Consider the following 72,089-nt stretch of genomic DNA (forward strand, 5'->3'; position numbering starts at 1 on the left):
TAGGAACAGCCTCCTTTGACACTCTCAGCACCAAGTTTGTGGCGTGGCACTGAAATGTGCTCTTTCTTACTCATGAACTGGAAAAAAAATTAACCTGGAATGAAGAAGGCATCTTAGAGCACATGACTCTGTCTGATTTACAAAAGTAGTTTCTCAGAGTTATTGAATGAGGAAATGTCCAAGGATAAGCTGGATCATGATCATCTTAACGATCTATATTAAGGACCATTCCTAAGAAACCTAGCCTTCCACAAACACCTTTTTCAGAGACTGGAATCCTAACTGACTTTCAGGGACTGAAATATCGAGACTGCTCTGGATCACAGCGCTTTGTTCACACCGCGGCTGTCGACAAGAGCATTCTCCAGCCGCCCGTGCTCCCAAGGGAGTCTTGCGAAACGCCGGGAAGGCCGCTAGCTCCTCTGGCCTGCCCAGGACAACACCCCCGCCGCGCCGCCCGCGCAGGCCCGGCCGGTCAAGGGCCAGCAGAAGCTTCCAGAGGCCTGGCCGCCGGCGGCCCGGGTGAGGTCCAGCTCTCAGCCGGGCGTCCCGCGGCTGCCGCCCAGAGCTAAAGCACACCTTGAAGGGAGCACCCTGCGGGGGGTGTCGGGCACGGCTCATTGACAGATGGAGAGACGCGGGGGAGGGGCACCGCCTCCCTCAGGGCCCCCCGCCGCCGCTCCCGCCCCCCGCGCGCGCCCCCCGCGCCCCCCAGATCCTGCCACCGGCCCCCGCGTTACGGGAAGCCCCGCCCCTTCCTGCAGCCGCGCCCTCTCTGCGGCCACGTCACGCGCCCCGTGGGCCAATGGCGGCGTGGCTGGAGGAGGAGGGAGGGGCGCGCGGGGGCTGGGGCGGGGCGGGAGCGTGACCAGGCGCGGGGCCGCGCGTGCGGGACGGCGGCGCGATGGCGGGAGGCGGCGGTGCCGGTGCCGGTATTTAGAGACAGCGGCCGCGGGGCGCGGGCGGTGCCGGCGCTGGGTAAGGGCTGCGGGGGTGCGTCCGTGCGCGGGGTTCCCCTTCCCCTGTACCGTCCCAGCGTCCTCTCCCTGAGGGGCGTCCGCCGGCGGGGGTCGTGCTGGGCCGTCTTTCTCTCTGGGCCGCGTGCCGTGGGCGGGGGCACCGGGGCGTTCGTCCAGGGCTGACCGGGAGGTGGGCCGGGGCGGGCGGGTGGACGGCAGCCTTGCGCCACTCGGTTCCGGGGCCGATCGCCAGCCGTGCCCTGCGGCGGTGTCTCGTCTCGTCCAGCCTGCCCTCGCGGGCGCCGGCCGAGCTGCCCGGCGGTGGCGCTCAGAGCGCAACCTGGCCTCTCCCGGGGCCACTCGCTGCTGGGCCGGCGGGTGCCGGGCCCTTCGCGGGGCCGCTCCGCGGTGCCCCATCCGCAGCCCTGTCCCCGGCGTGGCGCGGAGGGTCAGGCTGAAGGTTATCTGCCCTCTTCCCCGGAGCGGTGGTGGTTAGTGCTGGCCGTCTGAGTTGGCAAAGGTGTCGCGACCCTCGCGGGACTCGGGTCTTTCGGGCTTTTTCGACTCTCAGATAAGCGTGGCTGTAGCACCGGCAGGCATTTCCTTGGTGCAGAGATTTGCGTTTTGTTGTTGTCACCTCAAGTGGTCTGTTCTTGTTGCCTGTAGATTAGAAGGTAGAAAACTGCTACTCTGAAAGATACGCATACTTGGTCCTATTGTCGGTCCAAGTTCTGGAGGGGAATCCCTGAGGAATTAGGGAGGAGCGGGTACAGTGGCCGTCTGGTAACTTCCAGTGTGCTCCTGAGCTCCAGTCATCCCTGTAGTGGGGCTCTGATGCTTTCCCTAAAAAAAAATCTGCATCATTATTTTAGTCTCTCAGATGATGAAACTGAGGCACAAAGGAAAGCCGTCTGCCAAGTGTGTTGGCAGGATTGAGGGGAATAATTCCCAGTCTCAGTTTTCTTCCGTGTTTCAGGCTGACTAGGGGTTTGCCAGCTGGTGGCTGCTTGTTACTACTGAGCCATTCTGAAGGAGCAACCTCGTAGTAGAACTATATGGGGTTATAGTTCTGTCGTTAGTGATCTGTCCTGTCACAGAGGGGTGGAGGGGCCAAGGAAGTCCACAACCTGAAAAGGTTGGATACTATTGGGGGTTAAGGTCTTTTTCTTTCTCTCTCTTTTCTATAAAAATATAACGGTTATACTTCCTGTATACTGTTATTTTCAGAAGAATAGTTATGTAAAATATACTGTTGAAAGCATGTAACTTCTGAACTTAACAGATTTTTTTATCTGTATGTTGGTGTAGCACAATAAGAATGTAAGTGGGGATGATGAAAATTTGATGTTACTTCCTAGAAGTTGAGCATTCAAAGTAATTATTTGGATCTTGTTTATATGTCTAGAAATACGGTGCTTCAAGTAAAGTCAATAGATAAATATTTTTGGCTGAGGGGAAAGACACATGCACATTTATAAGCGAGTACACCAAATGGAGATACACTGTTTCCTGTGCTCCTTGTCTGGAGGATTAGCACTAGCACAATTATATGAAATTAAATGAACTTTTTGGCCATTTTTTTCATCTGTTATTCTTGTATTAGCAACAACTGTCTAGATTAGAGAAGCAGCAGTGCTTGTGATCAGTTTGGAAGGTTTGACTGCAAAATGAGAACATGAAGTGCTAAGACATTCAGTTGTACAAATTAATTTGATTTTTGGACTGAAACTACTTTCTAGCGGTGAGAAAATTCTGAAGTATTTCAGAGAAAATGATTTATCGTTTTAAGAAGGTGCCAGAAAGAACTCAGTTATTGCAAACAAGTATTTGGTGTCTCTAATTAGGTATTTCAGTAATTTTGATCTGTGAACCTTTCTTTCTTTTCTTTTTTTCTCTTTACTTTTTATTCTGAGGGCTCTACTAAAACTCTAGGGTTAAGCCTCCTTCTAGAGGCAGAGGAATAAGTAATGTAGAGAAATTACTTGTTTAGATGGTGAAAGAGATAGAGATGTCATTTGTATGTAGCAATTTTAAATAAGAAAATGTATTTCAGAATATTCTGTTCATATAATGTTGAGTAATATTTTCATGTGCTTCCCTTAGAGGTGTCTGGTGTTTTGTGACTCTCATAAATATTTCCAAGAAGGAAGGAAGCTTGGAGGAAGGAAGGAAGCTTGCAGATGAAATATGCCTAATTAGAAAGCAGTTAATGTTTGAGTAATCAAAATTCCTTGAGGATAGTTACAGCTTTTAGATGGCTTTAAGTATGGTCTGGCTTGTTATAAAACCTCGAGCAGCAGCTGCTTTGTGAAGCATCCCTGGTTCTGTCTGCCTGAGCTATGTGGATTTATAGTGAGAGATTACCACTTGAAGCTGTAAACATAGCTTTTAATTTTTTGAGGAATTTCTGGAAATCCATTTTCCATCAACCTTTGGTCTCTTGTGATTGATGTGATGATGAGCCTTAATAGACTGAACACCTTCCTGTGGTGGTTGTGGTGTTATCTGTGCTTCCTGACTTGCAAGCTGGCTTTGCTGGCAAGTACATGTTATTTTAGCTATAGTTTCTTAAACTGACACTGTGATTTGTAGGTCACTTGGACAGGAATTGCCACTTCTCTGAAATGGAGAGATAACTCATTATGTGACGTATGCCTGTATTCTTTTGGGGGTAAATCTCATGATTTACGATATAAGATTATTTTTTAAGATTTCTCTCTTGCTCAGAATATGTAGTGATACCTGTTTTGCATGAAAGCCTGATACTTCTTCACAAACTGTTAGTCACAGGTTAATCTTAAAACTCAACACTGTTGCTACTTTGTGCATATAAAGTTTGATTTTAGGGTTGTTATTAGCTTTTCATAGGACACTGCATGAAGCATCAGTTTATGGGTTAGGCATAAAGGCTTAGTGCTTTCCTTTCAAAATGGCTGCAGGATATGAAGAATAATGGAAGTCCCATTTGATTTGGAGATTAAATGGGGTGATCTTATGGCATGAGTTTTATAAGTCTGTCTTTATGGAAATAATAAGAGCATTTTAACAGTTTTTTTCCTCTTTGAGGTAATTTTTCTTCTGCGAGTTAAGGACCATCACCAGCAGCATTCTAAATTGACCATGTTGGTTTTATTCAGTAACATTTTGATGGATTTTGATCTTTTGCCGCTAAATTATGAGAATAACCTGACAAACTTCTAAAGTCAGCTTCTTTCTCTGTCTCTCTTGCCTCTTCACTCAGTGATTCACAACAACTACATAGTATAGATAAAAGTGTTAGTTTGGCTCTTTGGTTTTGTTTGTTTTTAATAAAAAGCATCTGAACTGACTAGCTGCTATGTTAGTTCAGCATCAGGTTCAGCTTTCACCTTAGATACTTAATATACTGTACTAGTCTGTAAAGCATAAAACTTGGGTTGAGCTGTGCATAGTGACTGAAAGAAATGGAGTTTTCTGTTGTCTAGACTAACAGCTTAGTCTGGCTTAAAATCGTTAATGGTGAACAATTAGTGTTTAGCATTTCTGTTGAATGATGGCACTATCTTTTAAAGTTTGGTGTAGCTTATATGCAGGGTTTCTGCACTATCTTCACCTGAGCATTTTTACACACTCAGATAAGAAAATGCTAGTTTGGATAGAAGTATCTTCCTCATTCTAATATGAAGTATGGCTGCTTTTGTTCGGTTTAAGTCCCACATTTTGGTTTTTATTTTCATTTCTTTTATGGCTTTCATGTAGGCAAGATGGATGGAAGTGTCTAGTGTAACTCTGGATCTTTCCCCTAGAATTAAATTTCAATTAAGAATCAGTCTTGTAAAAGCCAGAGACACTAATGTTTTTTAAAATAGCACACATTAGAAGGGATTGTAATAGCCCCTTTGTGGGTTTGGAGGTGTGTAGCTTCAATCTTCTTCAAACTGCATTGTCAGCAGGGGATGGGGGTAAGTAAAATACATCAGAACAGCCTAAAGCAGATATATGCTGAATTGTGGCATGGTTTCGACACTATAGTTTCAACTGCTTTGTTCCCATAGTGTAGGTGGGTGGGCTTTCCACTTAACTCTTCTTTGCAGGTGATGGAGCTGAAGCTCTGTCCTCTTGCCTTTCAGGAGCCTACTGCAGTGGAATTGAGTAGTATGATTTGTGGAGGGCTTCACTGCTACCTCAAAACAGTTGCTAACCTTTCCAAAGTAGTAGAGATTTGGACTTCAGTCTCTTTATGTGTGAATGCATCTGCTCTGAACAACTGAAATGTTGTTTTCAAGTCTGGAAGACAGTTGAATATAGAAATGGCATTTATTTGAAAATATAGTAATTTAATTTTAATTTCCAGTGGGAAAAATCATACTTTAGGACAAAATACATGATAATTATGCATTATTGCTTACTTTTATTGGTTATTGCTTTTTATTTGTTTATTCTTTCAGTTGCTTTGCAGTATTTTTTTTTACTAACCTGAGCCATACTTAATAACTGCTGCTATGAAAATCAGTGGATAGTTTTGTGGAAATGCTGTTTGACTTTCATAATTAATGTCCCAAAAGAAAACCAGTAACTTTGTAATGATGTAATAGTTAGTTTAGGTGACACTCCCGTTACTCTGAGGTGGCATGAATCATGATAGCAAATGGGGAGAGAAATTCAACAACGTTTTAAAAACTTTCCTTTTTACCTTTTTACATCTGTTTCATTCTTTCCCCTTCAGTGTGAGAGGTGCTTATGCTGTTGTTTTGCAGTTTTTGGCAATTAGCAGTGAAGCGGAGCTTCTGCTTCTTTCCACCTATCTTGTAGTTGCCCTCAGGCTTCTGATGAATTTCAGATCTTCTGCAACTCAAGTTGTTCTGACTAAATAAATTTTAAATTAATCTTGATTAACAGATCAGATCCTAAGGTCTATCTGACAGATCCTAAGGTCTATCTGTAGTAGAGCTCAACAGGCTCTGGTTAACAAGCAGTATTCTGGTAAGCGTTAGCATAAGTCAGGTCATTAAAGTAGATCTCTATGTCCTGGTTTTCTTTAGTGATTTAAACTAAAAGAGAATACTCTTTAGAATTTGGTTGTATTCACCATGCAAATTTATAAAAAATTTATAAAAATCTGTGAAGCTAGTTGGGATTTTTAAATGCAGAAATTAATGAGTGGGTAGAAACCTTATTTTTCAGATATTGGACACTTTACATCCAAAATAAGCAAAAATCAATTGATATAGTTGTTTTGCTCTACCCTTGTAATAAATATCCAAATACATATTGCATTTAAAGCAATAATGGTTTTTATATCCAGCCCTGTGAGAGTACTTGAGTAGAATATAGAAAAAATTAATAGCTTTTTGATTGTCAATGCCATATAGCTATGGTCCGATGATAAATTACTTGTTATTTAGTCAAAAAACAAACCAACAGACTTCCAGTGCCTTTGTTAATATGTTTGTCAAGTCTTTCAATCAGCAATGTTTCTACTATAAAGTTTCTATACAGGAAATTTTGGTGGGCTTTGAGTAATGAACTCACAAGTATAGATGCAAATAAAGATACTGCTGGGTGATTCTGATGGCTTTTATTTTAATTCTAACTGAAAGACATCTAGATTGGTGGACCCTACGAGGACTCTGCTGTAAATATTTGAGATCTGCTTTCATTTAGTTGTTGTTCCTGTGAATAGAGATTTTCTTTATGTTACACTGTTTATCTTGATTTGTAAAGAAAAAATGGCTTAGTTGTGTTGCTGTGTAAGGAATGAGGTTCTGACTTGGTAGTGATTCATGTGTAAATGTATGTTTAGTTTTACTTATATATGTGAAATACCTTGTGTCCTTCTGTCACTATTATTAAGTAAATTACATGCAATCAAAGCAAAGACATGTTTACTGTCATAAATTGCAGTTTATTTTTCTTCTGATAATAATAAGTGTAGCTTATTAATTTTCCTGTCTAGGGAATATTGTGAGCTCCTTTAAATTTTTTACTGCATTTCCTTTTATAGGATAAAGCTCAGAATACTAGCTTCCAAAGAAGGTTAGTGGAAAATAAGACTTCAGAAACAGCGTTGCTGTAGGCCATCTCATCTCAAATTTTAGTAAACCTAAAGACCTTATGTTTAGTTTCTAGGTGTAAGAATAGAATAAAGTCCGCTTCTAGAAATCAGCTTGTGAACTAAATGCCTTATTTTACTAAGCCAATGTACTTGTTCCTGTAAAGATGCGTAAATGTAGCTAAAAATAATATAGCTCATATGCTTAGTAGGGAATGGTCACTTGCTTTTAGGAGTTTAGGGCTGCTTTAAAACTGCAAGTTGAGAAAACCAGAACAGACTTAGTGGCTTCAGAACAATGGGGGTGGAAGCTGCTATGTGAATGCTTCAGTTTCTCTGAAGTGTATTCTGGAAATATCAAAACTTGAGAACAAGTGAGCTCTGTTGCAATACAGAAATTAATATTATGTTATAAAATGTGCTCCAGCTTTTGGGGAATTGGAAGCTCCCTTGTAAAGTTTTGAGGAATTAATTAGTGCTCTTTTTATAGTAGACAACAGTTCTTGATATGGAACCTTTGTGCTTCGTAATTCCTGAATGTATTTTAAGTTACTCTTGTGAATGAGACATACAGTTGTGTGGTGAGTTGTTCTGAACCTTGTCTGAAGCTTTTATATCAGTGCCCTTGAAAGTTAGGTTAAATATGATAACCATAATCAATTTCATAGGGTTATGTTTTAAAACCTGAACCACAGTGTTATGCTCTGTATTCCAACAGAAGTACCAGTGAAGTTTGTTTTCATATTACAATGTGGAAACCTAAAGCTGATAACATTTCTTAAACTTGCAATTAAAGCAGCTTTAAACAGCCTCAGTTTTGTTAAGTAGACATTTGATTTTGTCTAGATTAGCAGTGAGGAAAATAGAAACAAGATGCCCATTCTAATGTGAGAAGATAGAAACACTTCCATGAAATTTAATGTGCATGTGTGAGAAGTTATCTTAGAGCAAATACAAATCTGAATTTGACATTGATTTAAAGTAAAGAGTAATAGTTTAAGAATATATTTTTTCTCTTGTTACAGAAATTCTGTGCAGCATGTTTTCTAGGTGGAGCTGGGTGGCCTGTGGCTTCTATCTGGTGTTGAGTATTTGTTCTCCTGACGGTAAGAGTTCTGTGTCTCAAATACAAGAGGATGTAGAATTTGTTAAATCAGATGTTTGAAGCACCTACTTGCTTTTTGTCTAGTTACTTGTTGGATGGAGATAGAAAGCAAGGTATGTTGGGATAGACACACCTAGTCTTCTAACACTAGTTCACCACAACAAAGGTGCACAGTTACCCCAATTTTCCTATGATAACTTTCTTAAGAAATATGCTTCTTTATACTTTATTATCAAAATACTTTTTCATCAAAAGAGTAACCTCAAGTATAATAATTTCCTCCTTCAAAAGATATAAACATGCAACCCTTGACTCACCTCTTTCTCTAAGTGCCTCTGTTCATTAATAGAACTTCCCTAGCTTTGTAAAATGCTTTTGCAAAGCCTAAAGAACATTACGCTGGTTTTTCCCCTTAATTCTTTTTGGTGGTCTACTGATGCATTTCAGTTTTTTAATTGTCAAATAACTACTGAACGTGTTGCTTAGAACACACATAGTGTTTTTAACATTGCACTAGTGATGTATCAGCAATATTGATTAGGGAATGCTCTGTAGTTTTTAATAAATGTGAAATTAATTTTCTTTTTAGCTTCAGGTGGACTTGTGCAGTCATGTGGTCACATCATCCCGGAGTCGCCTGTACTGGCCCTTGGTTCCAATTTCACAGCATTATGCATTCTGAATGAGAGTTGTCTTGACTTTGGCAATATCTATGCCAATCAGATTATCTGGAAGATAAAAAATAGAGTGGTACCTAAAGAACAGTATCGGGAAATAAACAGAACAGTTTCCAGTGTCACATTCAATGACACTTCTTCACTAGCTACTCCTCTGACATGCAACATTTTAGCAGATGGACAGATTGAACAGAACATTTATGGAATTACAGTTACAGTAGGCTGTGAGTACCTTTTTTTGTTTTACCCTGGTCTTAAAAAAATTGTTTCTGAGAAATGGGAAATGCAAATAGAGAGTATGCATATCTTGAGGTACTTATTTTCATTCCCTCAGTTCATGGATAATAGAGTAAAAATATTGTCAAATTACATGCCACCACAGGTGTTAAATATGCACTGAATAAAGTTTCCTAAAAAATAGAAAGTAGTCTGGAGTATTTCAGTGTTGAAATAGGAAAAAAATGGAATAACAGAGATGTTGAAGTGGCAGATTTAAATTACAGAATTAAGATGTGGATTTAACTGAAATAGATAGTAGGAAATTAGCTTTTCCTTACTTCTTGCTTCTGTATCAGAATTGGAGGAAATACTTCTAGGTGATACATCTGGTTTCATACTAACATTTTGAAAATAATGTTTTCTTAATTAATGAACTGAGAAATATTTAGTCCATCTGTACCACTAAAGCTAACCAGAATTGCCTTAAGGATGGAACATACTTGGATTACTTTACCTCCATACCTAAAAAAATACTTTTAGCTACTTACAAACATTCTTTGTTCTAGAATGGTAGCACTTGCATCGTTCAGAGTAAGTGCTCTTTTAGACCAGACTGTCTTGAGAAAGCCATGTGAATAACTTAATATGCTACTTTGTAATTACTTGGTGTCCTGCTAATCGGACAGGTGTTGAAGTGTCCTAAATACTGCATTTCATGGCTGATGAATTATGTTGTCTCCTAGTGATGGCAGAAGGTATTGCAGTTGCTGAATGGTCTGCGTGCAAAAGGCCAGCTTGAGTTCACAATGTAAAATGATGTGCTTTTGGCATGACTTACAAAATGCTTTCACAGGAAAGTAATGTTTTCCATTTCAACTTCTGAGGAGGAAATATTTTACCAGGAAAGATAAAATAAAAAATATTTTAAAGAGGTAGAATATATGGAAAGGTGAGGACAGATAAATTATGCTAAGATTATAAATGGAATGACAGTACAGATGACATTCTGCATTTTTAATTCATGTTACAAGTCTTGAGATGCTTTTGTATTTAAAGCTGTTGTATTTTGATACTTCAGTTAAAATAAATAATGAGGCTAGAAACAGGTTTGAGAAGAATACAATTATTCAGGAAGAAAGAAATAAGCTTCATAAGGTTGTTCCGTTGAAACTAGCACTCTGATTGAAAAAAATAAGATTCTCTAAGTACATTATACTGTTTTAAATAGTGGTGATATAGGAAGTAGAAACAAACTCTGTGTGTGCTATAATTTGAGTTTAAAAGGGAAAGAAAATAGTTTTGCTGCATTCTGAAGACGTTCCTTACACACTACAGTGCATTGATGAAGATCCCTAAGCTTTCTTGTGTGGGTTTGCAGCTCAAACTTCTTCCATACCTCAGCTGGGGGAGAGCAGACCTATCAAATTGCCTTTAGAGCTCCAGTTACTGGCAAAGTCACCATATGCCAATTCAGTAGTGGTTATTAATTTATTTTTCTTCTGTGTGAATTAAAATATATTTAGTTGAGAGACGGTTAATATAAGGTTTTCTGCCTCAGAATGAGAAATCTTTCTTGTTCCTTACTAGTAGGTGCTTTTTCCTTATACAGCCTACTGTTTGTCAGGGCAGCTATTTAAGTTTCTTGGCTTTGATTGCAGGATGGTATCCACAACTTTGTGCTGCATCCTTTAGAAAAAAAATTAATTAAATGCTTCCGATGTTCACAGAAATCCCCCTTTAAGTGGGACACGTAAAATGATTCTTGCTGGACTGAAATGTGTGTACAGATTAATTACTGCTAACTCTTTCTGTACAGTGGCCCCAGAGAAGCCCAAGAATTTAAGTTGCATTGTGCATCAGATATCAAGGTTCACATATGTTATGACTTGTACCTGGAACCCTGGAAGGCATACATTCCTGGATACTGAGTTCAGGTTGAGATACAGCTGGTAAGTAGCACTGCACAGAATATCTAAATAATTCTGAAGAATATTTTTTGTGCTAAACCAACATTCCTTGAAATTCCTGATACCTTGGAGGAGTTCTTTCCATAAGTCCAGTTTTCTGAAGCATTGCTGTCTGTGGTTTGAGGGGGAAGAGAAGAAGTTGGCATTCAAAGTAATTCTAAGTCAGACCTGAAGTTTTGGTGCTGAACTTGTTTCAGAGTAACAAGAATCTCACATTTTTCTATTATTCAAATACATGGTTAGTGTGGCTTGAGCACAATACATCTAAAAATAGGGGGCTGTACCCAAATTTTTACACTTTTCTAGGTTGACAGTTCTATCCCATTCTAAACAAGTAGATGTCCCTGCTTATTGCAGGAGGATCAGACTAGATGACTTTTAAAGGTCCGTTTCAATCCAAACCATTCTATGATTCTAAGTAGAGAAACTAATATAAAATGACTGAATTTTGCGGAGATGTTACCTACTCTGCACTTCATAGGACCTGTGGACAAACACTGTTCTGAGTTAATCTTAACATGAAAGCTTCAGCAAAGTATTTCTCCTGTGAAAGTAAGTTAAGTTACTTTCCAAACTCTTTGGAGGGTCTCTCATAGTTTAAAGTGGAGTGAACAGGATTGTTGCTCTGCTCTGGGAACAGGAATGATTGCCTACAACTTTCCAGCTACCCCATTCTGCTGAAGTGTTTTGATAACAGTTGTAGTAGGAAGTATGTACAGATATAAAATGTTAATGCTTTGCACATTTCCTGATGCCCCTAGAGCTATCTGGTGTTAGTGTAGCAGAAGATGGTGAATAGAAGTTATGTATTGCACCTCTAACACTGTACTCTTGAAAGGTATGTGGGTAGCACTGACTACATTTTCTAATGCATTCTCATTACTGGCCATGTTGCTTTTGATCAATTGTATCAGTTCTTGATCTTCTTTTTTTTTTTTTAAGCCAAGTCAGGTTTTTATACAAATTTAATTACATTGATGTAACTTGTGCTTTTGAAGATATGTGACTGGAAGTCAAGAGATTTTGTTTTGTTCAATTCTAATGCAATCACGTATTTGTGGCTGAACAAGCCATTCCCACTTCTTCCCCTCTCTCTGCTTACAAAGTTAAACCAGAGGATAAACATGCAAGATAAACTGATTGATTAGTCTGATCTACCTTAAAATATTCTCTAAAGGAAACCAAACTTACTGCTTTGTATCTTGTTTTTTCCTTCTCTTTTATTTAGGCCAGAAGAGGTCTTTCCTGACTGTATACCGAAAGGTGTAAACAATTCTTGCACCATTACTGATATTCAGTTCTTTGTTAACACGGAGATCTGGGTAGAAGCAGCAAATGCACTTGGGAAGGCTGAATCTGATCCTCTTGTTGTTGATCCCATTGACATTGGTAACTATATGCCCCTTAAGGCTCTAATAGAACATTACTGCTGCTTCTGTGCTTATTGCTGAATTGGTATGTTAATGTTTCTTCACTATAAAAATTAACACTGCAAAAGTGTTGTTGACTAGAACTTGAACTGTGCGGGGCAAAGGGATGGTGTGAGATTCCATCACAATTCAGACAGCAAGTTTGTGTTGAGTATTTTGCTTTAGAAAATAGTGTAAAGTAGCAGCCATTTCAGGTCCTGAGAGGCTTTAATAGTAGTGCTGCAACATAGTGTGCCAGCTTCTAAAGGCATGGTCAAGTACAGCTGTGGAGTTGACTTTAATTTCTTCTCTTCTAGTTAAACCACTGTCTCCACAGAATGTATCAGTCAGCTCAGGAATACTACCTACTGTTCTGAAGCTTTCCTGGGAGAATTGGATTTCAGATGCTGTGATGACACTGAAATTCAATATTCGCTATAGGATCACTGGCGACACAAGCTGGATGGAGGTAATACCACTGAAGTCCCTTGCCATGATTCTGCTGTAACCCAGCCATTTGTCAAACTGCAGTTCCCTCTGTTGCAGTTCAGAGCATTCACCTTTATTTCCTTATGTCTTACATGGCCACCCAAGGAAGTTTATCTGGCCTGTTTATGAAGGCTGTGATCTAGGTATTTTTTGGCACAGTCTGAGTACAGTGGGCTTTTCATGTCTTTGTGGACTTTTCTGCTGTCCTTCCTGTCACAGTGCAGAATGTTTATTTTGAATTTTATTCTGCACATGTGACATACAGAACATTCATGAATTTTTGTCTTCCCATGCATGTGCAACATGAGTGATCTAAATGTCATTTAAAGCTTGGGTGAAAACTGTATCATGCTGGGATGTTCTTTAGAATTTACTGTACCTGCAGTTGGGCTGCAACAGCCCCAGGCAGGGCCACAGGCTGGGACAGAGTGGCTGGAAACTGCACAGTGAAAAAGGACCTGGGGTTGCTGGTGACAGCAGCTGGACATGAGCCAGAGTATGCCCAGGTGTCCAAGAAGGCCAATGGCATCCTGGCCTGGATCAGCAATAGTGTGGCCAGCAGGACCAGTGACTGTCCACCTGTATTTGTCACTGGTGAAGCCTTACCTTGAATCCTGTTTTTGGGCCCCTCTCTCCATGAAGGACCTTGAGGGGTTGAGCAGAGCATGTCCAGAGAAGAGCAACACAGCTGGGGAAGGATCTGGAGCACAAGTGTTACAAGAAACAGCTGAGGAAGCTGAGATTGTTCAGCCTGGAGGAAAGAAGGCTCAGAAGTGACATTATCACTCTACAATTACCTGAAAGGAGATTGTAGTAAGGTCAGGGTCAGTCTATTCTCCCAAGTAGCAAGCATCAGGACGAGAGGAAATGGCCTCAAGATGTGCCAGGGATGGTTTACATTGGATGAGAGGAAAAATTTCTTCCTGGAAAGAATTGTCAAGGATTGGCCAAGGGAAATTACCGTTTAGAGTTACCATCCCTGGAAGTGTTCAGAAAAGGTCTAGATGTGGCTTTCAGGGACATAGTCCAGGAGTGGATTTAGCAGTGACAAGTATATGATTGGACTCAATGGTCTCTTCCAACCTAAATGATTGTGTAATTTGGTATAATCTAGTTGCTCTGTGTACATTCCTCAAATGTGATGCAGTCAAGAAGAGGAAAAGGGTAAGGAGTAAGACTTAAGTGTAATGTACTATGATATGTTCCTTTCATCAAAAGCTGTGGGGTTTTTTTCTTCTACATCAATCTGGGGATATATTTCTAGTAGCTCCTCAGTTTTTCCTTACTTTAAGCCTTCTCTCAGAGCAGTAGTACTCCAGCAGAGGCCCAAAAGTATTCTGAATTCTGTGAGTTCTTGGAAGGAAGTCTGCTTCTGATTTTACCAAAATACTGTGTTTGGAGCAAGTAGCATAACATAGCTCCTTGTGACTAATGTGGCTTTAGATGCAGCAACTATTTATTAAGGTCACCTGTATGGATATTTTAAAAAGCACTGGTCTGTATGATCTTCTCTGCAACTCCTGGGTTTGTGGATATGTTGTCCTGATAGGAAAATAGGACAAGTTCTCCTAACTTGTCTTGCCCTTTTAACATATGCTCAAGACCATTGAAATAGTAGCTTTTAAATCAGGTGAACTTGCTTAGCTGTGGTAAAATTGGACTATTTTGATAATTCTTTGCCCTCAGGATTAACCTCTTAAATGTCCCACATTTACGTTTAATCTGCAGGCATTCCCCTTGCAGGGGTCCTCGCTGTAAAAAGCCCTTACTTGCAAGTGGAATAACGTGAAGAGTCAGTGTGTGTACCTACTTGTGTCTATTACCTACTGCATGCCTCCTTCCCCATATATGCACTAAGAATACTTTTCTGCCATTTGGTTGCTCACCTAAGATGAATGAAAGAGCTTATGAAAATAATTATCGGCAAAACTATAAGCTACTCTAAAACTATTTCCAATTTCACTGAAGAAGCACTGTTCTGGATCAGTGGAAGCAGTGATCCTGGACTTTTAACTTCTAGTAATCAATAATTTTGTAATCAGTAATGAAGCAGGTAACCTAGCTAGGTTCTGAATTGTGAGGCAGGATGTTACAGATCAGTAAGCAGCAGAGTTGTATGGGAAGGAAGGAGAGAGATGTAAGCTAATTTTTAAAAAAAGAGAATGAGATTGTCCTGAGGTAGCTGCCTAACTGTTCTAGTGTATGTATGTTCTTGTACCTGGTAAAGACCAACAACTCTGACTGAACCTTTACCAAACAGTGTTTGAGAATTGAAGTTTCTGGAAATGAGAGGGAAGGAAAACTTGTTTGTTAGGTGTGTATGTGGTGGGGAGCTTTCTTGAATGACAGCTGCAGTAGCACAGAACTTAGCTTTACAGTATTTTGATCAGTGCCTTTAAAATCTTTCTCACATTTGCAGGTTCCTTCTGAAGATACAGCTTCCCCAAGAACTTCATTCAGTGTTCAAGGGCTTAGACCCTACACAGAGTATGCCTTTTCCATTCGTTGCATGAAGGAAGATGGAGTGGGCTACTGGAGTGACTGGAGTGAAGAAAAGACCGGGATTACCACTGAAGATCGTAAGTAATATATAAAAGTAGGTCACTGACTTCCAAAGTGTGTGAGTGCTCAGCAATTTGGCAATGGCCAGCTGATATGGTGTATCCTTGCTTGAACTGCTTGCTTGTATAAGCAACAAAGCTCTCCTGAGTTACTTTCAGCATGACCTATGCATGTCAAGGAGCGTTAGAATAGCTCCCCATTAAGCTGATCTATAGGTGCTCCCTGAAAACAGCTAGAATGGGCAGCCGGGAAAACAGTACCCTCAGAGTCTCTTCTAGAAGAGATCTAGGCTTTATGCTTGTTTTTTTATTCTGAAGATTATTCTCTGTAGCAGAAGTTATCCTGCCTGTTAGAAAAGGTTTTCTTAGTAGACCAGCTGCCTTAGTTTACGAACAACTTCATGTTAAGTAGGCCAGTAAAAGTCATAGGTGAACAATCTTCAACAACTGTGAAACAGAAGATTTTAGTCATATAGGATGCATAGACTTCCTCACAAACTTAGTAAAGCAATGATATAAAGTAACGTACATCTGGTAAGTGTAGCCTCTTATGCACTAAAGCATGTAAATAAGACATTCTGGTTTAGTTTTAAGTTTTACCAATGTATTAATTTTCATTTCTTTTCCACTTTGATAGCCTGCAAGGTTGGTTTTGTTTCTGGCTTATGCTGATGCTACCCAATAGGGAGCCAGTGTTATACACTTAATACTTAGTAGGGAATCTATTCTTGCGTCCAATTGCAATGAATACTTTGTGATAGCTGTTTGACTTCAGTGCCAAGCTGCTTGGTATTTTTCTGTTTTTTAAATGTGCTTTCGTTTTTCCTGCTTGCATCTTTGTGGTGTTGTCTCTGTGATATCCTGTGTGTCCCATAGTACCTTCCAAGGCATGTATTTTCTGAGCAGTCTGCTCACTGCAGCCTTTCAGAGCACATCAAGTTAAACCAGTGCAGGTTCCATTGTTAAAACAGATTGGAAATTCTTCCTTTTTTTATCCTGATTGAGTTCATTTGTCATCTTAGATAAGAAATAAGAGAGATTGTTATAGTTTTTGTTTAAACAAAGTGGAATTTTTATGCATAATGGCATTGCTTTAGTCCTGTGCAAAATTTACTTTCTTTGGTATTGTATAGATATTGTAAAATATGTCAATATTCTTGTCTCTGCTTTTCAAGTCCTAATGATAGTATAGCTTCATTTTCTGTGTTTTCTGTCTCAGGCTGAGCAATGATGGTTTCAGGACTGCCTACGTATTTAGGTTGCATTGCTGTTCTGCTGTGGTGACTGGCTTTGCAAAAATACTGCTAATATTAAGTACCCATGTCTTACTTCAGGCTCAGAACAAAGCTGTTACAGTAGCGAATGTGGTCAGGCAGATCACATTAGATTCATGATCTCTATTAGGCAAGATGTACAATTGCTTCTCTTTCATGTGAATCAAATTCAGGTACTCAAATGAGTAAAAGAGCTCCCTTTGCCTCAATTCCTAGTTCTCCTCTCACAATGTAAAGCGTAAAAGATGAGGGGCAAGCTGTGTACTTGGTACTGAGGGGTGTTTGAGGTTAAAAGCCAAAACCTCGTAATGATTAATACACTAAATGCTATGAAAGAACTCTTGAGAAAAAATAGTCTTATAGCATTAAAGATATAATTCATTTTAAGATCAACTTTCTGTTGGGGCTAAGACCCTCACAAAAGATTGGCCACTTTTTATTGCTTTGTGCAGCGTAGTATTGGTTGGTTCATTCTACTTTGAAATATTGTAAGGTAGGTTCATTTTACTTTGAAATGGAATTTGTTGTGGAAATACCACTTTTTTTGTAGTATGGATGCCAAAACATACTGTAGTACAAAAGTACTGCAGTTCTGTTACCGTTTTAGAATCAGGGAGTCTTACTGCCAGGAGACACTTGTCTCCTTGTTAACTCTTGTGCACTTTCGTTTTTTTAGGTGACTCGATATTGATGGGTAGGAACAGTGTTGGATACAGACTGTAGCAAAGTTTGCAGGGTGTAGGTATGCAGGGCTGTGCCTCTGGATGCAGGCTGCATACTGTAGGTGTGATCATGCCTCATTCAGCATTGTCACCTTCAGCCTAATCTTGCAGATGTGCACCATTGTGACTCGTACTTGTTTTGCTACTGTATACTTAAAGCAGAACTGGTGTCTTGCTCGTCTCTTCAGGAGATTTTTCCACTTAATATGCCAAGCATTATTTTCATCGAGAAAGTAAGGAAATGCTTTTTAATATGCTTTTATTTCCTTAAAGAAAGTAAGCATATAGTGATAATCAACAGATGAATTAAAACAGATTAAATAAAAATATTTCTACTATTAAGCATTGTTTGTTTCATCAGAACCATCTAAAGGACCACCCATATGGAGGATCATTGATGCATCTCACTCACCAGCTTCCTGGACTGTGCATCTAATGTGGAAGGTAAAACTAATTTGCAGGAGTTGAGCATTCTTTTAGAAGCATGAGTTTTAAGTCGAAAAATCTACCCAACAGCCTTGAGAGATAGTATAGCTTTTTTTGAGGTGAGAATTGACTTTAGTATTCTTATTATACTAATTAGTTATGGAAAATTAAATGTACAGTTGTAAAGGGCATCATTTAACTGATGCTCATCTGTGCCCTAAAATACACAGAATACACTTTCAGATTCCTCATTTGTTGTCCTTCTGTGGATTTGGAGCTGCCACTTGAACAATGCATACCTTCATGTCATGCCTTTTGCTGTAACCTAAAACGTGGCAACACTGTCGGGACAGCGATAGATAGCCCAGCTACAAAATCCATTAAGCCTTGAGATACTGCAGAGGCCAGGGTTGTTAAAAACAGCACTCCACGTTTGTGTGCAGTAAGGCTGCAGTGTCCAACTGGATGATAAGTTCAGCTGAGAAGGGGAATGTAATTATGGTCACTCCCCACCCCCTCCTTTCTTTTGGTCCATAAACTCATATTTGTCATGTTAACACGACCAAAGATGTGAGATTCCTTTTGTCATTGTGTTGTAAAGTCACATAAAACAGAGGTTTTATCGACAAGTTTTGCAATCCTCACAGAATATCTTTTATGAAATCACTAGGTATGATTGAAGAAAAGGAGTATTTAAACCAGAAATAAGCTTTGGAAGTTACTGATTTATAGAAATGAGCACAGGTTATTTATGCTTTTCTTAAATATGCAGGTCTATGGAACTTGTCTTGTTCTCTTATTTTTTAATTGTGCCTTAAGGACAGTAAGAGTTACGTCACATATATTCGGTATCAGCTCAATCAAAGATGTGTTTCTGACAGGCACTGAAGCCATTTGAAGCCAATGGAGTAATCTTGCAGTATGAAGTGACTGTCAGAGATAAATCATCTCTTTCCAGTCCACTGAAGAAATACAATGTTACCAGCACCAACCATACATTACAGCTGCCAAAAGGAACTTACGAAGTGACTCTGATTGCTCGTAACAGTGTTGGGGCATCTCCTCCATCAGTTCTCCTTATCCCAGAAAGTAATTCAAAAGGTGAGTGTCCTAGTAATGTCACTGTCAAATATATCTACATGGCCTTTTTTATAAGAAATCTTCAATGTTGTACAATAATACCTTTTACATGGGCACCTAATTAAAGTATTATGGAATTATCTACAGTCTTATGCCTTTGTAACTATTCTGCCATTTGTGTACCAGGGAATGTGTGGATTTGTGTACTCACAGAGTCATTTGAAGATGTGTGTTGTTTTGCTGGTTTTTGATTCTTAGCGCTTCTGTGTACTATATTCCCTGTTGTTTCTTTTTTTAGCATAGTAGGCATTTTTCTGTATTTCTTAAAAAATATCAAAGGGTTGGTATATAATTATGTATATACCATTCTGCCATTCCTCCTTTAATTTCCTGATCTCATTCCCACTCCTTTCTTTCTTTGTCCCAGTCTCACTCTCCCACATTTTCAGTATCTTACCTGGTTGTTTTGTCATCTGCTTCCACTATTTCCTTACTGTTCATGTTTTTTATTATGTTCTTTTCATTATGCAATAATAGTAAGTACATGCTGGTTTATCCTTATTTCCAGCCTTTTCTTAGACAATCTCCTAATATTTCTCCTCATATGTCTCCTTCCTAATATTTGTTCCTGAAAAAATACACAGAATCAGTTATAGCTGACAATCTGTTCTGAGAACATAAAGCTGGTGTCTGAGCCTTAATTCTCCTCCATATAGAACAGAAAGTCCCTAGTAAAGAATTCAGAACATTCAGTCTGTGTATAGCAGGGTACTGAGTTTAGTTTGTGAAAGCTGATTTTTGATTCTTGTGCTCCCATATTGCTATCTAAATATAGAATGAGATGGTGGTAGTCAAGATTATGGCAGGCCGTTCAAGATACAAAAGGAGTTGACTGCATTTAACCAGGATAAAACCTTAAAAAAAGGAAGTGGGGAGGAGTTTTTTAATCCTCTTGGAGCTGTAGGTCAGTATAGTACTGATGTAGATCATTTTGTTTTAAGTGCATCTTAGTTTTCAATAGTGTGTATGACCTGCAGGCATACTACAGGGAGCTGGCACTATCAAAACTTTAATTTTTAGATTTGCTTAAATTGCAAGGGACAGGTACTTGCGTATACCTATGTCTTACTATTCCTTACCATGTTTTTTTTCTAGTCAGTACTAGCAGTTTCTCATTAGTGCTGTGTATTTGCCTTACTAGACACCTTTAAGCTTCGATTATACTGCCAGTTTAGTTTGTAGGTGCATTCCGGGGGAAAAAATCTCATAGGAAATTAAATATAGAAAGAGACTAAATTAAACAGAAACAAATGGATCTCAGCATTTATTGTATGAGTTTGTAGTCTTGGGCTGTTATATTTTCCATCTGCTATGCATTGTATTAAAACTACCTTTCACATCTGATGTGATGTGATGTCTTAATGTTGCTGGTTTTGTGGAGATGTAATAAATTGTACAGAAAACTAGTGTAAATTTCTTCATCTCTTTAGTTGTGACAGTGGATCCTTCCAAGACAGAGTATACCCTTTCCTCTCTAACCAGTGACACGCTGTATACTGTGCGGATGATGGCATCCACAGATAATGGAAGCAGGACTGGTCCCGATTTCACGTTTACTACACAAAAATTTGGTAAGGCACAATTGGTAGAAGTAGGAATTAATGTTGCAACAATACAGCAGGGCTCTGTGCAAGATGTCTTAGATGGGGAAGGTGATTTTATTTTAAAGTTTCAGTCCGCTTGCAATCTGCATGATACCCGGGTGGCTTGTCTAGTGCTCATTCACAAAGAGATAGTTCAGTCAGGATTTTTCTGATTATATAGAGAACAAGATACCCTCTGCAAACCTCATTAACTTATGTTATTAAGCATGCCGTTTTGGATGTGGTTTATGTATACTTTAGGTTATAATATTGTTTTGCCCTGACTTTTCATGAGTCATTAGGATTTACTCAGTGCCCTTGTCTCTTCTGGTGTCCAGTGGCACCTACCCCTAGTCAGAGTTTTTGTTTTAATCCTGATAAGGTGTCCTAAAGAAGCTGTAGAGAGCTGTGCTTGCATCTTGATCTGTTGATGTAGGTACCAGTCAGCATATACCATTCTCACAGCCCTTCCACATTCTTTCGTATCACTATGAAAATTTGCTACAGTTCTTTACAGAGACTCATTTTGAATAGTTTAATTTATTGTTATGTTCAGCTTTAGAGTGCTTCTTATATGTAAGGGTAAGAACAACATTACTAACTGAATTTAATTGTGGAAGATGCTCTACTTAAATTTAGCAGAGGCTTTTTTTCTGTATAGTGTTGCTCTTCCGTAAGCATTCTGTAAGGTTTACTTAAGAGCGTGTATAACATTGGAAGGAATACCTAACAATAATGCAAACTTTGATGTTTGCAGGCAGAGGAGATCTTCATGTACAGAATAAACTGATGGATGAGTAGTGACTTTGTTTACTTTTTTGACCATGACCACGTTATGACAGCTACCAGGGCACTGAAATACCTGGGCAGCAGATGAATTGACAGAGATGTTACTGTCATACCTGCCCAAGCTACAAAATTATTTGCTCTGTCAATATTGCAACTTCTAGATCAACCCGTATTTTTTGTTGATGCAAGGCACTAGATTGTCAGGACAGAGCTTTTCATGTTTTTATATGGTGAAAGGGTTCTTCTGAATGTAAAGCTTTGAGACTGAGCATTGAGGTGCTTCAGTTTCAGGTTCTCCCTGACCCTTTGGAAATATGTACTGCTGCTGAGTTCCTTAAATGCCAGAGTGGGCTATAACTGCTTCTTTTCACCTCCTTCAGGAAAAGGAGAAATTGAAGCCATAGTTGTACCTGTGTGTCTAGCATTCCTGTTGATTGTGCTCCTTGGAGTTCTGTTTTGCTTCAACAAACGTGACTTGTAAGTACAAATGAACTCCTTCTCTTACATTTCTCAGCATAAAAGAAATGTCAGTAGTTTATAACAGACCAGTTAAGTATTCTGCAGTTAGATCAGAAAAAAAGTTAAAACATGCATGTAGTGATTGGTTTTAAAAACTTCTGTGTTTTCCTTGAGAAATCAGAGCCTCTTCTGACACTAATTCCTTGCTGTTAATTATACACACACTAAATGTTCCATGATTCAATCCTGCAAGAAAATGTGCTTTTCTTTCTGAACATAGTTAGGAGTAGCTTTGTTAGCTTTTGATCAGGATATATTGTCTGTATTTCTTAGTCATCCTGTGACTGGAATGATGGTCTCTAGTTTGTGAAGCACAGGAGATCTCTTTGCTGCATTTGGGCTATTTAATTACAGCATTAACAAACGTTAAGCTTCATGACCGTAAAAAATTAGGGAGGCACCTTGATCTCCAGTAGCTCTGTGCCTGTTCATTGTCTGCTGGGAAGCAGCCTGCCTCCTCCTGGTCCCCCACCCAAAAGCTCTTGTCTGTGGCTTTAATAAACATGTCATTGCTGCAGTGTTTCTCTTGGCAAGGCGTAGCCCTTCTCCTATGTCCCATGTCAACTATCCTTTCCTTCTAATTAAAGACAGCATTTTTTGCCCTTTTCCTTCTGACCTCCCTGCTGCTCCTAAAATTAGTTCTTAATGTATATCAGTTGGAAAGCCCATCTTGCATTGTTCTTCAGAGTTGTCCTACAGAGGAACTGTTGCTGGAGTCTGTTTATAAAGAGCAATATAGGTGCATCAGTTTCAAATCTGGTTTGGTTGGAGGTGATGTATCAACAGAAGCTTCTGGTTTTAAGTAACAGTGTGTTCTTAAGAATTCCAAAGCAAGTTTTTCTTCCAAATATTTTCACCTCAACTGTGAGGTTAGCTTAGATTTTGACTTTTGGTATTCATAGTTATTTAAAAAGAAGCAGGATTGTATTTTCATACTGGTATGCATCATAAATTCTACCTAAGTAATAGCTCTATAGGTTCTAGAGTGCTATAAATTTGAAAATCTCTCACTAACTGTTACCATTTGTTGTTTTGCTTTACATTCATAGCTACATCTAATGTGTGGAGGAGCTGAGTGCAGTGCTGTGTTTTGCTAAGTAGTACAGCCTCATACAAAGATGAAACGTAGCCCAGGAAGCATTCTTATTTGGAATGCAAAATTGATATGTAAGGGAGTGGTGTCCTGGATTCTGTTGCTATGAACAGGGAATTTGGGGAGTGCATCTTGTGACTTAATTCCATTTTTAATCCTTTACAGAATTAAAAAACATATCTGGCCTATCGTACCTGATCCGTCCAAGAGTAACATTGCTCAGTGGTCTCCCCAAGTTCCAGCTAAGGTAATACTCACCTTTCTGCATCCTATATCTTCCTAGTCTGCAAGGTTTCAGTCAAACTAACGGGTGGGAGTCTTCTGTCTTCTAGCACACACGGATTTCAAGGAAAAACCTGAATATTAAGTTTCATTGACATTGTGATAGAATATGGTTAGAACACTGTATTGTATCTGTAGCTTCAGTGTTAGAAATGCATGGCTCTTACCACAAATTGACGGTCTAGCATGGGCTTTACATTTGTGAGTTAGATTCAGTTTACTAGGTGGAAGAGTCAAGTACTCATTTCTTTGCTCACTCATGGGAAATCAGGATTAAGTAAACAAATCTTGATTCCCATTCTTAAAACCTTGAAGTGACTTGTTTGCACAGTTCAGTTATGAATGAGAAGATGGCAGCAACATTTATGCTGCACACGGGGTGAATGACCAGGCAAATTCTGTTCAAGAAATTGTGGCTAATTTCTGTGAAGAAGTATTCTGATGTTGAATACATTATTTGAAGTAATGTGTGATTCTCAGTATAGAATGTTCCTGTGCTGCGCAGCAAATGCTTCTATGTTTACAGCTCATTAGAATAATTAAATGAGAGCAAAGACTTGCTCACACATCCACTACGATTTTAGAATAGTTGCATAATTAAGACTCTGTATTGGAAACAAAGCTGTATCCTTCATTTTTTAACACATGCTTTGGAGATATTGCCAGACTTAGTAAAGAGAAAATGTATATGAAGAAACTGGCATTACAGAACAAAAATTAATGTATTTAATGAGGATTTTGATTTTTAATATAACCTTCCTCTTAGGCAACATGCATCTCTTTCTTTCAGCATAACTTTAACTCCAAAAATCAGATGTACCCAGAAGGCAGCTTTACAGATGTAAGCGTCGTAGAAATAGAAGCTGACGACAAGAAGTCTTTTTCAGAACAAGATCTAAAACCCTTTGACTTGCTTAAAAAAGAAAAGAGTACTTCAGAAGGGCACAGCAGTGGTATTGGAGGATCCTCGTGCATGTCTTCTCCTAGGCAAAGCGTCTCTGACAGTGATGAAGGCGAAACAACACAGAACACTTCGAGCACTGTACAGTATTCAACTGTAGTACTTAATGGCTACAGAGACCAGACACCTGTGCAAGTCTTTTCAAGGTCTGAGTCAACTCAGCCACTGCTAGATTCAGAAGAGAGATCAGAGGATCACGCTGGAGGAGCTGACAGTGCAGCTCAGAGGCAGCAGTATTTCAGACAGAATGGTGGTCAGGGTGAAAACAACACAGACAGGCCATGCTTTGAAAGAGCAAAGCAAATTACTCATGCTAGTGAGGGAGATCTTGTTGGATTTGTTCAACTGCAGGTCTCAGGTCAGAGTTCACAGCCATTGGGCCTTGGGATGGCAAAAAATACCCAGGAAGCTGCTCTATCAAATATTTTACAGGCATGTACTGAAGGACAAACTGTGAGACCTGAAACAGTGGAAGAAAATCCACTGTCAGGTGATGACATGCCAAAAAGTTACCTCCCACAGACTGTGAGACAAGGGGGCTATATGCCTCAGTGAGAAAAGACTGGCTCTGTTTAGGCCTTCATTAGTGCCTGTTCACATGTTCCCCTGTGTTTCTGATAAAGTAAGCTAGGTATTTTTATCTGACTGCAGATAGAAATACTGAAATTAAGTGAAGACTAATTTGACAAAATACAAAAAGGACTGTTTTTGTGGAAAATTTCCAGTCCAGACCTACAGGAGATTTACTTTTATGCACTACATAAAATCTTACATCTGGATAGCTGAACGAGCCTTTGTGCTACATTGAGGGTTTTGTGTCTTTTCATAACAGAATTTCACTGACTGAAAAGGGCAAGTTTTAAATACCTGCATCAGCCTAGAAGAAATACTTCGACAGGTGACAGTGTACAAGCCTAAAAAGCCAGCTCTAGTTGCACAGTGTAGCTTTGTGCAAAAGAAAGACTGAAGCTCAGTATTCTGACATGGAAGAATATTTGTGTGATACACTTTCCAGTAACTTGATTGACTTACTGAATTTTGACGTGGCCCAGTGCCTCAGTTTTCAGCTTACCAGACCTGCAAGTCATGTTCATCCCTGTTTAAAAACTATAAAAATTAAATAGAACTTGCTATGGTGTACAAATAGGAAAACACAAAGATTGCTTGAATCTGAATCTGCTACTATAGTAATTGATACTTTACCTATATTTAGATATGTGTACACATGAACTATAGAGTAATTTGGCCTAAAATATGTGCCTTGCAACTTGACGCACAGCAATTCAGTCTCATATTCAAAAGTTTGGAAATCAGATGACAGCACAGGTCAGAAGTTATTTAAAGGCTTTGTGCTCCAATCACTGTCTGATTATATGAAACTTCTGTGGTCATATTATGCCTTTGTTTAATAAGTGCACCTTTGCTGTGTACAGCTCAAGTAACAAGCTGTAAGCTTTTACCATTTTTCTAAGTACTCAGGAGAAAGGGAATACGACCTTCCTCTTGACAGGCTGCAGCTATTAGTGTGCTCTAACCTCACTGCTAATACTGCAGGACATCCTTGAACCTGAAAGCAGCCAAAGCATTGAAGTCATTGACACTCTTGGAACTAAAACCAAAACCTGTATGCTGAATTTGAACTTTGCTGGTAGTATGTATCTGTTAGCAATCATGAGCCACAAAAAACACTTAAGTGGTTGTTAAAATTCCGTATTTTTTTTTCTTAATGCCTCACTTTTTCCTGGTCATACAGTTCACATTTTTTTGAAGAAGCTACATTTCTTGGAAACTTCCTCTGCCAGTGCTTAAACAAAAATTAAATGGCATTACAATAACACCTTCTGCAATGATAACCAGAAATGTTAGGGCACTCGTAAAGATTTTTTTTTTAATTAATTTTAAATCTAATACAGGCTAGTCAGCTTTCTAATCTGACACTACTAAAACTTCATTTCAAAACACTAAATGCTGTTTTGTGAGACTAAAACAAGTGTTTTATTTCTCCTTCAGCAAAGTAACTATGTATTGAAGACCACCTGAAACCTTTTGTGCTGTGACCTCTGGTACTGCTGTTCTGCAGAGCACTTGCTAAAAGCCCTTGAATGGCAGGTGTCAGTATCATTTCATCTTCCCTTGTCCTTGTCTGCAAGCTTGCATGGAAGGATGGGTATACATGTAAATGTCCACGTGTCTTCTGCTTTTGTTACAAAGAATTTAAGTGCAAGAGTAACTTCATAATATTACCTCTTGAAGTCTGGAATATTTAAACAGATAAAGAATGCAGAATCTTTAATAACATTTCAGTATTCCACAGTTCCTTTCTCCTGACAGTATTTTTCTGTATCTAAGCACTTTTTTAAAAAAACTAAAAGGCCATGCTATAGTTACATCTCTCTTCAGATCAGTCCTCTTCCTTTTCACCCCACTGCACCTCAGCACCTTCAAACTCCCTCCCAGAGGTCAAAGGCATAATGAAAACTATGCTGACATGAGACAGCAGAGACCATCTTTCATTTTTCAGAGGTTGAGGGAGCATTCCTTTTTCAGAATGTATTCCTCTTGGAAAAAATAGCAGTTACTTAGTGGGGGATGGGTTATCTTCTCTATGCAAACTTCATAGTGACTGTAGAAACCACAAGTAGAAGGGAAAGTGTCTGCTGAGCAGTGTGCATGCTTATTAGAACTGCCCAGCAGCCACGTGCATTTAATCCATCTTCTCATCTCTGAAATATTGTAGGCCACAACCTGGCTACATAGTCTAAACATTGCTGCAAAGGTCTGGATGTTTTCAAAAACATGCTGACGATTTTTTTTTTAATTATGTTCTTGTGATTCAGTAATACTAACTTTTGATAGCATATGTTACTTGAGGGAGAATGTCAATTATTCCTTAAGTTGCTACTTGCTTTTCTGTAAAGGGGAGGCGTTTTCTTCTCAGTTGCTGTTAATCATGGACCATTCAGGACTTAACTAATGTTAAACAGCTTAAAGAGATTCTGATTTTTAAAGTGTGTGCTAGCAAGAGTTCTGGTCTGTCACTTCTGGCATCTTTCATTGTTGTTTGTGGGCCAGTGGTAGTAAACTCACAGAATTGTGCAGGAGTGGAGCCTAGAGAGAGTTCTGGCTGGCTAGCAGTGACATGCTCTCTTTTGAGATAGTGCATTTATCTAGGGCTGAACTACTAAAGACTAAGCAGGAGCTCCTCGTGGGTGAACAGCTTGTAGAAGCCACAGTACATACAAATAACAGGTTTACAGCTAGTTCATAAACCTATGTGCCAAATATATCATGCAGTGTTCAGGGTTTAACAAGATTTTTTCTACTTTGGACTGTAAGAATCTAATTGTGTCAAACAGTTGCATACAGGTTTTTAAGGGTATCTGTAGTGTGATTACATCAATCCACTGAAATTTTCTGAGCTTGGCCCTAACACAGTAACTAAAGAAAAAGTTTTCTCCCTCCCCCATTCCCCCCCCCCCCCTTCACCAATAGCTATTGGTGCATGTAACAAAATAAAGGCATTATTAAAGTCACATTTCAGTATAGACACTTTCATGTCCAGCTTGATTTCCTGGACTGGAATTTTTCAGGTACAGGTGGAAGAATAGTTGTAAGAACTGTTAATTTGGTGATAGGGAAGGGAGGCTAGGGGAAATATATTAGCATATTTGAAAAACCTCTTAAATGCAAGCTGGCTAATGCTCCTCTGTTTACAAGAGAAGTGAATATATTACCTTTGTAGTTCTATTGTGGTGGTTCTGTTAGACCAGGAGATGATTGGTATTGTTTTCTGGAGTGTATTGGGTCACTTCAAGGGCAGATAGTCTAGGAATATCCTCTCCCGCTGTAGCAAAATTGTTGGGATTGTTTCATACATACTACTGTAGAAAACTAAGCTGCCTGTTAAGCCTTAATGTGGCAGCACAAGCACACCAGAGCAAAAATTTTTTTAAACTTTGTTCTGGAGAGTTTATGACAAGTATTTGCTTGTCTGGATTTGCCAGGAGCCTGGCAAAAACTGGTAAAAAACCTTGGCCCGGGGGGATGAGGGAGTTTGCATGCAAGGGCTGAATCCCATTCTTGGGTTCTGGAGAAGCCCTGTCACCTGGGTGGGGCTTGGAGCTTTCACCTTTGTGAGCTTTGTCAGGTGGTTAAAACTTACGTCAGTATGCCCAGTATGTGGGGATCACCGTGCTGGTTTAAATTCAGTAACTGAGCTTGTTTAATTAGAGCCAGGTCTCAAATACCCAAGATCCATATCAGTATATGCTGCTATGGAATTGACTTCTCAGTGGGATCTGAAACTCCAAAGACTGTCAGGTTGTTAATAGTCTGCCCCACTCCAGGACATACACATTTTACATCGTAATTTGTGTGCATTAAGTGGGACTAAATACACTAGTTTATTTTCCCCATTAGACAGTGAGTGTAGTTGAGAATAACTGTTATTTGAATGCATTCCTTTAACTGTGTTAAAAAGTTCTCTTGACTGATCAACTGTAAGAGTTCATTAATCCCTGTAACCTCTTGTCTGTCTGCAAGGATGGATTCACACAGCCATTTTAAGTTCCAGGAGTTGCTTGTAATGTTATACAGGAGAAGTTCATATAAAAATGTTGAGTCTTTTCTCATGAAACACGTGTTAGGGAATTGCAGCCAACCCAAGTCTTCAGCTTTGCTTTTGATCCAGAAAACTGCAGTAAAGTGGAGGTATAAATACAACAGTCTGGAGGAGGTTGAAATTAAGTATTTTGCATTGGACTCATGAATTCCCATTTCTCTTCCTTTAAAGTGAAAGCATTAGTAAAACAAACAAACAAAAGCTAAAATTCATGTGTATTTGATTTGCTTTCACTGTTGCTTCGTTTGTAGGACTTGTGCAATCTGAGCCATTCTTGAAAATAAAAGCAGTGCTGACTTAATGCACAAGGATGCGTTTCTAAGGCCACAAGATTTGATAAAACAAACCTAAAAATAATAATGAAGGGCCAGATTTCAACAATTGTCTGCTTCCCTGCCTCTTAACTGTAGTGCAGAGAGAGGGTGGGCAGCAAGCACCTCCCAGAATGCAGCCTTAGCCAGTACTTGTATTTATTTGCAAAAACAACCTGAAGGGGATATATGCAATAATGTCATTGCTACTCTGCAGAAGCACACTTCTGTAACAATAGATGAGAAACACTTATGGCACAACCGTTGACTGATGGCTGGAAAGCTCCTCATCCACATCCTCCTGCTCAGACTAAAGTGTCAGCTGTTCTCCAGGCATCACGGGCGTGGCCGATGTGCATTCTCTGCAGAGTGGGAACTGATACCACCCATCATTTTTCATCATCAAAGCACATTTGGTAATGGATCCAGTCAACTTGTCGTGTTTTTTTTAACACACCAGTTTTGTTTACAGTGTCACTTATAGCCTGACACTTTGATACAGCCAGGGATTGTCTAGTAACCAACTGCTTTTATTTGGGGATAAGAAGTTACTGGTCACCCAGTTTGCTGTGCCAATATATGCATCCAGGTAAGCGGAGGTGTGCGACACAGGAACTGATGTACCAACAAGGAAAGTGCCTTGATGCTGGATTGGATGGCTAGTGAATGTAAACATTAAGTTAAATTTTGCTGTGTACTTAAGTAAGTATGGCTGATTAAGCTAGTGGTAATTTGAATGCCAGCTTTAAAGGGCTTGCATACTCCAGCCAGAGGTTAAACTTGTAAATTGCTGCATAAGCTGTCTCTGTATGGAAATGTGTTTTAATATCTGTTCACTGTCTTTATTCTTTTGCAAGCTGCATGTGTACTGTCATATAAAATCTGCTTTCTACAATTTATTTTATGGTCAGTTTTGAATGTCTTCCTCTTTGTTACCTGACTGAGCCTGAATGTTGCATTTCTGTAGTACATAATACGCAGAAAGAAAACAAAACAAAAGTCCATACTTACCTGGTGTGCTGGAGTCAGTGTTTTGTAAGGCTGACCAAGTAGTAACCACAGAAGAGTCTGGGCCACTGCCTCATATGCAAGAAACAGATACATGGCTGTGACACCTGGATAAAAGCTACCTCACCTAGCAGGTATATCCATGTTCAGCAGCAGGTGAATGGTCTTTTAGTCCTCCCGTTGTAATTGTTCTGGAAACAGAAAAAATGTTTCTGTTCCCACACCGTCTCATTTCCAAGAAAGGCATCACTGACCTGGCTATGTCTGGCACTACTCTCAGTCCCACCTGGTTTAGTTCATTTGTTTCTCATGGGTGGAGGACCTTCACAGGCTTTTATCTCAGTACTAAAAATTACTAACTTATATCACAGTACTAAAAAAGCAGAGTTGTTTCTTGAAAGGCTGTTCACCTTTACAAAAGGCTTTAAGGTGGGCAGCTGGGGAAGGACTGGTTCCCCTTCCTGCCTGAAGTCCTTATTTGAATAGACAGACCCCTGTAAAACTGAGGGCGCAGTGGGGGGGGAAGGGGGCGTTCCATTATACATCACCAGAAATTATTACTGCCACGGAAGAGCCATCCAAGGCATGTCATGCATGAGTTAATGCTTGGCGGTGTTAGATGCAAAGACTCCTTTTCCAAAATGTTGGTTTACTACACAGTAGTTCACTAACCCCTGTTTCACATAAGGCCCTGCACCTTTCTGCAGAGGCGTAGCATTTTCGTGTGTCCGGCTCCCCTGCGCTCACAGCTGATGAGCATTAGTGCAGTGGAGCTCCACCAGTGCAGGGCAAAGCGTGTGCAGAAGAGGGGACAGCAGTTTGTCTTTTACAGGCTGCTCCCAGCTGCCAGGGCAGCCAGGGAACACATGCTTGTGCAGTGCACACTCAGAAGGCCAGCAGCAGCGAGGTTCCTAGACACAGCTCCCCAGCCCTGTGGCAGGGGCCAACAGAGTGCTGCAGAGGAGCAGGGGGTGTGCCTAACCACGTTCTACCTTTGGAGTAGCCTAGGTCTGTCCAGCCAGGATTGGCACTGAGCAGCAATACAGCTCAACAGCCTTGGAGAGGTGCATGGGAGCCCTGCCAGCCCTGCCCAGCTCCGGGCGATGTGGTTGCAGTGCGGCTGGGGGATCTCTGCTTCCTTCTGACCCCGATAACCACAGTAACATTGAACCTCTCTGCAAAACCATCTTAGATGTATTTTCCAGTCATTTGTGCTATTCATGGCAGAGTAATACAGTGCCTTTCTGGTTTCCCAGCAGACTCCATCTGTACGAAACAACTAGCAGAGCCAAAATACTCCTCCCACTCCCTACAAAATAGCTAGGAAACTCCTGCATCCGCCAAGGAGGCTGAGTGCTAGTGATCCAACCGGGAGATGCAGGATGACTTCCCAGTGAGTAATCTGACTCCAGGCTCGCCTGTAAGTGGAAACGTTCTGTGCACTGGTGTACTAGGCATCACCCTGGCTTTCCTTTTGTGATAACTGCAGAGTCACCCAGCCAGCCTGGACACTGAGCTGGGTCAGGATGAATGATGCCTTAGGTTTTAACTTCTATATTTTTCAAATCCTGTGCTGTCTAGTGTGTAACTCTGAAGTTTCTAGTGGCCTGTTAGCTGCTGTTCTCTCATGCTGATTAGACATAGCAAACTTCTCTAAGTTTGCTCTCCAAGGACACCGAGATTGTTCTAGGCCCAAAATGTGTAAACTAAAATCTTAAAGGGGGGGGGGGAGGGTAAACTTGGGGAAATTACATCATTAGCTAAAGTTATAATTGGAGAATTAACCCTGATATGCAAATGAACCAAGCTTATAAAAGGGTAAAGAACTCATGACCCAGAGGTCCATCTTGGGTGTAGCCTTTTGACTGCCCAGGGTGTACCTTTGAAGGCCCTTCAAATAAATACCTACTATTATTATCTTATTCTTGTCTAGTCTCTGTTTTTAGGTGGCCACTTTAGGCATCACCAGGAACAGGTTTCAGTGAGAGTTCTGCAGGAACCACCTACCCAGCTCCAGCGTCTCTCAGCTGGTCCTCTGCTGCAGCTGGCATAGGCTGTTACCTGAGTGCATCATGTCACACAGCAGGTTCTGGGCACCAGAATTCCAAATAAAGGTCCTCAGAGAATGCCGTGGAGGGCTGTGACTGCCTGGGGCACTCATTATTCCTAGGATGCAGCCGAGCAGCAGACAAACTGGCAGCGTTAACTGGGACCAGCGAGGGAGCACCGTGGTGTTGGGGCAGAGGGGCAGCCTGGCCAGCACCTGGGGACCCAGCACACTGCAGATCCGCTGCTCTCAGCAGCACAGCCCCGCTCCTGGCGTCTCACGGCGCTTCTGGCAGCACCCCACGGCCCTCCCGTTCAGCCCGCCAGGACCGTGCCAGGAGATGGCAGCACGTGTTGCTTGTAAGAGCCGGCAGGCTGACTTCTCCAGCACTAGCTCCTGAAATGGTTTTAGTATTTATTTTCTGGCAGTTTAGCAAGTCCCCTTGATGTCTCTTCTTCCTCTTCCTTTGTGAGCAAAAGCCCTGACCCTTGTTAAGTTTTTCCATCACCCGCAATCCTGAGTGCATTAATAAATCCAGGTCATGGGCAGGGTCATTGCCTACCTGTTGCCATGCAGGTCACACCCTTGACACACCTCCCCCCAGATGGGGCGGCACAATAGTCGGTCCATATGAAACAGGCCCCAATTACCGGTTCCTTGTCCTCGCGGGCTGAAGGTCATGCTGGGGTTTGCTGACAGGAAGCCTGTTCTCATGCACTACTGCAGCCTGAATCACTGCCCTGCTCTGCCCAGATGAGTAATCACCACTGACCCACGTGCTTTGGGAGAAAACACGAGGCTCCTGAAGACCTTTTCTGGACTAAACCTGTGGCAGCACAACTCTTCTGCTTGAACAGATACAGCTTTTCCCCATTTGGAGGAGATGCGTCATTGGCAAATGTGGCTGCACGTGCACGAAAGACCCACGGGGACCACCCCACCACACACTGCCTCTCCCCACCACCACTCAGGACTGGGTTGTGGACGAGGCAAGGATGCTATTTTGGTATTAAGACAACTTTCCTAAATGGAGTCACTGTAATAAACTTTAAAACATATTCTGATCATCCTTTATCAGGTATTACATGAAACTTACAATTTTCAGCCAGACACCTGAAGAGCATCCCTCCTTCCCTCCCCACCTTCTTTTTTCAGACACAAGAGCTTGCCAATAGCCCCAGGGCAATAGCAGATGTCTCCAGAGCCTGCTCAGGGCACAGGTCTTCTAGCACATCCCTGTTATGCTCCATTTGCTGCACATGTTTTTACTCCTCTGCTGGATATCTTCCTTAAGTGAAACTATTAACATACTTGAAAGTGTCAGAAAGCCTCTCCACTTTACTAATTTATATAAATTAATTCCATTTAGATAGATAATGCATAGATACACATCTATAAATGGAAGCAAATTGAATTATTTTGTGAGCTTGAAGAATAAGGGATCTTGTATCAGCCTTTAAAATTAGCTTGAACGTAATGCAAGAAAAAGGTCAGACTCTGTGAGAGTGCAGCATGTGGAGTAACTTAAATAAAAATGTCAGCATAAAAACACCAAAAATAAACACTGACAGAGTACAAATTCCTTTCACTGCCTTTAAAGGTAAAGGCAGTAAAACTCAGGCTCAGCCACAAAAACTAGAGTAAACAGAGATAAATTGCACAACATGGGATTCTAGAGAGAAACTCTAGTTAGCCCTATCATTAAAGAAAAAATTAGTCCTTACAAAATTAAATTTCAGTCATGGTAGCACAACAACCACAAGCTGGAGACAATACATCCAAGAATTTATCTGAAGACATGGCTACAAAAAAAACCCAGTCCCCACAAAGCAAGCAGGGGCACATGAGGGATTTACCCCACACATGCATGCTCCTATCCATATTAGACACAGCACCGCCAGTTCACTCCCCGAGGAATGAGGTACCTTGCTCCTACCTTAGATCAGGCACCTGGTCCATATCTACAGAGTAGCAGACCTGCTAATGAATCCAAGGCTTAGGTAATTTCACAGCAATCTGTTTGGTAGTTTTGCATTGAGACAGTGGGGCTGGGCAAGTGGGAATGTACACAGGAAGGGTAAGAAGGCATGGGAGCAAAGGATGGGGTCATCCCTATTTGAGATCAAGCATCTCCTCTCCCTCTCACCACAGTGTATCAGGAGGTGTAGTGCACAGCTTATTTCCAGGATCGTCCTTTACTTTATAAAGACTGTACTCATAAACAGAGAACCAGCCCTGCATGCTGGAAGAAAGGTGAAAAATAGCAAAATCTAAACTCCTGTGCTTTCCTTTTCACACAAAATAATTCAACACTCCCCTGCTTCCTTTCTTGCAGATCAGACGTTGGGAAACCTTATCTGGTCCAAAAACTGTAGAAACCTTTCATCAGAAGTGTAAAAGCAATTAAGCTCTCCAGAAAATAAAAGCAAAAGAGAGATGCAGTCCCTAAAGACAAGCAATATCCAAGCCTCTTTGGGAGCCAAGCTATAAAACAAAAGAATTGCTGGAGATGAAACTAAATGCATGGAGCATGTTTGAAGGAGGTGTAAGGTCATGGGAGAGAGAAGCAGGCAGCAAAGGCAGCAAGCCGTGAACACAGCTGGGTATGGATATTTCTGGGCAGTATGCTAGTGACAAAAAAGCTTTACATTCAAAGCAAAGACACCATCCCCCACTGTTCAAATCTTTTTGTGTTCAGAGGATTTAGAAACACATTTTATAAATAAAAGTATCTGTAGCTCATAAACTATTGATGCTGGCATAAATTCCTACCACAAAAGGGGAACAAAACATAACCAAAATGGAAAAAGAAACAAAAACTAAAACCCCTCCCAGCTCAAACCCTCTCAGCTAACTGTTCAAGACAGTACAGAAATACGACATAGAGTCCATGCCCAGACTTAGCAGACACTAGCTATGAGAAGATTCACTGCAGAATTGTGCTGGGCTCATTTGGTATAATTAAAGAAATTTCTTGCATTAGGACATAATTCGCCATAGTAACATTTTAGAAAGTCTTTTACGCTCTTTTGCTTCAGAATAAAGTGTTTGGTTTAGATCAGTGATGTTCTAAGTGGACATCCCAGAGCATTAACTGTGATTATAATCTTATGCTCGTTGTCTCTGACATCCCTAGGTACTATTGCATAATGTGATTATGAAAATGTTACTTCTTTGTTAAACTTCTTAGACATACAGTTACTCATGGAGTGGTGAAAATTCTACAGAAGTTAGTCTTGGCTAGGCTACTACTGCTCTCTGAGCATAGCAATGACAAACCCAGGAAATATAAATAAGGCTGCTTTTCCAAGAAATAAGTACTCAGAAAATTCAGTTCTGGCCGGTCATACAGGAACAATACACTACTTGGCTCAGCAGGCTTGCTGCTCATCAGTGTGGAGCTGAGCAGTGCCTGGAAATCAAGGCAACCTAAGAGGCTGAGAAAGATACATTCAGACGTTCAAACAGACGTTCAAAAAAGCAAACGTTCAAACTCAAGAGTCTTCACCTACTCCATAGGACCATCTTACTGTTGATCTTAAAAACTGCCTGTATCATGGGAGCAATGGGTGATACTCCCACCCTGTAGTTCTGGACTTGAGCCTCCATGTGTCTAAAGCTTCCTGAGCATCCAGACTGTCCGAGTGCTGGTCTGCACTGAACTGTGGGTGGAGGGAGTCAGTCACCTCCTCATGCAGGAAACTCAAAAGCAAGGAGCCTCAATCTAAAAGCACAGCAACAGATACAGCACAAACATGGGCTAGTGTTGGAGTGAAAGGTTCTCTGGACTCAGGCCCACAGGGAAGCCAAAGCACAGGGGCTGAATTAAAACCTTTGGACAAGCTGAGATACATGAAGCCACACCAAAGTGAGATAGAAATACAGATTTTTTAACTTTTAGTAGAAATATATGCTAAGTGCCTTAAACATTAAAAAGCTGCAGCAGAGATCTTAAACACAGTTCTTACTGCAGCAGTGTTACCTTTTCACAGAATTCTTTACTTCAGACAAAATACAGATAGAACTATACTGTTCACATTTTTTAGATAGAGTTCACATAAACAATAAGAACTGATAGAAACTGTACACCCAAATCTGTTTGATACCTGTGTAACACTTGTGTAAAACTTACGATTGTTAGAATTAGACCAGGATAGGTTAAGAACAGAAAAACTAGAATCGTGTGTTAACCTTATTGGTCAATTAACAAATATAATCCACACTTCCGTAAGAAAAAAAAATACAGAGGAAACTAGAATTAGAAGAAGCAGCTGTCCTCTGCCTGCTGTTGCTGCTTGGTTTTATCATGTAACCAACCCACCCCCCCCTTGAACTCTGCCTTCAAAAAAGCTGTGAGACTATGAAATAAAGAACTTAGCGGAACAGCAGCTTCCTCTGCTCTTCTACCCTGTTCTGAGAAGGAAGGGTACCCCGTCAAAAGCTCAACAGGCTACGGTTTCTGCTCAAGGGCCACAACCTTGTGGGCTGTTACGCCAGACTCCATGAACAATGCAAAACAGAGGACCCCAGCAGTGAAGCAGCCTGTAATGCCATCTGTTCTGGTGAATGACAGCATGCAGCAATATAAATCACATAAACAACTTCCTTCTCTGCAGAAGGGCACATTCAAAACAAACTAGATTAATTATGACATGAGGTAGAACTTCATAGATTCCAACTGTTAACCCAGAACTGCCAAGTTCACCATTTACCTATGTCTCAAAGAGCCACAACCACACATCTTTTAAATAGTCCCAGATGGGTGACTTTCACACTTCCCTGGGCAGCCTGGGCCAGTGCTTGATGAGCCTTTTGGTGGAGAAATTTTTCCTAATATCCAATCTAAACCCTCCCCCTCAAAACTTGAGGCCATTTCCTCTTGTCCTACCACTTGTTATGTGGGAGAAGAGGCCAAACCCCACCTGGCTACAGCCTCCTTTCAGGCAGTTGTAGGGAGTGATAAGGTCATCCCTGAGCCTCCTTTTCTCCAGGCCAAACACCCCCAGCTCCCTCAGCTGCTCCGCACAGCACTTGTGCTCCAGACCCTTCCCCAGCTCCGCCGCCCTTCTCTGGACTCCCTCCAGTACCTCAATGTCTTTCTTGCAGTGAGGGGCCCAGAACTGGACACAGCACTCGAGGTGTGGCCTCACCAGTGCCCAGTACAGGGGGACAATCCCTGCCCTGGTCCTGCTGATCCAGGCCAGGATGCCCTTGGCCTTCTTGGCCACCTGGGCACACCCTGGCTCATGTTCAGCTGCTGTCACCAGCACCCCAGGTCCTTCTCCATTGGGCAGCTTTCCAGCCGCTCTGTCCCAAGGCTGTAGTGCTGCCTGGGGTAGTGTGCCCAGAGAAGCTGACTTTAGTCACAGGGCAGATTGTGGTGGTGCATCCCACGCTCCCCCACCAGCCACACTATTATCTGGGAAATGCTCATTAAACCTCAGCCTTGACAAACAGCATCTGGGCTGAGCTTCTCTTCATGTACTCAGAATCACTGTCTGCTCCCAGGAATTAGTGCTGTCCAATAAGTACCTGGTTTTTAACAAACTGACTTGGAAACTTATTTTTCTTGCCTGAATAACAACCCAAGTAAAATAATATTTTTGACATTCAAGGAAAGTTACCGACTCAAACTGCGGCCACAGAAAATTATTATGACTAAAGCCCATTCTCTTATGACCCTATAAACAGCAGTCCAAAGTGAGACCTATTCTATGTGAATATGAAAAGATAAAATATCTAAATGGTATATTTAGTATAAATCAATAAAAAAAATTTTTACATGTTTTCTCAGTTTTAATTTTTTAATGGTTCACAGCGTTCGTTTGAAAGACAAACTGTAGAAGGTAAGGAAGAGTACAACTCCCAATGCAAAAAAAACCAAGTGCAAGAAGCTTTCATTCCAAAGCATGTGCAAAAGGCAGCCTTACTTTCTGGAATGTATTGAGCCCACTTCTTGCATTTTGCTTTTTCAGAGAAAATAATGAGCAAGGGAAACAGAAAAATGAGGAGAGAAAAGCAGAGTATCAATAGGGAAGGAAATAAAATGGGATAAAAAAGAAGGATATGCTTACCCTACAGAAGCTAAGAGTTGTTACAAGGATAACCTACCAAAGGATACCACCAAGCAAGAACCTCCCCGTTCTAATGGTTTCTAAATGTTGCATTATTTTCACTTTTTACCTGTATCAAACATGCAACTCAGAATATGCAGCTTTCATATGGCTGCTAAAAAATTCCTAGAAAGGCCCACAATATCTCTACATCTGTTTATTTTTATATATTGTGCTATTAAAACAAATACTGAGATATAAGGGGAAAAAATGCTGTGATGGAATCAGTGAGTTCTGAGCCTGGGGAAACAACAATGTAGCTGTACGTGAGAAGTCTAGAACCAACTGAAGCAGCGGAAAAAAGCAGTGACCTAACCAAAGCTTTGTCCCAGTTTCAGAGTATGACTTACCTAGGTGAGCAAGGGCTTATAAGAGCATACGTACATGCACTTTGGCTTAGAGCACTGTGGTTGCAAAAGTGATCCAACAAACACAAGAGGTGGAAATCATTGTTGCTGGATAAGGAACATTTGCAGAAATTGTTTTCCCATTCTTTCTTGCCAACTAGAGGAACATTGTTCTAAGTTAAAGCAGCTTCCAAACTATAGAAAAAGATCCTAAATGCAAAACTTTACACTGTTTTCCCCAACACAATGCAAGTAATAGCCAGTGCATCCAAGGAAAGGCTCAGCCTCCTCATTCATGCCAGATAATATATTTTCCATTCATCCACTTTCTTCCTGCACAGAAAAGAAAGGCTTTCTATTCCTATTCACATTTGTCTCTCATTTTCTATCCCCATAACTCCTGTATCTTTTTTTACCCTGGAAGAAATCTGCAGTTGTGCAAACTACAGTCTTGTGCAAACAAGACTGATGACATCAAGCCTCTAAGTACTGTAAAAATAGTTCAAAGTCTTAAAATTACCATATCCCCAATACGTGTCATACTGAACACCCCCTTCTAACACAGTTTACTTAGACTCTCCATCTTTTTAAACCTGTTATTTAACAGAATAAGTATTTCAGTAAGTTTTACAATGGTCTCTTTCTTGTTAAAAAATTAGTATAATCGAATGCTTTACTGCTTAATTGCTGATTTGTAAAATGGAAACTGCAATTAGATTTATGACTTAACAAAATCATAAAACAAATGACAAAAGGTATATCCTTCATGTATAAATACTTAATCCTAAATCAACTACCAGAGAATAACTGGGAAGATTTTATAGACTTAGTGTTTTTTCATTACCTCCCTGAAAAATAACTTCCTAACTCAGTGCTTATTCCAGCACAAGATGACATAGTTAGTTGCTTTTTTTTTTCAGCTCAAAATATCAAAATCTCAACTGGGAAACACAGTTTTAAACTGAAGCAAATTAGAAGCACAGGGACAAGAAGATAAGAAGTTATCCTTCAGTAAGCAGTTTTAAAAGGCAGGAAACAAACAGGAGAAACAAAAGCAGGCAGCACAAAATGCTGATGACAATTAAAAACATGAGAAAGGAAAGGAAGCAACATAGCCAGCATAACACATTTTCCAAAATGCAGATAACATAACAAATATACTGTCATTAAAGACAGGAAACTATAACCCTAACTATTAATTCAAGAGTCAGGATACAAAAAGACAACTACTGAAATCTACAAAATACTTGTAAAACAAGAGGAACATGATATATAAAACCAGACAAAAAAACAATCAAGGGAAATAATAACAGGAAAGTAGTTCTGTTTCGTGTAACTGAAGGAGGGATTCGGCAGTTTCCAACTCTGTTCAAGTCCGCCCATGTTTCCCCAGCAGAGCGGAGCCTTGGGAACTGGTTGTGTGGGGAGAAATAGACGAGCTACTTGCACTGCTGGATGCTTCTGCAGCAAATACCAGTTTGTTTTAGCAGGCTGATACAGGAGAACTAAGAAGAAATAACAAAAGCCATTTCTTTTGCCTCACTATGAACATGTCTGGTAAAAATAAAACCAAAACAAAATAAAAATAACAAACCAACAAAAAACCCAAACATCCACACTGAAAGTGAACTCTGACATGTACACACACAGTGAAAAAAATTACTTCACAGCTATTTGAAGGAAGAGGGTGTTCCCATCCAAATTAACTGATATCAGCCACGTTAGAACATATGAATGCCAATGAGCAGCAGTGCCAAGGGATCTCTCACAGGATTTTACAATGGAGTTTTCTCACGCTACTGAGCTTTGGCCACCCTGAATATGTCCAATGTTACGTAGGATTGTCCTGGAACACTTGGTTGAAAAGGAGGTAAGACACTTGACTGACTTTTGCATTCATCCATACTGCTTTCTGGGAAGCTCTCAGAAACAAGAAATTCCCTTGTTTTAACAGAATTTTTAAGGTATGGATTGAACAGTGCTTCTTCATTGAAATCTTCCAGCTTTAAAACTTCTTCGCTATCATTTTCTTCATTTTTAATTGGATTCTGTTGGGATCCACACAAATCATTTGCCAGCATCTCTACGGGTTGGACTTCCTTCACTGGTACTGAAGCTGAATGCATTTGGCTTCTGGTAAATTGATCAGTAATTATGTAAGTCATAGATGGTGAAAAACATTTAGCAAGTTCATTTTCTTCATTATTCGGTATCTTTTCATCTCTGTTAGTTATGCCTTTTGTATTAGTATCGGTACATTCAGAAACATGGTTTTCATAGTTTATTAGTAGTGATCCTTCCTGACTTTCTTCAGGAAAACAGTATTCCAAAACATTTATGTCTTCGAAGTCCACAGTTTTAGTCTCAGATGACACTCTCTTCAAAAATGAATTATTCTGTCAATGCAAAGAGATACACTGGAGAGTTATAAAGGTATAGATAAAGTATCAGTTTATTTTTGGATAAGTAAATTACTGCTATTTGAGCTCTGACTCAATTTCAGACATGCACTAGAAAAGAGTTCACATGCATTTCAGACAGGATGCAGTTACATGTGAATGAGTACTAAAAAGGGCAATGTTATTCTGTCCATTTGCTAAACACTTTCATATTAGGTTTTCTGTGCTTAATGAAATAGCAAGTTTCAATGAAGGTTCAGAATCAGGTTTGGATTGTGTCCATCTAGTCTAATCAGACATTTTTGAGAAAAAAGTTTAAATCCCATTATCCACAGATTACACTTTCTACATAAACCTGATCAACTCATCTCCATTCAAATAAACATCAAAACTTTAATACGGATTAAATATTCAACAAATAAAAGACAGAAGTGTTAATACAATCATATACCAAATCTTACTATATATGTTGCAATAAATTTTTTGTGGAGAAGGGAGGAGGTATACAGATGTGGAAATCTGATGTAATAGACTCAATAGCCTGTGCAAATTTAATTTAATTTACTTTACTAAATGAACCATGTCCACCAGCCACTTTTTCACTTCAAAACATTATTTCTCAATATCTTATAAGAACTAGATGAATATACTTTATGAAGATGCATCTTCTCTATTGTTTTGGAATACTACAAACAGCATTTTGTAGCACTTAAAAAGAAGAATAAAATTCAGTATGGGGAGGGTTTAATTCATAAAATGACTCCCAGAAAAAGATTTCTTTTCTCTCCATTTTACCCCTTCTTTAATGCATAAAATTGCAACTATTACCATAGACGAAGCAAGAGGCCATTCCACTGCAAGGCTCTCTTCAGGATTTGGTATATCAGGCCAGCAAACCTTTTTAAGCCTATAATTGAGAATGGAATTTTAGCCACATTATGAAAGAAATAGATTATTAAAAATAAAACTAACAAATCACCAGAAATTCCAGATACTGCTAAACTATCAAACTTTCACAAAGGAAGTCTTTTCTATATCAACACAATGCTTTTCAATAAAATTGTTTCCCCATACATGGATTTTTATTACAAAAGATCTCAACAAGATCTCTTGGGTTACAGAGACATTGCAGAAAAACTACTAATTCACAAAAGCAATTTTTTATATATTTATATTTTTATATATTTTATATATATTTTAATATATTATATATTATGTATTATTATATAATATTATCCAATTAAAGAGTATATTAAATAAGAGCATGCCAAAATAAGACTGTATACAAACTGTTGTGATCGTGTTTCAGGGTGTTTCTTCAGTGAAAAGCCACCTCAGGTGACCTTTGCTCAAGGAAAGTGTCCCTAGCACTACACCACATTAGACCTACGCTGAGTTCCTAAATTAACAGCAGTTAATGATGCTCACTCATTGAATCACTTACTGACACTGGGTAGAGATGTAAGGGAATGAAAACCAGCCCTTAGCTTGACTTTTCACATGGCAATTTGATCTACACAGGAACAAACATTCTACTGCATCTCAAAGTATTATTCAGAATAAAAAAATAGTTTTTACTATTGTAAAAGTTCAGAAAGCTCAACACAGATGAAGATGTAAAAGGGATGGAAATTATTGCTTCAGCTGTACTTATTAGCTGATGCTTCACTTGACAACAATATTGGTTCCAATAGCTTAGAATGCCCCAAAATCGTTCAACTTTTTAACCTTCTCATCAGCCAAAAAACCCAGTCACTTTTCTTGTGAAAAAAAAGCATATTTTATAACCTTAAAAAAACTCATTGTCATCTTTGGGATATGCTCAGAGAAAGCAATTTAAAATCTGTCAGGTGACAACTGTGACAGCAGATGAAAGGATTATGAATCAGGAATGGATATGGATCCATACTCAAGGATGAAGCATCCAAATGTTTTCACACAATGTCATTTGTAAGTTTTTTCATTACTCCTTTGCAGCTCACAGGCCGCATCACAAACCAACAAGAGTCATATTATTCTGGGTAAGATAAGCAATAGGAACTATGTGAAATATGTCCAAGTACCATCCTAGGATATTTAAAGTGTCTAGAAAGTTTTATTTCTTAGCATTCTTAATTTTCAGAAACTGGCTTGAAGTTTGCTCCCCTCACTTAAATGACCATGGAACTGCAAATGGCACATATACAGCATTTTACATAAAACTATGTAGGTGATATGTAAATCTGTTTCTCTTACTTATTTTGTTTTCATTTATTAAACTTCCTAAAATTAGTATTTATTTTTGGGCTATAGCACATAAACTGCCGTTAAAGTATAACCTGTACACTTTATTTGTTGCTCCAATTGCTTGTTTTCTATTTTGACATTGGTTTTGACATTGACAATAAAAGCATTTATAAAATAATTAAAAATTCCCATTTTACAAGTTAATTTTAAGTGGTTGCATTGAGTTTTAGACAGTAGAAAATGTACTCACGCATGTTTTTTCAAAATGCACGTTATCCAAAGGCCTATCAGACAAAACATGCTTATCCCAACTGGTATAGCAATAAAAAAGACATCTTCTTTATCTTTAGACAAAAACAAACAAAAACCAAAACACCAATTAGTCCACAGGTGTTTGTCATTTCTTCAGGTATTCCCTTAAGACAGTTAATTTTTAACATCCAAGTCACTCAATTAGCACAATTCTAAAGAGTTCTGTCAAAACTAGCCAAAATTACTCAGAATACTGTAGGATATCCATTGTATGATGAGTCAAAAGATGAGTATTTTGAATTCAACAAGCCACTGTTACTGAGCCAGAAAATCAGTTCACAATGAGACTTTGCAGGATGTTTCAGAGACACATTTATCGCATTTAAAAATTTCCTTTATTTAATAGAATGACACAGTAATTTAGCTTGGAGGGGATATCTGTAAATCACTTCATGCAACATTTCAATTAGATCAGGCTGCTTAGGGCCATAACATGCCAACCTTTGAAAGGAGTCTAGGATGAAAACTCTACCACGTCTTGGTCACCTGTTATTTTACACTCACCTAAATCTGCTGGTCAGTGCCACTTCCACCAGTTACAAAAAGATAAATTGCAAATTAAGTTCAGGAGATAGATTTTAAATCCCAAAAAATACAGTTACTCTGACTGAAACATTGTACAAATTTCTGAGCTAGCTTCCATGTACCAGAGTACCAGAGGTATTTAGGAATGTACTGAGAACATTCTTCCAGAAGTTGAAATGAGGAAATGTCTGACCTTCTGATCTGCTGCCATTATATCAACTTCCTTGTGAAATCTGGCTAAAACAAATAGTAAGAGACAGGAAAAGGTATTTTCCTACATACTCACTGGCCACAACCTCTGCACTCATTTATTAGGTGCAACACAACGTGTGGTTACTGTAAATCTCTCAGATGGAAAAGTCTACTTTTTAATGAACCATCCCATCGCACAGCTGATAGTATACACACCACTGCTTCCACAAGCAACCATAGTACTCCACAGCTTTACTGACAAGAAAATAAAGATTTTTGGGGTTGACTTCCAATTATGAGCTCTTTTTTTAGCCTGTGAGATGGTTAGTGAAATTAAGTTGAATTCAACTACTGTTGCCAATTCTTCCTTGTTTTGTTCAACACTACTTAAAAAAGAAATAGAAGTTAACAAATGCCTAAACAAAAATGTCCTGTAATTCTTATTCCCACACCCATTTTTTGAAATAGTAATAACTAGCCTGGATTACTACTTACCCAATTTCAAAGTCTTGAAGGTTTTTGGCTCTCCAATGGTTCCACCAGCTCCGTTGCTTGCCATGATATTAACAGTATATTCTGTATTAGCCTGTAAAGACTTCAGTCTGTATTGCAGAACATCAGAGTTCACTGTTTCATCTTTTTAGGAGAATATTTATGTCAGTAAACACACAAAAGAAATGTTGTATCAGGGAGCTGTACACTTATTTAGCAACTTCTACAATAATAGATCACAAACTATTTTAAAGGTAAGTTGAAATACAAAGCAATCTCACCAGTCCTTTTAAAGAGAAAAACGAAATCATTAAACTATCAATACTTCTTAAAAGTTTGAGGCAAAAACCTGAACCATTATGTATTTGCTTTTAAAAATAAATACAAATATTTTTTCTAGTATTAAAGATAGATGAATTATGATCTTCTGCAGTTTATCACTGAAATCAGTGCTTTGAGAACTTTATTTCCTCAAAGCAGTTGGCCCAGAAATTAGGAACTTCAAATAGTTTCTGTAGCTTGTGAAATTCAACTATATTTCTACTACATGCAGTTAGACACGTATCATGCAAAAGAATGCCATCTGTAAGCACTGGGATACCACCCCAACAAAGTCAAAGGAAAGCCAAAATCAACAGGTATTTTTTTTCCAAGTTTAAAAATGCTTTTATGAACAGAACTCAGTGTTTCCAATACATTGAAATTAGTGTAACATGCTTCACCTTTACATTTTTTTACGCAGGGCATGTATCCTATCATCCTATGCCTACTAACAATACCAAATGGATCTTCATATTAGAAATTACAGGCACTAAAACATTTTCTGGTGCATAAAGTCAAAGTCAACTCCTTTCATCAGTCAGTTCTGCCAAGAAACACCCAGGAAATAGTTATGCTGCAATATGCCCCAAGTTAAAATAAACTGACTTTCTCTTAAGGCTGGGAAAGTGAAGTTCTAGTGTTAAAAGGCCATCAGCAAAGTCACCTTGGCACACACCCCATGTTCTACTCTTATCAAGAACACATGACATCAGAGAAGCCTCAGAAAACATCAGTACAGCATGTTTTTCCATTTAAATTTAACTCCCTTGCATTGGTATTTACAACTAATTTTCTAAAGAAAATAATCTGAAGTCCTAAAAAGGACACAGCCTGCTTTACATTACAAGTAATATGGAGAAATACGGGTCTGTAACATGTCTCATGGATGACCCTACACAAAGCAGTCAGCATTAAATTACTCAGAAACCAACATGGTAGGAAAAATTACATGCAGAAGACTAAATCTGATAGAAATAATAAGCTTTCTCTTTCACATTTAAAAATCACCAGGAATACTCTTGCCCTGGGTCCAAATGGATATCCGTAAGAAACAAGCATCACAAGATTTTTAAGTTTGCAAACTTTGAAAAGAGATTGTATTAGGTGCCTGATAACAATGATGTCTAAAAAAGGGAGGAAAAAAACCAACTCTGAAGCACTGAATGATCCAACAGCATTCTCCATAAACTATACAGGAAGAAGAGTTTAGGTCACCCCAACACTTTTCATGAAAGCTTCTGCTGAGATTTAAACTAAATAAGTTTTGAACAGATACCATTACAATGCCAGATTGTTTGGACACTATTCCTGAGGTAGAGGTTAGGAATATGCTCAAATTTATGCTATCAGCCTCCAGACAGAAAAGCAATGGCAAGCACAGAAAATCAAACACTTCTGAAGGAACTGATCTAAAAACTATGTCCAAAGAAACTATTTCTTGGCAGCTTCCTATTTTCTTCTATAAAATTATTATATATAAAATTTTATATATAAATATAAAATTGACAGTAAAAATATTTTAACAGAAAATTTCCACCATACTTTTCCAGAAACTGAAGGCAAATCCTTCCAAGGACATGCATGAAACTCACTGAACCCTCACGATCTGTGACTTTACATAGAATCTATGACTCTCCAATATACTTAACTCCTCTACTCCTGTCATGACCTTTGCCATTGACTTCAAAGGTGTGTCAAGATGGAAGAGAGACTGAAAATTTCATAACCCTGTTGAAAGCACTGTTGCTTAATGTATACTTACTCAATTCTTTTCCATCTTCGGGTTTATAGAATATTGTATAGTTAGTGATAAATCCGTTTCTTTTATCCTTTGGAATCTCATTCCACTTTATTGTAACTTCCTTTTTCCCCACAAAGCCTGTATCAGCCAGAGGTCCTTCTGATGGCTCTACAGAGAAGCATTATAAGATAGGAAAAGTAGTAAAATAGTCAAGGTACCACAATGTTATCTGCCCCTGTTATTTCACATGTACCAGTAACATTAGGGGAAACATAAGCATGAGAAAATACGTAACCACAGTGCTCTGACATAGTCCTTAACTTTTCTCACCCTCCTTAGTGTGGGAATTCTTCTGATTCAACTTCCCCTCATCTATTCTGGAATTTGCATAGTTCTAGGTGTTACTGTATTCAAATATCCTGAGATCATTAAAAGGCTCTATTGTTACAACATCAGAGAGAGATCAAAAGTATCCTTTGTGCACTCATGGGGGGACTCAGGTGCAAGGCCACTGCTGATGCAGGAGGTCTCTAGCTGAGCTGGGATTCAGATGACATCTCCAGCACCCCCAGCATCCTCAGCCTTGCCCGTCACACTAAAGAAAGCCTTTCTACTGACACAATACCACCTCAGACATATTCCTCATCACTTTGAAGAGTTCTCTGTGTTCCAGTTTAAAAAAAACACCTTACTTCCCTTTCTCTAACAACCTTGAGTGTTGTCACAGCTACCTATAAACAGGAAGGCACTCAAAACACATTCTAACTTTGCTAGTAATTATTACTCAAATAAAAAATACTCCATTGCCGTCCCCCAGTAATTAATGCTCTTTAGTGGTGCACTGTAGTATGTCTGCATGCCCATTTACATAGACCTATTTATGCCCACACACAAATCAACATTTTCACATGGAGTCTTAAAATTACTGGTAAGATACATTCTTATAAATGGCTGTATAAATCATTGAATTCACAATAAACTTCTACAAAAAAAGAAACTTTACCCCTTCCCCTGCAAAACACTACTTCATCCACAGTTTCTCTACAATTACAAATGTTGTGTCTTCTTATCATTTTTTATGTGCAGGACTGCAAATATTTTATTACATTATAAAATATAACAACAAAGTATTAAAAAAGTAAGCTTCTCAAACCATACATTTTATTTTATGAGTAGAGTTTACTCATATATTAAGACTGAAAAATGTAGTCAAGCATTAAAATCAAGTATAATTGTATATCTAAGTGAGCTGTAACACTGAAGAGATAGCTAGTTTAAAAAACTCTTTCATGTTTGGAGCTATACTCTTTCCAAGTGCTTTGTATACAATATGTAAACTTCACAAAAAATTAGTGGGTGTAAGCAGCAATGTACTTGTATCACAAGAGGAATACTTTCTTATAAACCAATTCTGTGGCTGAACAGAACAGAAATCAGGAACCCTGAAACCTAGGGGTTTTTCCACCATCTTCATCTCTCTTTCAAATAATGATAATACCAAATCACTCAAAGATAATACATCCTGAGAAACAGACTACAACACATCTTTCACAACATGTTTACTTTAAAATACCTACTTTTTTCTTGGGCATAGAATTGTGCGTAAGATGGAGCTGCTACATTATTTCCATAAAGAGGATACACTGAGATGTTATAGCATATAAATGGTTTAAAGTTTTCTGTGAAGGAAAGAAAAGAATATTTACATACAATCTCTGTGTGACATTAATACAATGAAAACAGACTAAATCACAAGGGAATTCTAAACATACAGTTACCGACTACTCAACTGTTTAGCAAGCACAATATGCAATTATTGACTTGAATGCTCATTACTGCCTTTAACACATTTTGTTAAAAGTAGTATTTGTAATAGCACATGGTTTCTGACTCATTTTTCACAAGAAATACTTTGAATGGGTAATAATACTCCAGTTTCATACAACTTCTCTACATGAATCCACTTGCTCATCTCGAAACAGTCTATGGTTTTGGAGAAAGTCTCTGTCTTCAAATAACTGGTATGACATTACACTTAAAGGTAGTATTTTTGATTTCACATATCTTTATGTTTACTGCTCCACAAGAGACAATTTTGTCTCATGCATCAAACAGATTAAAAAGCAGTGGGGTCCCAGCTCTTAACACTTAGGACCTGAGGGAATGGCAAGTAGCTGTGTCAGGGGAGATTTAGGCTGGATATCAGGAAAATGCTCTTCACCCAGAGGGTGGCTGGGCACTGGATCAGGCTCTCCAGGGAAGTGGTCACAGCACCGAGACTGACAGAGTTCAAGAAGTGTTTGGACAATGCTCTCAGGCACATGGTGTAATTGTTGGGGTGTCCAGTGCAGGGCCAGGAGATGGACTTCAGTGATCCTTCTGGGCCACTTATAACTCAGAATATTACATTATTCTATTATTTCTACACTGATTTTCCAGTTATGCCAACTGCAGATCTACTTTTAACCAGCCTGACTCAAGGGTACAATTGTCCCAAGTGAGATCTCTCCAGTAGAATTTTATGTTTCAAGACAGTTCAAGCTATGTAATCAACAGGGTTTGTACCCACTATTTACAACAGCTCCCATCGACCCTGAGAGGATGTATCTGTAGCTTTACATTCCCTGGCATGAAACTGGCTTCCTAGGTCACTCCTCTCAAGTTCTGCAGCTTGCAAATAATGGCTATCAATAGATCCCTGCATTATATCAGCTTTCTGCTGCTCTTTCAGTCCCTTACACCTATTGCAGGGCAGCAAGAGTTACGGTGGCCATCATATACACATTACCCCATCTGGTTTTAGCTAGGTTAATTTTCCTCCCAATGGCTGCTGTGGGCCTGTGTTTTGGATTTGTGCTGAACACAGGGTTGATAGTACAGAGTTATTTTTGCTATTGCTGAGCAGGGCTCACACAGAGCCAAGGCCTCTTCTGCTTCTCGTACCTCACTGGTGAGGGGGCTGGGGGTGCACGGGAGGTTGGGAGGAGACACAGCTGGGACAGGTGACCCCAACTGACCAGAGGGATATTCCAGAACATGTGACATCACACTCAGCATATAAAATGGGGGAAGAAGAAGGAATGGGGCGACATTTGGAGTGATGGTGTTGGCCTTCCCAAGTCACCATTACATGTGATGGGGCCCTGCTCTCCTGGAGATGGCTGAACACCTGCCTGCCCATGGGAAGCAGTGAATTCATTCCTTGTTTGCTTTGCCTGTGGGGGAGGCTTTTTTTTTCCCCTATTACACTGTCTGTACCACAACCCACGAGTTCTCCTGCTTTTACCCTGCTGATTCTCTCCCTGATCTCACTTAGTAAGGAAGCAGCTGCCTAGGTTTGGCTGCTGGCTGAGGTTAAACCACAGCCATCCTTTTTGGGGAGCCAGGCAGGAGTCGAACCATTGAAATGATGACAGATTTGATTGGTATGTACTAGACTGAACTCATAGCTGTTAGTGCTGTTCAGCTAGTGTTAAGCAGGTTCCTGTGCTTGCTATGGGGCTCGCTTGCTTGACTGGATATTAGAGTCTAGTGCTAGTTAGCGGCTGCTTTTTGCTTTTGCTGTTTGCTGTAGTGATGCACTGCTTAACTGATTTGTGCCTGAGAACATTTTGATAACAGCCATGGGGATGTGCCTGGGCTGGCCAGGGCAGTGCTGCTGTTTCTGTGCTGATGTTCTCAACAGGCTGGAACTCCAGTGTGAACTTGAGTTGAAGGGACTGTGATGTGTGAATGAGTCCACAATGGAGAATCCACCTGAAGCCTGTGGAGGATCGCACACTGGAGCACGTGGAGAACGTGCCCTCACAGGGGAGCCACACTGGAGCAGTTTGTGAATAACTGCAGCCATGCCAGAGAAGTTCAGTGAGGACTGTCTCCTGTGGGTGGGAACCCATGCTGGAACAGGGGATGTAAAGATTCCTTTGCCACCTGTAGTGAAGATCATGGTGAAGCAGGCCATCCCCCTGCCGCCCATGGAGGACTATGATGTTCTCTCTCTAAAACACATGAAGGAGCATGACCTTCTCCCATATTCAAATTCTTTTTAGTTCTAGATTTCTCTGCTAAAAGAGTCACATCACTGACATCAGTCACAGGCCTCCCTACTGGGATAAGATCAAGCCATGGAACTGCTTTAACACAAAATTGGTAGCCTAATCTTATATGGGATCAAACACTACACCTTGTACACTGCATGAAAATTTGAAAGATTAAAAAAAGCTATTACATTACCTGCAGAGATTTCAGTAAAACATGCAATAATACTGTTATGTTTAAAATGGTCTGAGGAAAGCTACATGAGTTCATCCTTGTTTGTTCTTTCCAATCTACCTATAAATATATGTACATCTGTACAATGTTACAGCTGTAACTGATAAACATACTTTTGTTATTTTTCCACTTTGTAGAATTCGATATATATTGCCATGATCTACCAAAAGGGTCCATCTCTGATTCCTCGTACCACTCAACCACGTATTTGGCTGGTTCTGGTTCAGAGGTTTTCCACTGCACAACCACTTCTTCATTTGTTGTAGAGGTTGTTACTGTTTCAATCACCTGAAAGGCTAAAAATTTAACAGAAAGTATCAGCAATTCTGTCTTCATAAACACCTGAAAAACACATACAGAATTCAAGAACCAGTCTCTCTTTTAGAATCCAAATTTCATAGTGTGTAAAATTTTATAAACCAAGTTACTACCAATTTTGCAGGTAGCTCATAAGCAATTTTGATTGAGATGACAAAGGTAATAGGAGAACAATAAGGCAAGTCAGCAAGGTCATGAATGACACTGAAGCAGAAGTGAACCATCAGCCTGCAGAATAGAAGTAATGAAAGTCTGAGTGAAAACCCAACCTGGCAAAGCAGAGGCAAAAAAGACCTGACAAAGCAGAGGAAAAAAAGAAATGTGTTTGGTGGGAGGAAAGCATATCACAGCATGGAAAAATCAGAAAAAATCTATGGTGAGATACAAAAGTGGATAGGGAGGTAGTAAGCAAACTCTAGCACAAAATTACATCAAATCTACGTATCCAGTCTTCTGATGAGAAATGAAATTTGATTGAGCAATTCCAGGGGAACATTAGCACTTACATCATGAACAAGTGATGTAGAGGTGATTCAAGTGTGTCAAATACAGTCTCTCTGCCAGATCATAGCAGGTAGCAGGATGTTGCAATGCAAGGCTCAAAGCAGTATCAGAATTAAACATAAGAGCCAAAGAGCAACTCTCGTGCTAGAGCAGACCAGCTTCCTAACCCAGGCAGTGGGTGGGATGGGTACTCTGGGAATGCTTATGAAATAAGATTAAACACAAGGTTTCTCTCTCTGCTTCCACTAACACAACTTAGAGACTTCTATTTATCATATCTTTGAATTACGTTGTTAAATACTCTGCACTAGTACCCTGTGGTAACCAGGTATTATGAGCTAACAAAGGGAGCATTCCATAAATTTATTTGGGAGGTGCAAAGTTAGAGAAAAAACTAAACCAAACAAAAAACCCCTCAGAAAGTAATACAATAGAAATGCAGTAAGACATCATAAATTATTCATATCTTAACAATTGTATCTCAAAACAAAACCCCCAACAATAATTGTCTGTAACAGTTACATGATGCATGATGGCAAAATATACATAGATACTTATGACAGAAGCCCTTAGCACAGTTTTGCTTCCACTATATCAGAACTTAAACAGATGTAATGAAAACCACTTTTTCATTAATGAGAAAAATACGACATTGAGAAATCTTACTTTTTTCATCAGTGGATGGAATCCTCAAAATGGCTTCAGGAGACTCTCCAGCAGAGTTACAGGCAGTGACAGATACTATATGTGCCTCTTCATTTAAAAGTAAAGTGATTTTCTTTTCAGTAGAGTTGTTTGTCCTTTTAAGAGCAGTCTTTTTTTCTGGAAAATACTGTATTTTGTAGCCTAGAATTCTCCCAGAAGGTGGAAAGCTTTTTAATGGCTGTTAAAAAAATATACAGTAGTAAGTGTTTCACAGTGTTATTTGGACAAGCCAAAACATACGCTGTATTAAAGGCCAAATTACAAAACTATCATACTGTATTTCGAAAAGCAAGGTATTTTCTTCAGGCCCATCTTTAGGACAGACAGCCATGGCAATTTCCTTGACAGATTTCAAAAGTCAAATACTGAGATTTGAAATGCAAAAAGCCTTTGGACACTTTTCTAGAAGATTAAAGTGAATTTAAACACAGCTTTGGTAAAATGGATTGTTTAAATGCAGTTTAAGGACTTTCAATGAGATTTTCAGTGATCTGAACACAATTAAATGCTCCCTTTTCCACACAGATTACAAAACTCCATTCTTTTACCATTCACTAAACAAAAGCCTTTTCAATTCTCATTTAGTTCAGTGAGGGTTTTTTTCTGGTAACAGCAAATGCCTCTGGCAGTTATGTGTCCTACAACACTAAAATACTTAAACACAGTATCAGCGACAGGATACCAATACAATTATCAATTCACAAAAACTGTATATACCTTCCACATAAGATGTACAGATCTATTTTGAGATGAGTGTGAAGGCTCAATTACTCTCCACAAATCCACTTTTCCTGAAGGAGCTATTTAAAAACAAAAACAAATAACTTGCAATTTGTTGCTGTATTAAAAAGACAGTCTAATACGGTGAAAACAATCAAAAGGTTTCAAACATAGAGTCTAAGAGAAACTTACTGAAAGTAAGTTTTCTGTAGTGCTATGCCCTTTTTTTCCTATTCCCTAATTTAGTTAATTTCATAAGTTTCCCGCTGCTCGCTTTTATTTGTTGTCCTAGAGTCTCCTAGAGGAGATTTTCTAGCCTTGTTTTATAACTGACATTTTAATTTCTCTACTTATAATTTATTTCATTGAACATACATGCTGCACTACTTTTCTGCTACTATTTTACTTTTCACTGTTAAATCTCCATCTACACTCTTAATTCTCCCTCTCTTCAGTCTGTCTATTCATGTTTTCTTCCTTAGCACTATGTTGCTTGAATCACTTTTCAAATCACCTGCACTACTTGCTCATCTTTCAGTTTATATTCAAACAAAATACACATGTTCTGTTTAAGCAACAGGATTCTAAATTCAATAGATTGATAATATGCTGAAACACAGTTTTTCCCTACTAAATCCTAATGCCTCAAAGTGTAACAGAAGAAAACTATTACAGGTAGGTAGCTTACCTTTTTCTTCTGTGCTTCCTTTTTTTTCTCCACTCCATCCACTCCAAAATGCTGACCCATTATTGACACACTGAATGGCAACAGAATAGTCTGTGGAGTCCCACAGACCTGTGAGATTACATGACCCTGTTTTATTTTCTAGATTCAGTGAGACATTGACAAATTTCTGAAAAAAGGTACATGAGCAAAAATTATTTGACAAAAAATTACATGCAGATATATGACTTATTTTCTTAAAAAACCACAAAAGATGCAGTTTTTGTGTATCCCACCTCACTCCTCTGAAACTCAAGATTGCTTGTTTTATACTTCATTTTTCTGTGTAGGACCTTTGTTCTTCCTGTAAAACTCCAGGGTTTGAAAAACTTTATTCCAAACTAGGTCTGTACTGACTGACCTGTGGCTTGAACAGTGCGCAGCTCACATGTGATTCTAGAGCAGCTGTGCACAGGAGCTGCTGGAAGAATGCAGATCCCACTGGTGGGAAGCAACTGGTTATTGTTAAAGCCATTACTACAATAATGGCCCACAAGACCATCCTGGGGGAAGCAGTGATTCAAGAAGTTTGTGAGTCAGCTGGGTACTTGTTTCCTGTCTTTTATATCTTTCCTGAGTTACAGGGCCTTCTCGCTTTTAGCCATCCAACAGTGTGGCTGTGGGCTTTCCCAAAGATTATCAGCATAGGATTAAAATGAAAAGGCAAATGAAAAGACAAAATTCTGGTACCAAGAGGTAAAAAATAAGATGAAGCCTGTAAGTGGTGAAGGAAAACAGGCATATGAGAAATAAATGATGCGGTATTCTTTTCAGAAAAGTAATGACAATGTGAGTCATTTCTTTGTCTTAAAAGGAATCTCACTCACTTCAACACTTAGAATAACAGGGCTAAAACACAGTGAAGACATTCTTGGCTTCCACCAGTTGAAACTTCCAATGAAAAATGCATCAGTCTATAACAATACAAAATGCAGACACCCACTCGTATGAACACCATAATGGGAAGTGCACTGCCTAATGTAACTGGAGATTTTAGTCTGATCTGATCTCAAGAAATTCACTGTCAAAAAATACCTGCTTCTATGAGAATTAATTCAGGACTCTCCAAACCACTGTCGGTAACAGACTCTACAACAAACATACAATAAAAAGGGCTCCAAAACTATTACCAGCCTGTGTCAGAATCTGACACAGAACTGGGGACACCTCATATTAAGTTTTAGTTATTTGCCAAAGGGCAGTTACCAATACTGCATTATAATTAGAAACTTAGTATATGCAAGTACAAAAACAGATCACTTGTTTTTCACTCAGTAAAAACAGTCCACACCAAACTATTTAGATTGGTTTGCTCAGATGACTTTAAAGGACAAGAAGATATTTGTCATTTGCTCAAACATTTTTTAGTTAGGTTTTTTTGGGGGTTGATGTTGGGGTTTTGTTTTGCATATATGTGCTGACAGAGAAACAGCTCCTATGTCTTTACTAATCATGGATAGCTACTGTTTTTTCCAGAATGTCTGTGGGAAAATGCAGGTGTGATCTGAGGAAGCAAATGGACACTGTATTTGATAGCAAAAAACCAGATAGGTGATTTCTAATGCAGGTGCTGAAAAATAGACACAATACACAATAAAGCTATAGACCTCCAAGAAGGTGAATGTTTTCAACATTTGGAAAGGACCTCATAGCATGTAAGTGTCACAAGGACACCAGTGCCTTGACTCCGTGTGGGAAATGAAGTTGCAGGGAGCTCTCACAGAGAGCCCGCAGGTGCCGACAGAATACATAAACGACATTGTGCTTGAGCAGATAGAAATGGATACATGTTTCAATTTGCTGCCTTGGCAAAAACTGCCTGACTTAGAGCAATAAGCTTTTGCAAAACTAAAGCAAATGCAGTTTTGTAGTTTTGAAATAAATATTCCTTATACGAATAGAAATGTAGTAAAAATATACTTTATACAAGAAATAATAGTGATAAGTAAAAGAGTAAAGAGTTTTGAGTTTAATAATAAAGTTTCCTAGAAAGTTAAGATGTATTAGTGTAAGCTTGTGCAATAGGCTATAATAGCAATATGTTTATTGGATAAGAAAGTATGCATTGTGGCAAATTATACAGTGTTGATTGGTACAAATGTGTAGCAAGCTTTGTGGCATTTGCTTATTGGCTAAAAAAGTTATAAAAAGCCTTGTAGAGATAGTGAGGCTGGCTGCTGCTTCTTCAGCAAGCTGCTGCTACCTCACTGAATTGCTGCTACCTGGCATCTGTACCTGCTGCAGCTGCCAGGCCTACCGCTTCTGCTATTGCTACTGTAACTACTGCCTTTGATATTAGAGATGCTGTTCATAAGGACTCTGCTGTCTCACCCTTCAATAAACATGAGACTGATTCAGCAATAAATCATCTCAGTGACACCTCGAGCATACTTTAATCCCAGGACAATCCTGGAAATCCTGACAACTCCGAAGGGATAAACATCTCAAACAGATCTTTTGGACAAATATTAGTTCCATTTCTAAAACCCCAACTGGACCTGAGCCATCCTGCCCATCCAATCATCTCGAATATTGTATCATGAATCCAAGAACTAGTATGTCATATCTACAATAATGATGCTTGAGAATGTGAGAAGGATGCTAGCCAGAAACACCTTTAGTGTTAGAAACTTTTTTAAAGCTCTGAAGACTACCTTGATGAATTTTTCTCTCCCAAAATTATACATATAGTGCATAAAACAGTAAGATCAAGGTAGACATCTCAGTTCAATAAATTTAAAAAGACAATCCAATAAACTTGGCCAATTCTTTAATTTGGAAGAAGAAACAGTAAAACTATAAACACAATCCCTTCCATACTGAGGACCATAGAAATAGATCATCTGAAATATGCAAATACTGGGGTTTTTTACAACCATTCAAGTGTCAAAAAGACAAACTAAGAAAAATAACTTCTCTTACTTTCCATCCTGCAAAATTTGTATTTTCATTCACTTTAAAATAAGTGTAACATTATTCCATCTTAATCAGATTTAAATACTGTGATTCTGAGTGAGTGCTGTTTTCACCACCAGAATGCAAGGGAAAAATAAAATATTGTGACTGACTGCCTGTGTAATCCCTTGGTCTAGGGTCATACCTCATCCTTTCACAGAATAATATTGAGAAGCATGGTACGTACCAAAACAGGTACTGACCAAAAGAAAGAGGACAATTAACCCTAGAAAACCAAACAGTGTTAGGATCATGCATCTTAAGATCATGCACCCCTGATAACATTCCACTAAAAAAATAACAAGGTTATAATCACTATTTCAAACAACTTGTTGCTTTTTTTCTACTTAAATTCTTATAATATTAAGAAGTTAGTCAAAAAGAAACTGGCATTCAGAAGAAAAATGATGTAACTTACTGTAAAGTTTGAATACAAGTTTCTGTATTGAACCTGGCAAATTAAATGTTTTGAAGGGAAAATCTTCTCAGGCATTTTCCAGGTTACCGTAAGTAACTGCTTTATACCAGGGATTTTTTTAACTGAAAGTATTTCAGGAGGAGCAAATTTCTCTAGAATGAAGAAACAAAAACATTAAGAGAGCAAAACGCTTCTATAAAAGTTCAGAATTTCTCTGTCTGTGTGTGTTCCAAGAAGTTAAATCCTTATCTCAATAACACTCCCTATCAGAGTATTCATGTGATGATTTTTATTTTATAAACATAATTCTACATATGGGAAGTTATCTGTAAGAGATGCATAAATAACTGATTTAATTACATGGGACTTTGAACAACCTGGTCTAGGGGAAGGTGTCTCTGCCCACCCAAGCTTTTCTATGACTCTGTGATTCTGCTGTGAACCTGCCCTCAAATATACGTGCAGATGTCTTTCATTTGCATCAGGACTCAAAAATAGTACCCAGAGACAACAGCAAGGAAAACAAATGAAGCAGAGCTGGGATGCCAAAGGCAAGACTGAACTGCAAATGAGGAAACAATTCAGCTGAAAAAGATCTGAGGGGGTGAGAAGTGTAAAGAAGATGGCGGGAAAAGAATGGACTAGCAATGAGAAAAGATGTCTGGCATAGAGAATGTGGAGAGTAATGAGGAGTCACAGCAGGTCTGAAAACAGGAATAAAGGATATGACTGATGACGAGTGCTGCAGCAAAAAGCAGTCAGTTTATAAGGGTTATTGATGAACTACACCACCAAAATGAACAGAAGAAAAGCACAGGACAGAGGGAGAAGAGGTACACAAGATATTATTACTGCTGCTGTGTGGAATTATTATTGCACATTAGAACAAGTGCATTTTTTTAACATTCCTAACCAGAATATAGAAAAGCAGAGTAAATGATGGGTGGCCCTTGAGAAATTATAATATCACTATTCATTTACAGCCAGGTGTTGTATTGATGCTTGGTAGCACTCAGAAATATTAAAGTACAGTCCGAGTACCAATTAGGTTGACAAAAGGTTTTAATATACGGCCTTTAGCTTAAAACAATATTGTTGCAGTTAGATGTTTCACAGCATGAAAACAACACCCTGTCATTTTTCACCACCTCACAGAAAGATCAAGAAACTGCTGAAAATTACTGCTGTAACACCAACCAGTTAGAAGAATTTTACATGGAAAGGTCATAAATAAAATCTTTATCACCTCTTTTTTAATTACCTACCTATTTTTATCAAAGGTATATGAATGCAGTCTGATGAAGAGCTACCCAAAACATTTTTAGCTTCCACCTGAAAACAAAAATCCCTATCATACGGAGTATTTGGATAAAAAAATGAACATGACTCTGTTGTATTCTGGCAGGAGCTGACTGTATTTGGAGAATTCATCCTAAAAAAGAGAAAAATAAAAGCAGTTAGAAACGAGAGGATTTTCTTACAATAATTCAAACAAATTGTTAGGGTATTATTTATATACCTTTGAGGTTGCAAGACTTTTTTACCAGTGAACATCTTTAGATGACATGTTTGTGTAAACGAATACTCTTTCCTAATTTCCCTGCTCCCTTGTACCAGTGCTTTTGTAGTCATATGCTAAACTCAGCTAGGGAGATATCTGGATTAAAACTAATGTTTAGATTTGGCTGGAAACAGTTCTGCAATCCAATTCACTCTGTGGTTAATAAAAGGTTTGTACTTATAGAGGAAGGAATAATACTGAAATGTGCTTTCAATGGCTGTTTTAGCTTCTGGCTTCATAAACTCAGCTAAGTTATAAAATATAGAAACACCAGAAGTAGTAAGAAAGTTCCACATTAAAAAGGTGGAAGCCTAAAATGCCAAAGCTAAAATGGAGATAAAACTAAAGAGGTTTTCCTACCCTACAACTTAAATAAAAAATATAGTATGCACTAGTACAATATGAAAAAGCGCCCTCCAGAGGGCGCTTTTCCTCATGAAACAGTATTACCTGGAGTCTTGGCTAGGCAGAAAAAGAACACTACTAGAAGCAGCACTATGAAGGACAGATTGACAAGTGCATCTGGGACAAATCTGTGCTATCTGAGATCTGCCTTGGAACAACACTGATTTCACCATTTTCACAGTCACTTATGAAAAAGCAAGCTCCTAACCAGTATTTAAAATCTAACAGAAATTGAAAGAACCAAGTATCTGTGTTTCTCTGCTGAAAAGCATGAGACCACATAATTTGTAAATAGAAATCCCCAAGCAATCCAAAAGGACAACTCCGGATTCTTTCGCTGAAACCTCATGACTCCCAGGGTCCCTAGGTTAAATGCTACTGGAGTCAAGCAGAATACTGCAGTAAATCAGTGGCTTAATGAATTTTGACAGGGAATTTTTTAAAGCAGATGAGGAAGCAATCTTTTATACTCATTCAAAATGAGGATAGTTCATTATATAGAAAGTTTCTGGGAAACTCACCCATAAAATGCCTCCATTCTTCCATCTGTACATAAGGTCACTCAACTTCCAATTTTATTGGTAATGTTACTTCAAGGGAATCAGCTTTGATATAAATATTTCTCTACTGAATATTGGGTTGAGAATACTCATTTCCTTTATACAGCATACAAAAAAGATATCAGACTGTACTTTATCAGCAATTACCAACCCTGAATTAATCAATATTCACCGAGAAATGCCAAGACTCCAATCTCCGTGATGATTTCAAGTTTTCTTTAAACAGAAGTCAGGATGAGAGAGCAAGAGAGCTGGCTGTCACACCCCAGCAACCCAGTTCCCAGCACCTCTTGTACTTACAGTTTTCGGTAAAGAGTATAGTTTGTTGTAAAACTTGTTTCTCTTCCTGCATTCCAGGTACAGGTAAGGTTATCCTTATAGAAATAAATGCAGGAAATATTTCCTGGCCTGTCTGGACGAACTACAATGACAAAGGTTTAAAAAAAAAAAAATCCAGTACAAGTAAGTAATTTTAACATACACCTGATTTTGTTGGTCAAAAAGCAGATTATGGCAAACTTCATTCAGTGTCAGTCAGCACTTCGTTTTATCATTCTTCACTGCCCTGAGAACTCCTCACAAAACCAAAACGAAAGCCACTCTTTCTTATCCTGAGGAGACAACGAGATTTTCTCCAACCACTTCTCAGAAATACTTTACTAAGTGTGCCTAAAGGCAGTGACTGCACAACCTCAAGAGTGCAGAAGACAAGTTCCTGGGAAACAGATCTACGTGACTAAGTGATCTCAAAGAGATCACTAATTCTGGGCTCTCTTTAACTTATAAGCAAGATAGCACAAAGGAAACAATCTTCTGCAATCTCTATAGTCTTCCTCTATAGTCTGAAGTCATCCATAAAAATGTTACACCCTGAAAGACTTTTTTGTTACAGCTCAATTTCATCACTGGTTAGAAGAAGTCTGAGTAGAAAGGAAGAGAACTGTGCCCAGTGAAATAAACTGGTTGAAAAAGCCCTCTTTTCAAAATAGTATTTTTCTGTCCCATCTAATAGAATTCTCAAAAGATCTTTCTTTTATCAATAAGCTTACAGCACATTAAACTTTGCAGACAAGCAAGACCTTTTGCTGGATTTTTTTCTACAGATGTCTTGCTTTTATTACTTCTTTATTAGAATGGGACCCCCAGGCATACGTTAGTACAATCTGGACTTAATCTGTTCAATAAATTAAAGAATTCATATACATATTTTAACATTCTCCATGAGAGAGTGTAATTATCATTTCTTCAGAAGAGAGGATTAGAGAGGAAATCTCTCTGGAGAAAGCTGAAGTTGGCTAGGCTAGAAAGGAGATATAACCAATGGGACAGACCCAATACCTTTGGAACTCAACAGAAAACTTCAGCTAGGCGAAAGTCAGGGTCAGAGAGGTTACAGACCTGTGTCAGTATAAAATACTGGTAATTTCATGCTTTATTTCAGAAAAAAAAAAAATGCACTTGAATACAGGTGTTTTAAAATGCCGCAACCAAAAGTAGCTGTTTTAAAAGTAAAATTATTACAGTAAATTATTTTAAAGTGTTAAGATTATTTTTTCTGCCTTTCTACTTACAGCCAGACTTAACTTCTGTGTGAGCCAAAAGTTGTTCCTTGTCCAAGTTCATTAAACACTTCACATAAGCTGTGTTGTACGTGAAATTACGGATGGTTACACTAGATACAGTCTCATTCACAATGTTACAGTTTTCTGAAGCAATTAATTCATCATTCAGTTTCCAGATGATGTGGCTTGCATTTCTCTGAGGCAGGTAGCTCTTTCTAAGAACACAGAATAGTTTCAGGGGGGATCCTCTTTCAATTTTAGGAGATGAAGGAAAAATGTCAGCATCTGTGATAGAGTTTTCATCTAGAAACAAAATCAAAGACATCTCATAGACAAATTCCTCTTAAAATACTAGTAGAAAAATGATAAGTTGTTTTGTTGTCTACAGATAATTTAATTAATTTTTTTCATACAGAATTCAAATAAAATACCCAGTTAGTTATTCAAATCAGATACTGCTGTTTGAAAACTCAGTTCACATTAATTACTGTATTACAATAGGTATTACATTAGAGTAATGTTTCAACAAATTCACAGAAATAATGAGGAAGTTTCCATTCAGAAACCTTTTTAATAGCCCTAAATGAAGAAAAGAAAGTCTTGTATTTTAAGCCTGTTTCTATAAAATATTCCTACAGGTAAAAGATATGCATGTAATTTATATGCATTTATCATTACTACTTAAAATATCCAAAAATACATTAAAACAGTAAGACTAAAATTTACAACTAAGCTGCAATATATTTCAATACTTCTTAGAATTTATATTCCCAGACAGAGTGCAGATACAAAACATATGTAAAAGAAGAACACATAAGTGGGCTGAATAAATGAATTGAGCACAAAGTTATCAAACAGTGCAAGAATCATCCATTAGAGTCCTGGAAGGAACAAACTGTTTTTGTTAGGGGGGGTTGGTGCTACTTATTTCTTGAAGCCAAATTTCATTAATTTAAAATTATTAAATAAATAAATTTCATAAATAAATCTGTCAACAAGAAGACATCAAAACTACCATAAATTAATTTTTCTATATATACTGTACACTAAGTCAATCACCTACTAACTTCTACTTTTAAAATATACTTTTCCTGCTTTCAGAACTCCTCAAAATTTCACTTGGAGAATGTTACCTTTCGGAAAAATTTCTTATGGCAAGACAGGTGGTAAAAATCCAGAAGCATACCTGCTACAGAGCTGCAGAGCAGGACAAACATCCAAATCAAACTGTTGAACATTTCCTTCTCAGTAAGTATAGGCAGAAAATGCTGTCATAAAATAAAAATAAAAATAATATATTCAACTAAAGATGCCCTTTTAACACCTTGTTAGCATTTGTGTAAGAGTTAATAATGTTATTCAGCTTTTCTCTCTTGTATTCAAGTGAAGTATTGCTTTGTTTAAATGTTACTTTCCTGAACAATGGAGAAATTTGATGCAGTTTTCCTAAGATAAGTTGCATACATTTCCCATAATCAAGAGAAAGATAAGTGTACCTAAAACTCTGGTAAGGGCAATCCAATTCACACAAGGGTTTTACCTTCCAAAGACCATGTAAATAACTGGCAAGAAATGTATCTCCATTCACTTGACAAGCAGTCTGCCTAGTCTTTCCTAAGCAGATTCATCTAGTGAATTCTTTTGAAAGTTAAGGCTGTTGCAGGAGAAGGAATGATCTGCCTATCTTGTGCATCACCACCTAATAAAGAAATTGTTCAGGAAGCGGACAACAGTGCAGGTTGCCTTTCACCCAAAAGAGGATGAATTCATATTGGTTTTATCCTGGCCAAGTGTACCTGGCAACAGACCTGAGTACACGCCGCAAAAACAAAGGAAAGCACCTCTCTTTGGCTTTCTTTTCGAAGAAAAGAACTGAACTACTGTGCAGCCGAAAAACCTTTAACTCTATTTTAAGAATGGGGAAAGCAAAGCAGAGACTGATTTCTTCCAAAAGGACAGCTGAATCTAGGATTCCACGAGAAAAAATTACAAAAATCGAACACTCTTCTTGCCTCAAGTGCTGCTGTCAGCTCTTACAGAATCACAGAATGTGTTTATGGAAGGGACCCCTACACACCATCTGATCCAAACTCCCTGCTCACACAGGGCCTCCTAGGACCATGTCCAGACAGCTTTTGAAGATCTCCCTTGACAGAGACTCCACAAACTCTCTGGATAGATAACCTGCTCCAGTACTCATTCACTCTCACACCAAGGAAGTATTTCCTGATGTTCAGAGGTAACCTCCTGTGTTTCAGCTTGTACCCACTGCCTCTGGTCCTATCACTGGAGAGATTCTGGCTCTACCCTCTTTGCACCCTCCCCTCAGGTACTGATGAGATCTCCTCTGAGCTTTCTCTTCTCTAGGCTGAATAGTTCCAGCTCCCATATGGCAGATGCTCCAGTACATTAATCATCATTGTGGCTATTCCCTGAACTCTCTCTGGTATGCCCATGTCTCTCTTGACATCAGGAGTCCAGAACTGAACAAAATACTCCAAGTGTCGGCTCAGCAGTGCTGAACAGAGGGGCAGGATCACCTCCCTTGACCTGCTGGTTGCAGTCCTAACACAGCCCAGGAAACCAGCATTCTTTGTCACAGGGGCACATTGCTGGCTCATGTTCTGCCCTCCACCTGGCCAGCTCCCTGTACTGCTGTCTGGGGTTTTACCTCCCCAGACGAAGGATTTGAAAAATTCTAGTTTGACATGCACACCAGAAAGCTTAAATAGCCTAAGATCCCATCCACATCCAGGGGGTGCTCCTCATTCTGTATCCATCCTGTACCCTTTCCTCCTCTTCTAGTGCTTCTCTAGTACTCAACCATACAGTAAGTCACTTCCACTTGCCAAAACAGCAGAAAACTAAGGAAAAAAAAGTATTTGTACTACATTAAGCAACTTGCTACATGATCAGACAGGCACAGGAGTTGGTGAAACAGAGGAGAGAACTGGGGAGTGAGACCTCCATGACTTTTCCCAGACGTGAGCTGTTAATTTGGTTCAGTCCTCCGCCTCCTTTTTCTCCAGAATCAATTAGCAGCTGTTAATTTGACATGCCAGCTGCTAGTTACTACATGCCAGAAACCAGGGTGATTCAGCAGGTTACAGTGCTGCTCAAATCTTATATGCTTGTCAGAACACTGATACGTGACAAAATAGCTCTTTGGCTGTTTACTGAAGAGGTTGTACATGTAAAAGTGATGAAAGAACATGCCTGAGTGAAAATTTAAGTATTTAATTGAAAGATGCCTATAAAAACTCAATTCTGATGACTAAACAAATATGAACAGAACTGTCTTCTTCAGTTGATTAAAAAATTGATTCAGCAAGGCCAGATATCTTGTAGGAAGATGCAATCTCAGTAAGGGTCACATTAAATAAATAAAACTTGTGTAACACAGTTGATGAATAATGTCTCAATACTTCTGATTAAATTACCGCGTTTGGAAGAGCTATGATTTAAAAACTTTAAAGTCAGACGAAAAAATTACCCAAAGTTAACTTTTCCCCCTATTGTATTTAAGACCATTTCTTAATTGCCCTTCTCCCCCATTTCAGGACATGAAACCATTTTCCATTCAGATCCAATTCTAAGATTGTTTTTAACTACACACCTCTGCATACAGTGTAGATGTTACACCAAGAATAAAGAGCATGCCACATCTATAAATGTCAAGACAGCATATCATAGAGTCATTGAATCACAGAATGTTAAGGGTTGGAAGGTATCTTAAATACCATCTAATCCTAACCTCCCTTCCATGTTCAGGGACACCTCCTAGTAGACCAGGTTGCTCAACGCCTTATCCAAACTGGCCTCAAACACTTCCAGGGGTGGGGCATCCACGACTTCCCTGAGCAACTTCTTCCAGTGTCTCACCACCCACACAATAAAGAATTTCCTGCTAGTGTCTAATATAAATTTCCCCTCTTTCAGTATGTACCCATTCCTCCTTACCCTGCCACTCCAGTTCCTGTCAGACAGTCCCTCTCCAGCTTTCCTGTAGGCCCCTTCAGATACTGGAATGTGTCTGTGAGGTCCCCACACAACCTTCTCTTCTCCAGGATGAACAGCCCCAACTTTCTCAGCCTACCCTCACAGGGAGGGTACTCCAGTCCTCTTATCAGCCTCCTGGCCCTCCTCTGGACTTGCTCTAACAACTCCTTGTCATTATGCTGGGGACCCCAGAGCTGGATGCAGTGCTCCAGGTGGGGTCTCGGCAGAGCAGAGGAGCAGAATCATATCCCTTGACCTGCTGGCCACTCTCCTTTGGATGCAGCCCAGGATTCCCTTGGCTTTCTGGGCTGCGAGCACTCACTGCCCGCTCATGGTGCATTTTTCATCAGCCATCACACCCAAGTCCTTCCCCACAGGGCTGCTCTCCACTTCTCTGCCCAGCCTGTTCATGTGTCTGGGATTGCCCCAATGCAGGTGAAGGACCTTGCAGTCAGCCTTGCTGAACTCCATGAGGTTTGCTTGGTGCCACCTCTCAGGCCCGTCCAGGTCCCTGTGGATGCCATCCCTTCCCTCCAGTATGTGTCAACTGCCCCACACAGCTCAGTGTCATCAGCAAACTTGCTGAGGATGCCCTCAATCCCACCATCCATGTCACTGACAGAGGTGTGGAACTGCATCAGCCCCAGGACCAACCCCTGAGGGACATCACTCATCCCTGGTCTCTGTAGACAATGAGCTGTTGATCACAACTTTGTATGTGTTGCCATCCAGCCAGTTCTTTATCCAAAGCGGTCCATCCATCAAATCCACGTCTCTCCAATACAGAGACAAGGATGGCAAGTGGGACGATGTCAAATTCTTTGCGTAAATCCAGGTAGACAAGGGGAGTTATGTTGCTACCTGTTCTGAGCTTCCCCTCCCCCTCCCAAAGACACTTGCTCTGAACATGTGCTCTGGACCCCTTTGTTCCAAGCATAGGCAAAACCAAATGTAACTCAGACTCTTCAGCAGTGTCTCACTGGCCGGTCACCCCCGGTCCGCCCCCAGTCCTCCCCTTTCCCCTTCTCCGGATACAAGAGACGATCGAGGGAGGCCCCGCCCTCTCTTGGCTCTGCTATGTTTTCTGCGAACATCTTGTCGTCTGTTTCTTTTGAAAGCTCCTAACTGCGGGAAATTGAGCGAGCAGGGAGCTGTATTTCTCCCTCTTTGCTTCTGCTGGTGGTATTTGCTTTGCAGCTGATACAGGTACCGATTTTAGAGCTACTAAAGTGCCAGATTGCCCGTGCTACCTCTCTGGGTTGCTCAACGCTTTCTGAGGCATTGAAATACAAGTGCTAGCCGGTAAAAGCTGAAAATATACCTTCCTCAGAGTTACTCTGCCCTTGTCCACCAAAGCTGTAGCCCCATCATAGAAGACCACCAAATTTGTCAGGCATGGTCTGCCCTCAGTAAAGCTACGTTGGTTGTCCCAATCACCTCTTTGTTTTCTACGCGCCTTAGCATAGTTTCCAGGGGAATCTGCTCCATGATCTTTCTTGGCACAGAGGAGAGACTGACTGGTCTGTAGCTCCTCAGGGCTTCTGCAGTCCCCTTTTTTTAAATGGGGGTTATAGGTTGCTTTTTTCAGTCATCAGGGACTTTATTTGACTGGTACAATTTTTCAAAAATTATGTATAATGGCTTAGCAGCTTCTTCTGCCACCTCCCTCAGGACCTACAGACGAATCTTATTGGATCCCATGGACTTACAACCATTCAGGTTCCTTAGATGGTCTCAGACCTGATCCTTTCCTACAGTGGGTTTAGGGTCTTCATTCTCCCAACCCTGCATTAGCCTTTCTCAGCTTGATTGAAATGGCTGGAACACTTGCTGTCAAAGACAGAGGCACAGAGGTTGTTGAGAACCTCTGCCTTCTCTTTTCCCAGGGTATCCATGTCTCCCATTTGCTTTTGAAGAGGGCCCACATTATCCCTAACCTTCGTCTTCCTTGCAACATAGCCATGGAATCAAGGTGCACAGTGCCAAGTAGAGGGGGACAATCCCTACCCTGGTCCTGCTGGCCACACTATTGCTGATCCAGGCCAGGATGCCCTTGGCCTTCTTGGCCACCTGGGCACACCCTGGCTCATGTTCAGCTGCTGTCACCAGCACCCCCAGGTCCTCTCCAGCCCCTCTGTCCCAGCCTGTGCCGCTGCCTGGGGTTCTTGTAACCCAGCACTTGGCCTTGTTGAACCTCACACCACTGGCCTCAGCCCATCGATCCAGCCTGTCCAGATCTGTCTGCAGACCCTTTCTGCCCTCCAGCAGATCAACTCCTGCCCAACCACGTTTCATCTGCAAACTGACTGAGGGTGCACTTGAACCCCTTGTGAGGATCAGTAATAAAGATACTGAACAGGACTGGGCCCCATAGTGGGCCCAGGAGAACCTCATTAGCAACCAGCTGTCAACTGAATGTGGCACCACTCAGCACCATTCTTCGTTCCAGTCATCTTCAAGAACTTTTAACATCTTTGCTGGAATGTGACAGGAAATTCTTTACTACCAAGTCTGACACTCATCTAACAACTATGAAGGAGGAAAGAAGCTGAACTCTCCTTTTATTTAGTCTTTACTATCCATTGCTATAGCTCTCCCATGATAGCTGCCATATGGAGAGACAGACCTCACCCTATACACAGTCAGCAAATGCTGAAAGCCTCCACTCTGGCCCACTGGGCCACCTAACTGTGATGTTCTGCAAAATGCACCAGGAAAAGCAATAACCATCAATTTTAAGAACCCCAAGATTCAAATACATCAGCATTTACACAAATCCTAGAGGGAAAAAGGACATTTCAGGCAAATGATTCAAACATGTACTTCAGCATCCTTTTTAGGTAACAGGGTGCATCAGATTCATGATAGGTCAGGATTGCACCAAAGGCAAGTACCAGTGAGCATCAGAAGAGGAAAATGGAGGGGTTTCTACGTTGGTTGGAGAAGACAATGACACAAACATAATGGAAGAAGCAGTGAATTTGAGGGACACCTAATGGGTTTTCTTAACTCCTTAACCCCTATGACTTAAGCACCGACAAGCCCATCCACGGGAAAAATGACAGACACTGTGACGAAAGATCCTGGGCACACTGATTTCACAATCCACAGTCTTTCACTGAGCTAAAAATAGTCAATTGAACCTCAGACCAGGATGAACAGGATTTAAAACATTTACCTTTAACTAGAACTTGATTTAAACAGGTGTTAGGTGCACTTTCATTTGGAAAAGAAATCTATATGTATTTTAAAAACTTAGTCTACTAACTAATAATCTATTAACTAATAACCTGCTAACACCACTTAAAGGAAATAAAATCAAACAATACATATCTATTGAGAAAACCACTACGCTTACAGACATATCTGAAGGAGCCACATGATGACGCTGTCAAAACGCTGTATCATATACATATGTATATGTTTCTGTATGGTGACCACAGAAACTTGTTCTAAAAACATCATCACGTCAAAAAAACCCCAAAACATCATCACACAAACAACTTGTGAATTTAAAAACTTCAAATCAACTGGAAACGAAAAAAGCAGAAAAGTAATTTTTCCTCTTTCAGTCTCTCAATAGAGAATGTAGGCACAAAAGGATGAGGTATTTTTGTTCTAAAATCCTGAAGGACATCGTGACCAGGAAAAGTCGGGTCTGCCAATAACTGCTGATAACAGTTATTTTGCTTAGTATACCCTGCAGTTCAGATGCAAAACATTATGTTTTGATAAACCCCCTTTGTTTTCTTATAAAGCAGAACATGGAATATTCATTCATTATAATATAAAATGCTGTTACATTGGAATTTAAATCAAATTTCTAACTATACAAGCTTGATATTAATAGGGAAAAATAGAATATGACTCATTATTTTCCAAACAAGCATAACAAACAAGTCTCTATATAATTCTTAATGTATAAAATGCTCAGACAGATAAAAAAAAGCTGCAAAACAGATTTTTTTTTTTTTTACTAATTAATATATTGTACCTCATAAAAGAAACATAATTTTTATGGAAAAATTTTAAAGTTAGAAACAAAACAAGATTCACTTGTTTTATCTTTACATACGGGTCATTTCTTTTATTATAACTACATGATTGTATCCAATTTGATAATACTCACTAGAGGAAAGGTCAGGCCATCAGTATCACTATAACTAAATGTTGGTTATATTACCAGACAGAATGTTGCTTTCAGAGCAGGCCATTACCTGTTCTTTTTTCACTGAGAAAGAAAAAACAGACAAGCTATGGTTTAAAGAAGGTTAACATACAGATCTGGTCTTGGAGCAAGCCTCCTTCTTAGGCTGATTGTCTGAGTGACTACACAGTCTATTTGAACTGCAAGGGTCTACTTTGAGAGATGATTTTGCATCAGACATTTTCAGTAAATAAGATGTTATTAGACAATGGTTGCCTTCATGCCCCTTCGTGTTGGTGGAGAACAAGTTGTCTCTCATGTGGCAAGCAACTAGGTGAGCAAAATGGACAGCCAGGGTAGCAGGATCCATGCACTGAACTCCAAAGAAATGTAGAGCTCTCACTGAAAAGAGGGTAGCCAGATCAAAATCTTTTACATTTGTCAGATTTGGGTGGTTTCAATCTAAAGTTTATACAGAATACACACCTGTCATAAAATCAGAAGGAAGATTCTCTCTACTGCTTCAGAGCATTAGCTCACCTTCTCCAGTCTTGTCTCTCAACCTCAGACTGGACCTAGATGTAAAACACACACCTACTTTTATAATGCCAACAAAATATGTTTAGGAAGAAAGCAAATAAAAACTTTCCTGGACTGTTATGGAATCAGCTACAGCCCCAAAATGTATAATATAGTTATAATCCTTGTACTGCTGCAGTGCTGCAAGTAGAACAACACAGAACACAGTGCAGGTAACACCATGCTCCCGCAAACACGAGAAGGAAAGAGAACAAAATGAGCACAAAACTTCACTTTCATACTTTCTTCACACTCAAAAAAGATGACCATGACCCTGAAACTTACCTGTACATGTAACACAACATTCTGAAGAAGACATTTAATTGTGTATTCTAGAAAACATTATAAGCTCAGACTCACTGCAGCATCATAACCCTGCTGCTTCAAATCAAATAGTAAAGGTTATCTATCCTGCTATTCTTTACTATCTATGCTGTTACCTTTACTAACAATACTTTTGTATCTTAGCCAAAATTGCAAGGCAAAACACAGCACAGTAGTGAGAAATCAGGCTCCATGGGACCTACTAAACACAGTTATGTTTTGACATCTCTTAGTATGGCATTTTTGAACTGAAAATGCCCTCTACAAGCACCAAATCATGCAAAAATTCCCCAGGTTTAAATGATTATTATAGAAAAAAATCAAAATTTTTAATCTTCAACACTACAATCTCTGTGATACAAACCCAAAGCTTTTTTCTCCCTTTTTATCCCTTTTGAGACCTGTTTTGTTATAGATTAGCCTCCGACAGAAAAATCTGAACTGACCACTCCGTTCTTTTGCCTAACACACAAAGCTTCCTTCAAGCATGAAAACATTCTCTTGCCCAATCAGTGTCTTAATTCACAGAGAGTCTAGAAGTTGGATTTCAACTATTTTAGACAATCATAAAATCATTTTGGTTCAAGAAGACCATCAAGTGCAACCATTAACCCAGCAATGCCATGTCCACCGCTAACCCATGTTCCCAAGTGTCACATCTACGTGCCTTTTAAATACCCACAGGGACAGTGACTCCACCAATTCCCCAGGCAGCCTGTTCCAGTGCTTGAGAACCTTTTCCGATAAGAAAGTTTTCCTAATATCCAATCTAACCTTCCCTGGTGCAACTTGTGGCAATTTCCTCATCCGTTGCTTATAACTTTGGAGAAGAGACTAACCCTCATCTCACCACAACCTTTCAGGCAGGTGTAGAGACTGATAAGGTCTCTCCTGAGCCTCCTTTTCTCCAGGATAAACACCCCAAGCTCCTTCAGCTGCTCCTCACAGAACTTGTGCTCCAGACCCTCCACTTCCGAAAGACAAATCATACAGTCCATTACAGGTGAGAAGACAACTGACACTTCCCAATTTAAGCATGAGTACATGAACATGATACTCGTGATATATATATACACAAACCCATTACGAAAATATTTTTTCCTCAGAAGGCAGAAATGGCAAACATTGAAGAAACCTGGGCCCAGTTCATTAAAATATGATACATCACTTCGAGAAAATGTGAATGAATACAAATTAAGCAGAGAGCAATTTAGTAAGAGCTTTTACTTCCTTTGATGATTGCATACATTGCAAACATTTTGAGAACACATAATGAGAACATTACACACACAAGGAAAACCACTGCCAAGCATCTGTACTGCATTCTTTAGAAAATGAGATTAATGCAATGAGCTAAACAGAAAGTTTCAATTCTTTCTGTCTCATGGACTTGAAAGAAAGAAACCAAACGGAGCTTTTTGGCCCGAAGACACCCAGAAGCATATCCTGCCCGAAGTCTGGGACAAACGCTTGGA

General features: G+C 39.5%; 2 protein-coding genes across 6 annotated transcripts in view; one reads left to right on the forward strand and one right to left on the reverse strand.

Moving 5' to 3' along the window:
- Positions 1-862: 862 nt before the first annotated feature.
- Positions 863-20,385, forward strand: IL6ST (interleukin 6 cytokine family signal transducer). Its single transcript, XM_042028329.1, has 9 exons — positions 863-978; positions 8,016-8,096; positions 8,685-8,996; positions 10,808-10,940; positions 12,187-12,347; positions 12,685-12,836; positions 15,276-15,435; positions 17,775-17,857; positions 18,721-20,385. The coding sequence occupies exons 2-9, from the start codon at positions 8,030-8,032 to the stop codon at positions 19,042-19,044; spliced, it is 1,392 nt and encodes a 463-aa protein (XP_041884263.1). The 5' UTR covers positions 863-978; positions 8,016-8,029; the 3' UTR covers positions 19,045-20,385.
- A 17,591-nt stretch (positions 20,386-37,976) lies between these two features.
- The window catches only part of IL31RA (interleukin 31 receptor A), a 41,953-nt gene continuing 7,840 nt past the window's right edge, over positions 37,977-72,089 (reverse strand). For 2 of the 5 annotated variants that reach the window (XM_042028331.1, XM_042028330.1), the window contains 16 exons: positions 70,198-70,286; positions 62,752-62,833; positions 61,575-61,868; positions 60,304-60,424; positions 58,743-58,909; positions 57,478-57,629; positions 54,069-54,234; positions 53,378-53,460; positions 52,622-52,838; positions 51,247-51,429; positions 48,439-48,540; positions 46,883-47,029; positions 44,803-44,943; positions 43,529-43,622; positions 41,881-41,959; positions 37,977-41,049 (listed from right to left, as the gene is read on the reverse strand). In XM_042028331.1, coding sequence (XP_041884265.1) covers positions 40,450-41,049; positions 41,881-41,959; positions 43,529-43,622; positions 44,803-44,943; positions 46,883-47,029; positions 48,439-48,540; positions 51,247-51,429; positions 52,622-52,838; positions 53,378-53,460; positions 54,069-54,234; positions 57,478-57,629; positions 58,743-58,909; positions 60,304-60,424; positions 61,575-61,868; positions 62,752-62,803 — 2,598 coding nt within the window. In that variant the 5' untranslated portion in view covers positions 62,804-62,833; positions 70,198-70,286 and the 3' untranslated portion in view covers positions 37,977-40,449. The other 3 variants (XM_042028333.1, XM_042028332.1, XM_042028334.1) reach the window with 2 other exon arrangements.

Source organism: Corvus kubaryi, unplaced genomic scaffold, assembly GCF_017639235.1.
Source record: "Corvus kubaryi isolate FWS band 111438036 unplaced genomic scaffold, C.kubaryi_AGA036_p1.0 37308, whole genome shotgun sequence".
NCBI lineage: Eukaryota > Metazoa > Chordata > Aves > Passeriformes > Corvidae > Corvus > Corvus kubaryi.

Excerpts from the sequence above, each read along its gene's own strand:
- IL6ST (XM_042028329.1), top strand. The coding sequence starts at position 8,030 with ATGTTTTCTAGGTGGAGCTGGGTGGCCTGTGGCTTCTATCTGGTGTTG. Across the intron at positions 12,348-12,684 it reads TGTTGATCCCATTGACATTG|TTAAACCACTGTCTCCACAG; the intron begins GTAACTATATGC and ends CTTCTCTTCTAG. Across the intron at positions 12,837-15,275 it reads GCGACACAAGCTGGATGGAG|GTTCCTTCTGAAGATACAGC; the intron begins GTAATACCACTG and ends TCACATTTGCAG.